Source organism: Pleurodeles waltl, chromosome 10 (genome assembly GCF_031143425.1).
Source record: "Pleurodeles waltl isolate 20211129_DDA chromosome 10, aPleWal1.hap1.20221129, whole genome shotgun sequence".
NCBI lineage: Eukaryota > Metazoa > Chordata > Amphibia > Caudata > Salamandridae > Pleurodeles > Pleurodeles waltl.
The window spans coordinates 1,047,123,472-1,047,175,282 of record NC_090449.1 but is presented as its reverse complement, the minus strand read 5'-3'; the positions used below and the strand labels follow the sequence as shown (position 1 = coordinate 1,047,175,282).

General features: G+C 43.6%; 1 long non-coding RNA gene across 1 annotated transcript; it reads right to left on the bottom strand.

The window, feature by feature from the left end:
• Nucleotides 1-3,857: 3,857 nt before the first annotated feature.
• On the bottom strand, nucleotides 3,858-50,475 carry LOC138262203 (uncharacterized). Its single transcript, XR_011199216.1, has 4 exons — nucleotides 50,138-50,475; nucleotides 5,576-5,625; nucleotides 4,802-4,856; nucleotides 3,858-4,340 (listed from the first exon to the last, which is right to left on the bottom strand). It is a non-coding gene; the product is annotated as an uncharacterized lncRNA (long non-coding RNA).
• Between the last annotated feature and the right edge of the window lie 1,336 nt (nucleotides 50,476-51,811).

The window sequence follows — 51,811 nt, the reverse complement described above, 5'->3', positions numbered from 1 at the left end:
ACACTGAACAGCTTTCCTCAGTGTATTCATTAAACGTTTGACAAGGCAACTGGCTTGTGGCCAGATGGTGTGCTATTCTGATGCTTCATATCACAATAACTGAGAAAATCTTTGAATTCTCGACTTTTGAAAGGTCATTGTCAGATCTTAAGATCTTTTAATCTCTTAATGACTCTCTCGAGTGATAAATGAGAGATCTTCTATCAATGGAAAACGTGAGTGTTCATTAATAATGACCACCAGGTGATGTCCATTGTCAAGAGGTCTGAAAAAGTCAACAGCAATTCTTTCCCATACATGCTTTTGCAACTCTGACCTGCTTAAGGAGTGTGGGGTGGTTTTCGATGACATACAGTTGCATAAATGACAGGCTTTCAACTCTTTTTCAACTCTTTCATTGATATGAGGAAACCACACTGTCTCTGAGAACTCGTTTTGTAGCAACTAGTCCACAGTGTCCTTCCTGGGCCACTTCAATTATCTGTTATCGCAGACTCTCTGGAATAACAATTCTCAAATCTGTCAGGATAATGACTTTTTGAGTCAAGGACAGTTCAGTTTTTTTTTTTATTTGTTTGATTGAATTTTGTATGAAACAAATAACGCAGCAGTGAAATCCAGAACTGCATATTACAATTCACCATTGGTACGACGTCCTGAGAACTGGCTTTCATCAACTCCAAAAAATACGTACAGTAGATTGTAAGGCTTATTAAGCATAAAAATAATATTTTACATAGCATATCATAATAATGCATCCAAGACGACTCTGTGCTGTTTGAGGATTGCACCTAACCCGACTGGACTAGCTCCAACAACAACTTCTGTACGAAGCTGTGGATTAAAATATGCCATATCAGTAGCATTCTGGATAGCTTGTTTGATTTTCTCAAAGCTTTGCTCACATTCATGTGACCAATGAAATGAAGCATTCTTTTTTGTTAAGTCTCTCAATGGAGCACTCACAGTGGCAACATCTTGTATGTATCTTTAACAGTAAACGGAGATGCCAGGGAATAAACGTAGCATGGAACTATCTTGTGAGTTACTGGCAGGTGACAACGCTTGCACTTTAGTGGGATCAGGTGTCATACCCTCTTTAGAAAAGATATAACCAAAGAACTTTAATTTTGTCTGATAGAATTCACATTTCTCAGCATTCAAAGTAAACGTCAAACTTGTTTAAGAGCTTTATTGTGCTCCTTCTGGGTAGCGCTGAAAACTAATATGCCATCACTATAGTTGAAAGCATTCATGACAGGCTGTAAAATATGTCGAATGACATCTTGACATCTTGAAAAAGCTCTGCAGCTGGTCACACTACAAAGCGTCTTTTATATCGAAATAGACTATGTGTAGAAAAGGTTGTAATATGCCTGCAATTCTCTTCGAGTTCTAACTGATGATACCCTTTATTTGAATCAAGGCAAGAGAAAACCTTTGCACCACTCAATCGTGTTATCATGTCAATGTGCGGACCTAGATGTCGTTCTCTTTCAACTGCTTTGTTTGCTTGACGTATTTCTACACAGATGCACACAGCTCCTTCACTGTCCTTTTTGGGTACTATGGGAGAAACCCATGGCGTTGGACCAGTAGAACGCTCTATGATATCATGTTTCAAGTAATGTTTGGAGTTCCTTTTTAACAGCTTCTTGTAAATTAAATGCAATTTGTCTGTGTCTTTGAACAACAGAACAAATGTCCTTATTAATATGCAATTCTACTTTCATAGTCAAGTTTTTCGAAATCCATGAAACAACGAAGGGAACTGACTTGTTACTCTGTAGTGAACATTCATGTGGTAGTTTACTGAGATCAGTCCTATATCAGCAGCTGTCCTGAAACTGAGTAAACAAGCACTTGACGCCGTAAGCGGAAGCACATGAATGGACGCTTGCACTTTTGTCTTGTGTTTCATTGTCACTACGAATAAACCTTGACTTTTTAATGGGGTCAATGCAGCCCAGGTGTATACTTTGGTTTTCTATGGGGTCAGTTGTGCAAAAGGAAATAGTTCATTATATTTCTCCTCAGGCACAATGTTTAAATGACTGGTGTTCTTTCATGTTGACTTTTCTTTGACTGGTATTTTTCTTCACATGCAGCCAGTCCAACATGCACACATTTTTCTGAGGTAAACATCGACATTGCACAATCCTCTTCTTCACTTTCACTTGATGTTGATACTGATGTACTTTTTCACTATGATTTAGATGAAAATCGAATTTGTTCCGTGTTAATTTGTCTGAACTGGTGTTGTGCCTTACCCTTATGAGCGTGTGTCAAACGTCGCTTAGGGAACATTCAGGCTGCCATTTTGTTTTCTTGCTGTGCTGTACTGACTTCTTCCTTCGCAGTGCAAACCGTTACAAAATGATTCTCGCTCCCACAGCCTTTTCATATTTGTCCAATGGCTGGACATTTACCTTTGTGTGGAAATGAAAAGCCACACCTGAAGCACAACTTCTTCTGGAGACATCACCTTGAGTCCTTCAGCCCTGTACTTCTACTTAGTTTTCATGTTCATGACTGACTGACTTTGGGCACATCCAGCCTCCATTTCGGCAGCTTGTCGATTGGCACGTTCTTTAGCTATGGCAGACATGAGAACTTGTTCTATACTAAGACCCTCTCTCAGCATTTGTCATCTGAATGAATCTGACAGGCATCCACAATACCTCTGAGACGCACTGCTTCCTCATCATTAAATTCTTTCAGCCTCTGTTTGATGAGTGTATCCAGTCTCTCCACAAGTTCATCTGTGGTTTAACCAACTCTGTCGTTCTTGACTGGTAATGTACCTTTCGTAATCTACATTTGGCATTGAATTGAACTTGAGATTCAAAGCTTCTTTTATTTGACGGTATGTACTTTTGTAAGCTTGCAGCGTTTTCTTTATGACTTCTTTTACACCCTCACCCGCAAGATCTTCAAGTATTTGTTAATATTCTTGTTATGTGGTTTTTCAATGAAATCATCAAATGTCTCTTTCCACACAGTTCATCTATTGCCAATATAATATTCTGCCGTTTGGCTTTATTGAATAGTGGTGGTTTCAGGAAGGCAGCAGCATTATGAATGTTTGTGGGATAGGCTGACATTGAGAATGTAGTTCTCTCCGATACTGTCTGCTGCCCACTAGGGCCCGCATCATCCGTGTCATCTCAAAGGCCCTGTGATGTGTTGGGCTTGGGGTGATTCTTGGGCAGTCTTTGGAACTGGGACCTCTTTCTTGGTCTCCATTTTAGTCCTTCACTTTTACGGAGACCTCTGGAGTTGCTCTGAGCTGCCACCCGGCAGCTTTGGTAGTGTCCCACCTCAGGTATTGGACAGCGCAGTAAGTACAACCCCTGCGCTGCTTCCTGGGTCTCTTCGCCAGCTGCTGAGGTCATAGAGCTCTTCTTATCAGCAGTCTGGTAAGTGAAACAACAGTATGTTTTATCAACAATTATTCTGTCAGCAAGAGCTTTTGTGTATTTTACTCATATTGGACTATGGTAGTTTTCAGCGCTTCGTTTCTTTTTCTGTTTCTCTCCACTTTTAGCGTTATCACTCCGTATGATGTATGCCTTTATCTTGTGTAGCATCGCTGTGCCTCTCTTTATGGCCTTGTCAGCAGGTCCTGGCCAATAATGTGTACACTTCTCAGTGAAGCTTTTGTTATCTTCAAGTGCTTCACTCCGGCAGGAGTTCCGCTTTGACTCCACATATGCCAAATGTCAGTTCTTTGCTTCGGCACAAGCACTTTGCTTGGACCACGGCAAACTCTCTGGGAGAGCACTGTCTTTCTACAGGTTACTTATCCTCTATCTCGTCACCAGTTCTAGCCTCTTCCCCAGCCTGAGTACCTGCCAATAACTTCACCACACACGAAACTTGGTATTGCACGTCTCTATTGGTCTGCATGTAACTACAAACTCAGTATTCTAAACCTGCATTCACTTCACCACTCTTGAACACTTAAATCACAGTTCTACAAAGTCCATCAGGAACCAAAAAGGTTCCGCCCTTCATAGATCACACAACACTACACAGCCCTCCAGGGAAATGCTGATAGAATAAATGGGCAGTGAGTCCAACTGCCCCACAGACGTTGGTTCCCTTGAAACTCATTCACAAATGAGAGAATATGATACACTGACATACCTGATTGTGCCATGTCTTACAAATGCAGGAACCAGCTATTACTCAAAAACAGGTCAGAAAATGGTCATTCAGTTCTTACTTTGCTTCTGAAAGGTAGCTCCAAGCTGTCATCATCCAAGGCATCCAAATTATAATAGAAACCACTAATACGCAGGATATGGAGAATAGTACATCCCTTTGCCTAGTTCCACCTGTTAAGCACAAGAATAAAAAGCAAAATACATCGGGTATACATCTACATACACATCTTATGCATAGCTGCACAGTGCAAATAAAAGCTGAATACACTAACACAGCACAACCCATTTCACTCATCCCAAAACCTGTGATGTTCTGTAAACCTAACCTAAATGGAAAGAAAGTACAATTTTAGTCTGGTGCCACAACATGCTTTACTGTTGATACCTCATTGTAGAGATGGTCATGCAGTGTTAATGGGTCAATGCTAGAATGCCATGAGCGTGAGGGGATTCTAGAATGGAGAGAGGAAGCTGGGAGTGAGAAAGGTGAAGGAGAGAAGGAGGAACTGCTGTCTGGTGTGCTGTACTTTGCTATGCTGGAGGTGCTGTACATACAACTGATGAAATAAAGGAAAGATGGAAATATACTACGTTTGAAGACTCATCTTTACATTGGCGACGAGGAGTCCTACCGTGCAGGAGACGGTTTGAGCATCTCCACTCCTGGATAAAATCAACGGTTCAACACTTAAAAGAAGAAAAAAGAAAAAAATAAGAAGAGGGAGAAAGGAACAAAGTAAGGGCTACTAAAGAATCTCCTAACATCGTCATCTGTTGGATCTGGTGAGCTGACAAAACATTACCGACTTGTTCATGAATTTTTAATAATTTATGGGACAGAAATAATTAATGAACGAACTAGACGACTCAAAGTTTAAATGACGCTTTGTAACTGAAGCTTACAATTTTATTTACAAGGCTATTAACTCAAGCTAACAGTGTGTTATTGTGTCTTATCGCGTCCCTAACGGACGTGTGTACCGCGCAACACTGCAAGCTGAATTGCCACCGTTATCGTCACGAGAAAAGCTCTGTTATACTCGCAACCCACGAGTGAAACTCTTTAAGTCTTCCGCGAGCACTAGAAAAACAAACGTGCCGCGAGCTGCGGTAGCGATTAAATACATAAATAAATCAGAGGTTCCATGTGCAGCGTTTATTTGGAGGACTAAATAAACGCTGCGAGCACTAAACAGTGTGTACACGCGGCTGACGGCTCGCGGCGAGAACTGTCAACAAGCCGCAAGTGCAGAACAGCGTGTGTTCGCAGTTATATCAAGCCGCAACTTTGAAAAGAAAACAAACGTGCCGCGAGCTGTGGTAGCGTTTAAATACATAAACAAATCAATAACAGGAATAACGAATAACAAGAAGGATCTAAAAATAAATTACACAGAAGGACTTACGTGTGGAGGGGAGTGAAACTGTCAATCTCGTTCGTCTGCATGTTCTTACTCTGAAAAAGAAAAAAATTAATAGAGAATGAAGAAAGACTATTGCAATTCTAGGAAAATGAGTATATAGAGCTTGCATACTTTGAAATTGAGACACAATACATATATTTAATTAATATTTAAATTAATAATATTAAATACAATTTTAAAGAAGTTATGGGTGATCAAAGTATCTCTTCACCACCACCCTTTTTACCAACTCCTGGGGAACCATCTATTCCTTGGAAACAGTGGAAAAAAATATTTTCTGCCTACCTGCTAGCAATTGGGGGAGATCGTTACAGTCCAATTAGAAGACAAGCGATTCTTCTTCATCATTTAGGTATAGAGGGAAGGAGGATTTCTGAGGATCTACCGGAAGTTGCCTTGGGTATGGGTGATGGCCAGCCCTCCAATCTGTTTGAAATGTCTTTACAAATGCTGGATTTACAATTTACACCTAAAACTAACTTAGTTTTAGAGCGTCATAAATTCTTCTCCAGAGTGCAGAATCCGGAGGAAGATATGGCATCATATGTAGCGACCTTACGTGGGCTTGCGTTGTCCTGCCGCTTCGAACAGTTATCTGATTCTTTGATAAGAGATCAGATTGTAAGGTGTGCTTACAATAAAAAGATAAGAGAGAAATTACTAATGAAAGATCATAATCTGGATGACGCTGTACAAATCGCTAAAGCAATGGAACACACAGCTGTATGGCTACAAGAAATGGAAGGTCTGAAAAGAGAAGAAAAGCAAAGTATTGTCAACGAGATAAGGGATAAGAGCAAACTTACAACTGGTGGAATGAAGAAAAAGTCAACAAAGAACTGGGAAGATCCAGATCGGGGAAGATTTGATTCGAGGGAGATGAAGTGCTATAGGTGTGGTGCACCTGGACACATAGCATCAAGTAAAATGTGTGCTGCCAGAAGTGCTATATGTCGCAATTGTGGAAAGAGAGGGCATTTTGCCAAAGTTTGTAAGTTCAAAAACAACAAAGGTAACGGACGTGTAATACAAGAAATCCAGGATGTGGGAACCTGGAAGAAATCATATTAACTGTGGAAGAAAGCCTCATTGATTCAACATCTAATGATAAAACGAACGTCCATAATTTAGTACACAAAATTGATCTGGAAAGTACAGATGTTTTAGACAAACCTCATGCTCAGATGTTGTTGAATGGCATTCAAGTTAAGTTGTTGGTGGATTCTGGAAGTCTGTTTACCCTCATTTCCAAAAAGACTTATGAGGAAGTATGTAATAAGGATGGAGAGAAGAAAATGTTGGAGCCTGACATAAAAGCTGTGGGTTATGCAGGGAAAAGAATAGTGATGATAGGGATGATTTTGATGACGATTACCTTTAAGGGAAGAGCAGTTAAAGGAAGAATATATGTCACGGATTTTGGTACCAATCTATTGGGTTGGCGTCACCAGAAAGATTTAGGGATAGTCCTAAATCCCAATGCTAAGGAACCTGTAATGGTAATGGAGAAAGAAAAAGTTAGTGAAATTAATGAAGATTGTCGCCATCCTTTAATTCACAAATATCCGCTAGTTTTTTCTGCAAGACTGGGGGTGTTGAAGGGATTTTCTCATAAAATAATTTTGAAGAGAGACGCTAAACCGGTTGTTCACAAGGTGCGTGGCATACCCAACTTAATGAAAGAACCATTGAGGAATGAGTTAGATAAATTGTTGCGAGATGGCATTATTGAACCTATTGAATCTTCAGAATGGCTTGCTCCCATTGTTGTAGCACCTAAGGAAGGAGGGAAAATTCGCCTATGCATCGATCTTAGGGATTTGAACAAAAACATTTGGGTGGACAGGCAACCATTGCCTAATATTTCCCAGATGTTGTCTGTAAAAGGGAAAGGATGCATTTTTAGTGTATTGGATATGTCATCAGCATATCATCAAATTAATTTACATGAAGAGTCTAGGCACTTAACATCCTTTGTAACACCTCTGGGGGCATTCCGCTATAAGAGGATGCCTTTTGGATTAGCTTCTGCCTCAGCTGTTTTCCAAAGATTAATGGAGGAGATTTTCGGGGATTTGGAAAAAGTATTATGCTTCCAAGATGACATTTTGATCGTGGGTAATGACGAAAGGGAACACAACGTCCTATTTGAAGAAGTAATGTCCAGATTAAAGGTAAAAGGCTTAACTGTGAAGGAGGAGAAGTGTCAAATTGGAAAATCTGAAGTAACCTATCTGGGACATTCTGTGAGTGGAAACGGTATTAGACCCAAGAAAAGTATTGTGGCTGCTATTGAGAAAGCGCCAGAACCAAAAAACAAGGATGAACTAAGATCTTTTTTGAGTCTTGCGGAATACTGTGCAAAATTCATAAGGAATTTTACAGAGATGGTGGAGCCCTTAAGGAGATTAATGAAGAAGGGAGTAGCATATGAGTGGACTGAGGACTGCAAAAATGCTTTTGAGAATGTAAAAGGATGTATTTTGAGTGCTCCTACCTTGGGTGTCTTTGATGTGACAGCAAAGACGTATGTGACTTCGGATGCGAGTAATGTTGGAGTGGGAGCGGTCTTGACACAAAGAAAGGATGGTAATGAGTATGTTGTTGGGTTTGCTTCAAGACGACTGCAGGGTGCGGAATTATCATATTCGGTAATTGAAAGGGAGGCCTTGGCTTGTTGCTGGGGAATCAATAATTTTAGGTTTTACTTGTGGGGAGTGCCTTTTAAATTAAAGACTGACCATAAGCCCTTGATTTATATTTTTAAAGCGGGGCGTGGTTTGGAAGGAAACATAACACCGCAAATTTTGAGATGGTTATTGTCTGTAATGGATTATAATTTTGATGTGGAATTCGTAAAAGGTAATAGAAATGTGGTGGCAGATTATTTATCTAGAATGCCTGTGGATGTGGGTGAGATTGTGAATGAAGTAGTTGAGGATTTTGTGGGCACCATCTTGGGTGAACTGGCAATAAACAAGGATGAGTGGGCGAATGCTAAGGCAAATGATTTGGTTATGAATAAGGTGGAAAATAAAATAATCAAAGGGTGGACATATGAAGATGAACAAGATGATGATGTGTCTTCTTACTATAGGATTAGGACCAACTGAGTATACTGGAGGGAAGGGTATATAGAAGGAATCAAATTGTTCCTCCAGAGGGGGTTAGAAAGCACATTATTGACATAACACACCAGGGACATTTAGGACGTGGGGTGATGAAAAGGAAAATAAGACAATTGTTTTGGTGGCCTGGATTAGACAAACATGTTGAAGAGACAGTGAAATATTGTGTACCTTGTGGTAATAGTGACAAAACAAAGATTCTAAGACAAACTCCTCTGGCTCCTATAAGTTTTCCGGGAGGACCTTGGGAAAAGTTAGCTGTGGATTTCATTGGTCCCATCTGCAAGTTGGGTACTAGAAGCAAATTTATTATTGTGCTAGTTGATTATCACTCGAAAGGGTTTCGTGGTCAAAATAGTTGACCACGTGAACACAGCTAAAGTCTAGATTCTAGAATGGAGAGAGGAAGCTGGGAGTGAGAAAGGTAAAGGAGAGAAGGAGGAACTGCTGTCTGGTGTGCTGTACTTTGCTATGCTGGAGGTGCTGTACATACAACTGATGAAATAAAGGAAAAATGGAAATATACTACGTTTGAAGACTCATCTTTACACTCATGTTGTTGTTTTTTTTGCCACTGCATGCAAGATGAGGCAGAGGCATTACTTAAGGAACGTATAGAAGGCAAAGGAATATTTTCCTGGAAATGTGTCTTTTCTTGGTACAAATGGGCAGAGCATCGTAAACATCTATAGTTTTTTTATGCAAAGCCCATTCTAGAAAGATAGACAGGGCTTACTTCAAAAATGATGTCTCCCTGAAGCAGGGTCTTTGAGAAATGGTTTTATTTCTTCAAACTTTAAATCCATTGTATTTGGATTTGTCTAAGCATAGGAATTCGTACTGGAAAGATATGCTTCCAGTACACATCCTATGCTAGACATCATGCACACATCTTTTATGCAAAGCCCATTCTAGAAAGATAGACAGGGCTTACTTCAAAAATGATGTCTCCCTGAAGCAGGGTCTTTGAGAAATGGTTTTATTTCTTCAAACTTTAAATCCATTGTATTTGGATATTGTCTAAGCATAGGAATTCGTACTGGAAAGATATGCTTCCAGTACACATCCTATGCTAGACATCATGCACACATCTGCACCATGGTGCAAAGGTAGTGGGTGGGGCTAGGCAGCTTGTTTGTGTAGACATCATGCACACATCTGCACCATGGTGCAAAGGTAGTGGGTGGGGCTAGGCAGCTTGTTTGTGTAGACATCATGCACACATCTGCACCATGGTGCAAAGGTAGTGGTGGGGCTAGGCACCTTGTTTGTGTGTCAGTGCAGGGGATGACAGCAATAGTAGTCTTTTTTTAGGTCACAACCTTCCAGACAGCCCAGCTGTCTGGTTTGCTAAATACAACTTGGGGACTTGCAGAAAGTTGACCTAGAAATGAATTCTGCTCGTTGATTACCATTAGCTTTGTGGTTTGTAACTCACTCTTTCTGGCTTTCAATTTGCTGACTTTATTTGCTTTAGGCTTTTCAAATTCAGGTAAGCCCTTCTGTTGCTCAAAGCGTGTTTTCTGTATCCTTCCACAAACTTGCTTTCTATTAACAGGCCTCTAAATCTTGTTCTGATCTCATCACATTTGCAGTGCATTCAAAAACTGAGGTCAAATGTCAGATGCTGTTTTCCAAGGGCGCTTGTTTACTTTTCTATCTCTCACTTCGAGAGAGGATTTATGTGACAATCTTATTGGATGCGGAGGATAGGAAAGAGTTTTTTTTTCCTAGTACACAACATTGAATGAACTCAGATATATTCTGAAATATGCACAGAATTATGACGCACAAATTAAGCACATTTTTGGTTATTTCTGAAGAGTGTTGGAAACAAATACTTTGATATGACCAAAACGAATCCTTAAACTAGGTGATGCAATTTCCACACATGTGCACTGTATCGTTTTATTAGTAAAACTATTGTCTGTAATCACAGTGTGATACCACATAATGAAAAGTCTACTCTACGCCACTCCACTCTACTCTACCACTCCCCACCATTGCAGTCTACTGCACCACTTCACCTTACACCACTCCATGCCTCCGCACCACTCCACTCTATGCCACTTCACACTATACCTCTTTACTCTACCCTGTACCACTCTGCTTTATGTCAATGCACTCTTCGCCACTCTACTCTACAGCACTGCACTCTTTGCCACTGTACTCTACACTACTCCAGACTAGGCTGCACCTATCCACTCTGCAACACTGCACTCTACGCCACTGTACTCTATGCCAGTACACTCTACGCCAATGCACTTTACTCTGTAACCGTCAACTCTGTGCCCCTGCACTCTACGCCAATTCACTGTATGCCACTCAAATCTATTCTGCACCACTGCACCCTGTGACACTACACTCTACACCACTTTACATCATTACACTCTGCCTTTGTACGCAACTGCACTCTACCCTGCACCACTCCACTCTATGCCACTTCACTTTATGCCACTCTACTCTTAACCACTGCACTCTACGCCAGTGCACTCTACATAACTGCACTCTATGTGTTGCACTTTATGCCACTGAACTCTACTCTGCATTACTGTACTCTACCCCGCTGCGTTCTATGCCACTCAACTCCACTGTACGCCACTGCACTCTGACACTCGACTCTCCAACACTGCACTCTCTGACACTGAACTCTACACCACTCTATTCTGCACTGCCCCACTCTACACCACTGCACACTATGCAACTGCACTCTGGCACTATACTCTTCTCTGCACTACTCTACGCCACCCTACATTGCACCACTCTATGCCACTCAACTCTACTCTGCACTATGTCACTCAACTCTACTTTGCACTGTCACTGCCCTCCACACCACTGGACTCTACTCTGTGCCACTGCCCTCTGCATTACTCAACTCTACACCAATCCACTCTGCGCCAATCTATTCTGCACCAATCTGTTCTCTGCCACTCTATTCTCTGCCACTCTATTCTGCCACTCCACTCTGCATCACTCCCCTCTGTACCACTGCACTCTATTATGCACCACTCTAAAATATGCCACTACATTCTACAACGCAATGGAATTCAACACCCCTGCACTCACTGCCACTGCACTCTAAGCCACTATACTCTGCAACACTCCACGCCAATACACCCTACAACAGTCCACTTTACTCTGGCACTCCAGTGTATGCAACTCTATGTGACTCCATGCTGTGCCTCTCAAACACACAATACGCTCTGCCACTCCACTACACTCTGCTCCACTGTTCGCTGTTCCACTCGGACCCTCCACGTCACTCTCCTCTATGCCACTAACTTTTAGCCATGCTGAACTGAGCCAAACTGGTGAACAATATGGCTAAAACACATTGGCAAAGCCACTATCTGTCATAGGCGAGACCTATTGGCTTTTGCCAATGCTTGTTAGTAAATATGGCCCGGCACTGCTTTGTTCTCTTTGCACAAGGCAACACAGCAGTTTTTGTTATTGCTTTGCACTGCTCTGAAAATTCACAAATGTGCCCTATTTTACGTATCTGTATCCGATTCTGAGAAGGGCTAAAACTGTAGCACTTCGGGAGATAATTTTGGGGTCAAGAAGCATTAATTGTCTCTTAACCATTGTATTTAGTTAGTTCTTTGACACTCAAGAATATATGCACAGAAGGCATTTAGTAATTGTAAGAAAAAATATGTAATTGTTGTTGCGTTTGAGAAATCGTGAGTGTCACCGATGTCGTTGTGAAGGTTAAGTCCCTACAAATGAATTGAAGTGAACAATTATCTGGTCCATAAATTGCAAAGGGCGGGGAAGGGTAACTCAGACCTTTGATGACTGGCTCAGGCAGATGTTAGCTGAGCTTCACATGTATGAAACTGACTGAGTCCTCGTCTTCTAATGCTCAGTCCCAGAAATGGAGAAGGGCTTCAACGTCAGATGTTCTAAAATGTTAGATGGTATACAGTCAGTGGTCCTCACTCTTCAAGAAGATACCTGCAGGTTTGGAAACAGCAGCTTTGTAAAGATCTTTACCTGGATGAGAAGGGTGGATATTACTGGATGAATCCGACGAGGGTTCTTGCTCAGGTTATCTCTCAGGTACGTTCGAAGGAAGTGATGGAACTATGTGTAATGTTGACCAGGAGATGACCTGAGAGTAAACGTCAACTTTGCATCTGGGGAATAGGCTACATCTTTATTATTTCTCTGTCTTGATTGGTGCTTTATCACTGAAGGACTCATGAGCCTGTGCTGTCATGCAGGGACAATGATCACACAGACTCGATTTGTATCCATAAAGTTTTAAATCTAGAAGCGGGCATCGCAGCGCTAGAATCGGAAGCTGACATTTGAAATCTATGGGTAGCTTTTCACTTCCTTTCTGCAAGACATGGGATTGGTTATTCACTCTTTGTTAGAGCCCAGGAGCAATGATGGCAAGCAAAGGTTGGTGGCTGGGTCTTACTCATCATGATTCTCGAGTACTCCGAAGTAGTCCCATGGGTAGCTTAGTGCAGTGTTCCCAAACCCCCGGGCCGCGGACCAGTGCCGGTCCGTGGATCAATCGGCACCGGGCCGCCCCACTGTGGCGGGCGGTAAATGTTTGATAATTTTTCCGTGGCCCGCTTGTCACACAATGGGACAAGCGGGCCACGGAAAAATTATCAAACATTTACCGGTCCGCGGCGATAAAAAGGTTGGACAACACTGGCTTAGTGAATATAGGACGGAATGAGACAATGGCTCCTTTTCTTCCTGTTCAAGCAGTGAAGCCTCTGTAGGGTACGACACATGCTCCTTTTCATTAGATGTCTTGTTAGGTAAACTGACAATAGAGCACTGCTTTATATGAAATTACGAGATTACTAAATAGATTTTTTGCAAATGTCAGCCTACAGAGAATTCATGTAAACAATTTGTACCAATGATGTCTCTAGTCCTGGTTATTTTAACTTACTCTGAAATTAATAGACTTTGCTAGAATCTCACTTTATAGAAACCCCTTTGGTCCTGCAAGGGTCCCCCTAGCTTATTAGGGTGACAATTGGGAATATGCACTATATAGTAAGCCGGGTTGGTTGAAAGTGGTAGGTTAATGACACAGCAGTTGGTTGTACACTGACAGGTGAGAGCTCTTCCAGGTGTCACAGAGACAAGGAGTTGCCACAGTAGGCAGCTTTCCTACAATCACAAATGCACAAGGTCCGTGCATACTGTGTACCATTCAGCCATGGTGGACACCTTCTGGAAAGACTGGGAAATTACCAATCCAAGGTGAAGGGTTCATGTACCCTCAGGATGGGAAATCAGCCTTGACAGAGTGTAAAAGGGCAAGTGGTGGAAAGACGTGTTGTCTTTTCATCTTCTTTTGTGGGCAGGCAGTCAGACTAGCAGGTCTCCAGCCCTTTCCTTGATCTTCCATTTGAGACTCCAGTTCCAATGATCCTTCGATTTATATTCAATCATGTCTGCAAGGTTCAAGTGTTTCAGAGTTAACACGATTTTCAGACATTGCTGATTTATCTTAATGTGTCTTCAGAGATGGAGCACATATTAGTTGCAGACTTGTCTGTAGTCTGTCCTTTGGTTCCCTTGCTGGTCGTTGCAGGGTGCCCTCTATGTTGCTACATGGCATGGATTTCCTCCTTGTAGCTGCAGGTGTTATTGTCTTCTTTGGGAGCATGGACCAGTCGGAGCACAACGTCCCCATCCTTATTAGTTTGAACGAAGTAACAATTCAGCTGTGTTCGATTTGCTGTACTTGAAGTTCCCTCGAAATGATGAACTACACGTTTTCGGTACAGTGGCTGTCACTGTCAAATGCAGTGTACATAATGCCCTGGCTTTTCAAGGCCAGTCAGTGGTGACAAATCAAAAGCAATTTGATTCCAAATATGCAGGTTTTGTATTACCCCAAGGATCACCAGTTTCTTATCCAATGGAAACCAGACTTTGGCCAAATTGCATTTTCTCTGAACCAACTCAGCCTTCTGGTAGAGAACTTGAGCTAGTCGGATAGTTTTGACAGCGGGATACTGTGCACCAGGACAGGCTGCTGACAAATCGAGAGGCATAAACTCCAGCCTGAAACTGTCCAAGTTGTAACAGTGACTGAAGTCACGTTAATTTAGAAAGGAGTCGTGGATATCACCAAAAAGTAAACTATACATATGTTCTTTTTAGGCCTCGCCTACCAGCTAGTAAAAATTGTCTGGTAATAAAAGAAATATTGCTTCTTACTCAAAGGATTTTCTTGTCCCAGTTTGTGTTTGTCCCTCCCCTGGAGTATAGCCTCTATACCACCTCGATGACTGTCTGGCTTCTATCCTTCCATTGCAAACTTTCTTTTTGCTCTCAACGAGTACATGTGTTTTCCAGCTATCTTCTTTGTGTGCTTCTACCCTGCCCTCAAATATGTGTTAAGTGCTGTTGTCTCCCTCATGCTGCAAGCTCTTTCAAGTGTACTTCTCTCCCAACAAACTTCCTGGCTGCCCTGCCCTCATTGTTGCTTTCTTGCTCATGTGCTTCTCTCCCACCACCAGTGTTGCTCTCCTTTGTATTCTGCTTTTCCCACCATCTCTAGTTCTTTGGTTCTTATTTTAGAGAGGTGGGTGATCCATGCTGCACGTTGCTGTCAGGACCACCTGCCTTAGAAAGGAAGTGCTTTTGTGCTACTTGTTAAAATTGTTTACAGATCCTCCTAGGATTGGTAAATTTAAAAAAGGGCACTTATGTCAATTTGTAGGTGCACATGCACAATGACGTATGCACACGCACGTCATCATGCATGCAAGCACCTACAAAGCTGTGGTGTCATTTACCCTTTTTTTGTTTTGCTATTTGTTTATTTGCTGTTACTGCACAGCATCTTGCCTATGGTAAACAGCATTGGCAAAAGGCATTGGTAAAGACAACAGGTCCTGTAAGTGAGACCTATTGGCTTTGCCAATGCTTGTTGTACTTGACTGCACACAGTCGCCCAGTACAAGCGCATCTGTATTATGCACTGTCACCGTAACCATGAGGTGCTGCCCCAGGGGGATTCAAGGACACACTGTATCCATATGGATGCTACTGTGTAAACCTCTTGTACATTCAATTCACACTTTGATATTTTTAGTGAGGTTATGTTATGTGTATTTGTATAGCAAACTCTTTCCTGCGAGGGTATCTTGGTGCTGAGCAGTTGTGTGCGCCTAACCTAGCCTATGGTGCATAAGTTATTGAAAGAGCCAGGCCGTCGGCTTCTTTCTGAACTTAAGAACAGAAAAGGAGGCTCTGGTGTGAAGGTTGTTCCATACTTCAGGAGTAATGTAGCCCGTCCTCCTGCTATGGTCTGTCTATGTGTGTGAGAGTTGGAGTCCTGCAGAGAACAGGTGCGTTTATTTACAAGCCCTGTATGCCACTGGGGAGTCACTTATTGTGAAGCATCAGTGGCATGTAGTGCAGAGCCATATTTACAAGGCCACTTTGTGTGGATTTTCATGGCCTTGTAGATATGGTCTACGTAGCGCAAGTCGCTGCGTTGCCTTACAGTGCTTCAGGGAGGTGTTCGTGGGCATTGTGGTGGGTTTTCCCATGCAAACACCTGTGGGTTTTGATGCAGTCCCTGATTTACTAGCATCTGCTAACCTGTGAATGCGTCAAAATCTTACGCCTCTCCAGGGGAGGCACAACAAGCAGAAATATCTTTATTTCTTCGTTTACTTCCTCTTTTCATGTATGCTGCATTCAGCAGCACACACAGAAAGAGGAAAGCCTCCATGGATTTTGTGCAGGAACATGTCCCTTCCTGCACAGGACAGAAATGTGATGTATCTTGTACATATGGTGCATTTCTGCCCGATCCCTGTGGTGCAGGGAAGCGTGGCAAGGTCACTTGCTAGGCAGCCCTGCACCACAGTGCTTGCAAATAAGCCCCTAGGTGTCTAGGTGACTGGTGGAAGGAGATGCAGTTGTTCAGCAAGATCAGTCCGAAGTTGTATAATGCCTTGAATGTGTGTGTTTGAAATGTTTGAAAAGAACACTTTTGTGTATCTGGAGCCAGTGAACCACCATGAGATGTGGTGTGATGTGAGTCCTATGTGGAAGGTTGTGAACGAGTCTGCCTGACACATTCTGGAAGGTTTGTAGTCTTCTGGTGATTTGCTTTGGGAGTCCTGCTTAGGGGGCTTTTCCCCAAATCTAGTTTGCCGGTGACGATGGTCTGGGTGACGGTTTTTCTGGTGCTACTTGGGAACCATTTGGGGATCTTCTGACGCATCTTCAGGGTGTGGAAGCAGGATGCAGTCGCTGTGCCAACGTGGAAGGTCGTGTGCAGTTTGCTTTCAAAGAGGATTCTGAGGTTCCTTGCATATGTGCTGGTTGTGTGTCCAAGTTCGCTGGCCCCAGGTGGAAACCCATGGGGATGTGTTATTGCCGAAGATCACTACTTCTGTCTTCTTTGTGTTCACAGTGGGCTTTCATCCAATTAGTGACTTTGGTCTTGCACGTGATGAACTTGTTTATTGTGTTGGAGGTCTTGTGTGACAAGGACAGTGTGAGTTGTGTGTTGGCATAGGAGAGGATGTTCATATGGTGTAGGAAAGTACCATCTTGCCTGGCATGTTACCCCCATTTTCACTGTATGTATGTTTGTTTTTGCCTATGTGTCACTGGGATCCTGCTAGGCAGGACCGCAGTGCTCATAATGCATGCCCTGTATGTGTTCCCTGTGTGGTGCCTAACTGTATCGCTGAGGCTCTGCTAACCAGAACCTCAGTGTTTATGACCTCTCTGTTTTTAAAATTGTCACTGCAGGCTAGTGACAAATTTTACCAATTCTCATTGGTACACTGGAACACCCTTATAATTCCCTTGTATATGGTACTGAGGTACCCAGGGTATTGGGGTTCCAGGAGACCCCTATGGGCTGCAGCATTTCTTTTGCCACCCATAGGGAGCTCAGACAATTCTTACACAGGACTGCCACTGCAGCCTGAGTGAAATAACGTCCACGTTATTTCACAGCCATTTTTCACTGCACATAAGTAACTTATAAGTCACCTATATGTCTAACCCTCACTCGGTGAAGGTTAGGTGCCAAGGTACTTAGTGTGTGGGCACCCTGGCACTAGCCAAGATGCCCCCACATTGTTCAGGGCCAATTCCCCGGACTTTGTGAGTGCGGGGACACCTTTACACATGTGCACTACGTATAGTTCACTAACTATATGTAGCTTCACAATGGTAACTCCGAACATGGCCATGTAACATGTCTAGGATCATGGAATTGTCCCCCCAATACCATTCTGGTATTGGGGGGACAATTCCATGCATCATCGGGTCTCTAGAACAGAACCAGGGTACTGCCAAACTTGCTTTCCGGAGTCTCCACTGCAGCTACTGCTGCTGCCAACCCCTCAGACAGGTTTCTGCCCCCCTGGGGCCTGGGCAGCCTGGTCCCACTAAGGCAGAACAAAGGATTTGCTCCGAGAGAGGGTGTTATACCCTCTCCCTTTGGAAATAGGTGTGAAGGGCTGGGGAGGAGTGGCCTCCCCCTGCCTCTGGAAATGCCTTGATGGCCACAGATGGTGCCTTCTCTGCATAAGCCAGCCTACACTGGTTCAGGGATCCCCCAGCCCTGCTCTGGCACGAAACTGGACAAAGGAAAGGGGAGTGACCACTCCCCTGACCAGCACCTCCCAGGGGAGGTGCCCAGAGCTCCTCCAGTGTGTCCCAGACCTCTGCCATCTTGGATACAGAGGTGTTGGGGCACAATGGACAGCTCTGAGTGGCCAGTGCCAGCAGGTGACGTCAGAGACCACCTCTGATAGGTGCTTACCTTTTTCAGTAGCCAATCCTCCTTTCTGGGCTATTTAGGGTCTCTCCCCTGGGCTATTCCTCAGATAACAAATGCAAGAGCTCACCAGAGTTCCTCTGCACTTCCCTCTTCGACTTCTGCCAAGGATCGACTGCTGAATGCTCCAGGACGCCTGCAAAACCGCAACAAAGTAGCAAGACGACTACCAGCAACATTGTAGCGCCTCATCCTGCTGGCTTTCTCGACTGTTCCTGGTGGTGCATGCTCTGAGGACTGTCTTTCTTCACCCTGCACTGGAAGCCAAGAAGAAATCTCCCGTGGGTTGACGGAATCTTCCCCTAGCCAATGCAGGCACCAAACGTCTGCATCACCAGCAGTCCTCTGGGTCCCCTCTCATCCTGACGAGCGTGGTCCTTGGAACACAGGAGCTGGGTCCGAGAGTTTCCCCCAATCCAGTGGCCCTTCTGTTCAAATTTGGTGGAAGTAAGTCCTTGCCTCCCACGCCAGACAGTAATCCTGTGTACTGCGTGAACTGCAGCTGCTCCGGCTTCTGTGCACTTTTCCAAGGATTCCTTTGTGCACAGCCTAGTCTGGGTCCCCAGCACTCCGTCCTGCATTGCCCAACTCGCTGAATTGGACTCCGACGTCGTGGGACCCTGCTTTGTGACTCTGAGTCGACCGCTGTCCTCAGATCTTCTAAGTGCCTGTTCCGGTATTTCTGCGGGTGCTGCCTGCTTCTGTGTGGGGCTCTCTGAGTTGCTGAGCGCCCCCTCTGTCTCCTCCTCCAAGGGGCAACATTCTGGTCCTTACTGGTCCCCAGCAGCACCCAAAATCCTCAACTGTGACTCTTGCAGCTAGCAAGGGTTGTTTGCGGTCTTTCTGCGTGGAAACAACTCTGCACGCTCCAGCACGCCGTGGGACATCTCCTGACCTAAGGAGAAGTTCCTGGCACCTTCCGTTGTTGCAGAATCTTTGGCTTATTCCACCCGGGGGTAGCCCTTTTGCACCTTCATCCGGGGTTTAGTGGGCTCCTGCCCCCCCTGGACACTTACGTGACTCTTGGACTTGGTTCCCTTCCTTTACAGGTCCTCAGGTCCAGGAATCCGTCTTCAGTGTTTTGGTGGCATTTGTTGTTCTTGCAGAATCCCCTATCTCGACTACACTGTCTTTCTGGGGTAGTAGGGTAACTTTACTCCTACTTTTCAGGGACTTGGGGTTGGGTATCTTGGACACCCTTAGTGTTTTCTAACAGTCCCAGCGACCCTCTACAACCTACCATAGGCCTTGGGTCCATTTGTGATTCACATTCCACGTTTGCAGTATATGGTTTGTGTTGCTGCTAGGCCTATTTCTACCTATTGCATCCTATTGTGATTCTACATTGTTTGCACTACTTTTCTTACTGTTACTTACCTGATTTTGGTTTGTGTACATATAATTTGTGTATATTACTTACCTCCTAAGTGAGGGTATCCTCTGAGATACTTTTGGTATATTGTCACTAAAATAAAGTACCTTTATTTTTAGTAACTCTGAGTATTGTGTTTTCTTGTGATATAGTGCTATATGATATAAGTGGTATAGTAGGAGCTTTGCATGTCTCCTAGTTCAGCCTAAGCTGCTCAGCTATAGCTACCTCTAACAGCCTAAGCTGCTAGAAACACCTCTATTCTACTAGTAAGAGATAACTGGACCTGGCACAAGGTGTAAGTACCACAAGGTACCCACTATAATCCAGGCCAACCTCCTACATTGGTGGTGCAGCAGTGGGATAAGTACTTGTAACTGCTTTACCACTTTGTCATTTGGTGCTTTTCATAAGAAAAACATATAACAAATATTTCAATATATGTACATTGAACCAAAACAGGTTACTTTTCTGTGCTAAAACTTTTTACTAAGATTCTGAAAAGTTCTGAAAACTTTTAAAAGTTTTCAAAAAGTTTGAAAAAGTTTTTTCTCTGTACTTTCAAAAGTTCTGAAACTTTTTCTCTCTCTGTCTTAAACCTTTTCTATCATGTCTTCAGTAGAGCTCACTCCCAAAGTTGTTCAGGCAACCTATGAGAGTTTAAACTACGAAGGTTGGAGGGGTCTCTGCTTAGAAAGAGGTTTAAGCATTGGTAAGAATCCTACAAAAGAGTTTCTCTTTAACCTGCTCTTAACCAGTCTGGCCCATCTCAGGAAGAAGAGGTAGGAGGGGAAGCTGCCCAGTCAGACTCAGAGGAGTTCCCTGAAGAGGCTGGTGAGGGTTCTTACAAAGACCTGCAATCTAGCAGGCCACCTATTGACACTGGTAGTGTTAGAGGGTCACACATTGGTAGGACATCTTTCACTCCTAGAGGCCAGGTTACTAGGATTCAGCCAGATAGGGACAGGTCTCTCTCTGCCAATTCCCAAATCTCCTCTGTGTCCAAACATTCCCAAGGCTCCCACCCTGAGGATAACTTAATGGAAAGGGAACTCAGAAAGCTGAGGTTGGAAGAGACCAGACTGAAGCTTAAACAGCAGCAGCTGGCCTTAGACAGAGAATCCCTGGATATAGAGAGGGAAAGACAGAGATTGGGGTTAGTTCCCCATGGTGGCAGCAGCAGTGTTTCAGATAGTAATCCTGTTAGAGAGCAAGATTCCAGAAACCTGCATAAGATAGTCCCCCCTTACAAGGAGGGGGATGACATTAATAAGTGGTTTGCTGCACTTGAGAGGGTCTGTATGGTAGAGTTGGTCCCTCAAAGGCAGTGGGCTGCTATCTTGTGGCTATCTTTCACTGGAAAGGGAAGGGATAGGCTCCTTACTGTTAGAGAAAGTGATGCCAATAACTACAGAGTTTTGAAGGATGCACTCTTGGTTGGATTTGGCTTAACCACTGAACAATACAGGATTAAGTTCAGAGAAACCAGAAGAGAGTCCTCTCAAGACTGGACAGATTTTGTTGACTGTTCAGTGAAGGCCTTGGAGGGTTGGTTGCATGGCAGTAAAGTATCTGACTATGAAAGCCTGTATAATCGGATCCTGAGAGAGCATATTCTTAACAATTGTGTGTCTGATTTGTTGCACCAGTACTTGTTAGACTCAGATCTGACCTCTCCCCAAGAATTGGGAAAGAAGGCAGACAAATGGGTCAGAACAAGAGTGAACAGAAACGTTCATACAGGGGGTGACAAGGATGGCAAGAAGAAGGATGATAAGTCTTCTGACAAGGGTGGGGACAAAAGTAAACATTCTGAGTCTTCATCAGGCCCACAAAAATCCTCTGGGGGTGGTGGGGCAAAATCCTCTTCAAACAATAAGAAAAAGCCTTGGTGTTATTTATGTAAAGTAAAAGGCCATTGGGCAAGTGATTCCACTTGTCCAAAGAAAAACACCAAACCTCCCACCACCACAACCCCAACTGCAACCTCTAGTGCCCCTAGTAATAGCAGTGGTGGTGGGAAATCTGCTACTAATAGCCAATCAAAGGGTGTAGCTGGGCTGACTATTGGCAGTGCAGTTGGGGTTGGTCTTGTTAGGGAGACCACAGAGGCTGTTTTAGTCTCTGATGGTGGCATTGACTTTGCCACCTTGGTTGCTTGTCCCCTTAATATGGGTAAGTACAAGCAACTACCCCCAATCAACGGTGTTGAAGTTGAGGCCTACAGGGACACAGGAGCCAGTGTAACTATGGTGATAGAAAAACTGGTCCACCCTGATCAACACCTACTTGGTCAGCAGTACCAAGTGACTGATGCTCATAACAACACTCTTAGCCACCCCACGGCTGTTGTGAATCTCAACTGGGGGGGGGGGGTTACTGGTCCAAAGAAAGTTGTGGTAGCCACTGAATTACCTGTAGATTGTTTACTGGGCAATGATTTGGAAACATCAGCTTGGGCAGAAGTGGAGTTGGAGGCCCATGCAGCAATGCTGGGCATTCCTGTGCATATTTTTGCTTTGACAAGGGCTCAGGCCAAAAACCAAAAAGGACAGGGAAACTTGGATCCGCGAACAATGGACCAAGTGCTCCCAAAACCTAGGGGTAGAAAGGGTAAATCCCTGCCCACTATCCCTCCCTCTACAGAAGATTCCCCTTTTGAGGAAGAGGAATCCTCTCCCTGTGCCGAACCTACACCAGAGGAGCTGGCAGCAGACACTGCTGAGCTTTTGGGTGCAGGGGGGGCCTGCTAGGGAAGAGCTGACTGTGGCACAGCAGACCTGTCCCACATTAGAGGGTTTAAGACTGCACGCTGTCAAACAGCAGAATGGGGATGTCAGTGATAGCCATAAGGTATATTGGGAAGATAACCTCTTGTACACTAAGTCAAGGGACCCTAAACCTGGAGATGCCAGGAGATTGGTCATTCCCTTGCAGTACAGAGGGTTTCTTCTTACCTTGGCACATGACATTCCTTTGGCTGGGCATTTGGGCAAGACGAAAACTTGGCCCCCTGTTTCACTGGCCTCATATGTCAGATGACACTAAAGAGTTTTGTCGCTTTTGTGTGACCTGCCAAGCCAGTGGCAAGACTGGTGGCACTCCAAAGGCCCCCTTAGTTCCACTTCCAGTGGTTGGGGTGCCCTTTGAAAGGGTAGGGGTTGACATAGTTGGCCTCCTTGACCCTCCAACAGCTTAAGGCAATAGATTCATCTTTGTGGTAGTGGACCATGCCACTAGGTATCCTGAAGCCATCCCCTTAAGGACCACTACAGCTCCTGCAGTGGCAAAGGCCCTCCTGGGAATCTTTTCCAGGGTGGGTTTCCCTAAGGAAGTGGTGTCAGGCAGAGGTAGTAACTTCATGTCTGCATACCTCAAAGCTATGTGGAAGGAGTGTGGTGTAACCTACAAGTTTACCACCCCTTACCATCCACAAACAAATGGTCTGGTTGAGAGGTTTAATAAAACTCTCAAAGGTATGATAATGGGACTCCCTAAAATACTTAGAAGGAGATGGGATGTCCTGTTACCTTGCCTCCTTTTTGCTTACAGGGAGGTACCTCAAAAAGGAGTGGGCTTCAGCCCCTTTGAACTCCTCTTTGGGCACCCTGTGAGAGGTCCTCTTGCTCTTGGAAAGGAGGGTTGGGAACAACCTTTAAAAGCTCCTAAACAGGACATAGTGGCTATGTACTTGGCCTAAGGTCCAGAATGGCTGAGCATATGAAAAAGGCCAGTAAAAACCTATAGGCCAGCCAGGAGGTGCAAAAGCAATGGCATGACCAGAAGGCTGTCCTGACTCCGTACCACCCAGGACAGAATGTGTGGGTATTGGAGCCTGTGGCCCCAAGAGTACTCCAAGACAAATGGAGTGGACCCCATCTAATTGTTGAAAAGAAGGGTGAGGTTACCTATTTGGTAGACCTAGGCACTGCCAGGACTCCCCTCTGGGTGATTCATGTCAACCGCCTAAAACCCTATTATGAAAGGGCTGATCTCACCCTTCTCATTGCAACGGATGAGGGACAGGAAGAAGAGAGTGACCCTCTCCCTGATCTCTTCTCCACCACTGAAGCTGATGGCTTAGTGGAGGGAATGGTCTTAGCAGATTGTCTTACTGCTGAACAGAAAGACAACTGTGTCAATCTCTTAAGTCAGTTTTCTGAACTCTTGTCACTTATACCAGGTACTACTACTTGGTGTGAACACACAATTGATACTGGAGACAGCTTGTCTGTCAAAAGTAAGATTTATAGGCAGCCTGACCATGTCAGGGACTGCATTAAACAAGAGGTACAGAAAATGTTGGACTTAGGGGTGATTGAGCCTCCAGAAAGCCCCTGGGCTAGCCCAGTTGTGCTGGTCCCAAAACCTCACACCAAAGATGGAAAGAGAGAGATGAGGTTTTGTGTTGATTATAGAGGGCTTAACCAAGTAACCAAGACAGATGCTCACCCTATACCCAGGGCAGATGAGCTCATAGATACGCTGGTTTCTGCCAAGGATCTAAGCCCTTTTGATCTAACTGCAGGGTATTGGCAGATTAGGTTATCAGAAGATGCTAAACCCAAGACTGCATTTTCAACCATTAGAGGGCACTACCAATTCACAGTAATGCCCTTTGGTTTGAAAAATGCACCTGCCACTTTTCAAAGGTTGGTGAACTCAGTCCTGCAAGGGTTGGAAGCTTTTAGTGCAGCATATCAAGATGATATAGCTGTCTTTAACTCAACCTAGGATGATCACCTGGTCCACCTATGGAAAGTTTTGGAGGCCCTGCAAAAGGCAGGCCTCACTATCAAGGACTCAAAGTGCCAGATAGGGCAGGGGAAAGTGGTTTATCTGGGCCACCTGGTAGGTGGAGAACAGATTGCACCACTACAGGGGAAGATCCAGACTATTATGGACTGGGCTCCCCCTACAACTCAAACCCAGGTGAGAGCCTTTTTAGCCCTCACAGGGTACTATAGGAGATTCATCAAGAATTATGGCTCCACAGCAGCCCCTCTTAATGATCTCACTAGCAAGAAAATGCCTAAGAAGGTATTGTGGACAGCTAGCTGTCAAAAAGCTTTTGAGGAGCTCAAACAGGCCATGTGCTCTGCACCTGTCCTAAAAAGCCCTTGTTACTCCAAGAAATTCATTGTACAAACTGATGCTTCTGAATTAGGGGTTGGGGCAGTGCTATCACAGCTGAATACTGAGGGCCAGGATCAACCTGTTGCTTTTATCAGCAGGAGGTTGAGCCCTAGAGAAAAGCGTTGTTCTGCCATAGAGAGGGAGGCCTTTGCTATGGTCTGGACACTGAAACAGTTGAGACCATACCTGTTTGGTACTCACTTTATTGTTCAGACAGACCACAAACCTCTACTTTGGCTAAAATAAATGAAAGGTGAAAACCCTAAATTGTTGAGGTGGTCCATATCCCTGCAGGGAATGGACTATACAATGGAACATAGACCTGGGAGTACCCACTCCAATGCAGATGGACTCTCCAGATATTTCCACTTAGACAATGAAGACTCATCTGGGCAAGGTTAGCCTTATTGTCCTTCGTTTGGGGGGGTGTGGGGGTTGTGTAGGAAAGTACCATCTTGCCTGGCATATTACCCCCATTTTCACTGTATGTGTGTTTGTTTTTGCCTATGTGTCACTGGGATCCTGCTAGGCAGGACCCCAGTGCTCATAATGTATGCCCTGTATGTGTTCCCTGTGTGGTGCCTAACTGTATCACTGAGGCTCTGCTAACCAGAACCTCGGTGTTTATGCTCTCTCTGTTTTTAAAATTGTCACTGCAGGCTAGTGACTAATTTTACCAATTCTAATTGGCACACTGGAACACCCTTATAATTCCCTTGTATATGGTACCTAGGTACCCGGGGTATTGGGGTTCCAGGCGATCCCTATGGGCTGCAGCATTTCTTTTGCCACACATAGGGAGCACAGACAATTCTTACACAGGACTGCCACTGCAGCCTGAGTGAAATAACGTTCACGTTATTTCACTGCCATTTTTCACTGCACATAAGTAACGTATAAGTCACCTATATGTCTAACCCTCACTTGGTGAAGGTTAGGTGCCAAGTTACTTAGTGTGTGGGCACCCTGGCACTAGCCAAGGTTCCCCCACATTGTTCAGGGCAAATTCCCCGGACTTTGTGAGTGCGGGGACACCATTACACGTGTGCACTACATATAGGTCACTACCTATATGTAACGTCACAATGGTAACTCCGAACATGGCCATGTAACATGTCTAGGATCATGGAATTGTCACCCCAATACCATTCTGGTATTGGGGGCACAATTCCATGCATCCCCGGGTCTCTAGCACAGAACCCGGGTACTGCCAAACTTGCTTTCCAGGGTCTCCACTGCAGCTACTGCTGCTTTTACCCCTCAGACAGGTTTCTGCCCCCCTGGGGCCTGGGCAGCCTGGTCCCAGGAAGGCAGAACAAAGGATTTCTTCTGAGAGAGGGTGTTACACCCTCTCCCTTTGGAAATAGGTGTGAAGGGCTGGGGAGGAGTAGCCTCCCCCAGCCTCTGGAAATGTTTTGATGGGCACAGATGGCGCCCTCTCAGCATAAGCCAGTCTACACCGGTTCAGGGATCCTCCAGCCCTGCTCTGGCGCGAAACTGGACAAAGGAAAGGGGAGTGACCACTCCCCTGACCAGCACCTCCCAGGGGAGGTGCCCAGAGCTCCTCCAGTGTGTCCCAGACCTCTGCCCTCTTGGATACAGAGGTGTTGGGGCACAGTGGACACCTCTGAGTGGCCATTGCCAGCAGGTGACATCAGAGACCACCTCTGATAGGTGCTTACCTTTTTCAGCAGCCAATCCCCCTTTTTGGGCTATTTAGGGTCTCTCCTCTGGGCTATTCCTCAGATAAGGAATGCAAGAGCTCACCAGAGTTCCTCTGCACTTCCCTCTTCGACTTCTGCCAAGGATCGACCGCTGAATGCTCCAAGATGCCTGCAAAACCACAACAAAGTAGTAAGACGACTACCAGCAACATTGTAGCACCTCATCTTGACGGCTTTCTCTACTGTTTCCTGGTGGTGCATGCTCTGAGGGCTGTCTGCCTTCCCCCTGCACTGGAAGCCAAGAAGAAATCTACCGTGGGTCGATGGAATCTTCCCCCTGCCAACACAGGCACCAAACCTCTGCATCACCGGTCCTCTGGGTCCCCTCTCATCCTGACAAGCTTGGTCCCTGGAACACAGGAGCTGGGTCCAAGTGTCTCCCACAGTCCAGTGGCCCTTCTGTCTAAATTTGGTGGAGGTAAGTCCTTGCCTCCCCACGCCAGACAGTAATCCTGTGTACTGCGTGATCTGCAGCTGCTCCGGCTTCTGTGCACTTTTCCAAAGATTTCTTTGTGCACAGCCTAGTCTGGGTCCCCAGCACTCCGTCCTGCATTGCCCAACTCACTGAGTTGGACTCCGACATCCTGGGACCCTCCTTTGTGACTCTGAGTTGACAGCTGTCCTCAGATCTTCTAAGTGCCTGTTCTGGTACTTCTGCGGGTGCTGCCTGCGTCTGTGGGGACTCTCCGAGTTGCTGAGCACCCCCTCTGTCTCCTCCTCCAAGAGGCGACATCCTGGTCATTCCTGGTCCCCAGCAACACCCAAAATCCTCAACTGCAACTCTTGCAGCTAGCAAGGCTTGTTTGCGGTCTTTCTGCATGGAAACAACTCTGCACCCTCCGGCACGCCGTGGGACTTCTTCTGACCAAAGGAGAAGTTCCTGGCATCTTCCGTTGTTGTAGAATATTTGACTTCTTCCACCCGGGGGTAGCCCTTTTGCACCTTCATCCGGGATTTCGTGGGCTCCTGCCCCCCCTGGACACTTGCATGACTCTTGGATTTGGTCCCCTTCCTTTACAGGTCCTCAGGTCCAGGAATCCATCTTCAGTGTTTTGGTGGCATTCGTTGTTCTTGCAGGATCCTCTATCTCGTCTATACTGTCTTTCTGGGGTATTAGGATAACTTTACTCCTACTTTTCAGGGTCTTGGGGTTGGGTATCTTGGACACCCTTAGTGTTTTCTAACAGTCCCACCGACCCTCTACAACCTATGATAGGCCTGGGTCTATTTGTGATTTGCATTCCAGTTTTGGAGTATATGGTTTGTGTTGCCCCTACGCCTGTTTCTACCTATTGCATCCTGTTGTGATTCTACATTGTTTGCACTACTTTTCTTACTGTTACTTACCTGATTTTGGTTTGTGTACATATCATTTGTGTATATTACTTACCTCCTAAGTGAGGGTATCCGCTGAGATACTTTTGGCATATTGTCACTAAAATAAAGTACCTTTATTTTTAGTAACTCTGAGTATTGTGTTTTCTTGTGATATAGTGGTATATGATATAAGTGGTATATGATATAAGTGGTATAGTAGGAGCTTTGCATGTCTCCTAGTTCACCCTAACCTGCTCAGCTATAGCTACCTCTAACAGCCTAAGCTGCTAGAAACACCTCTCTTCTACTAATAAGGGATAACTGGACCTGGCACAAGGTGTAAGTACCACAAGGTACCCACTATAAGCCAGGCCAGCCTCCTACATATGGGCATTAATGATATAGGGCAGAGGGCTCACATGTATGTTGAAGAGGGATAAATCTTGAGGTAACCCTTAGGTGAATTTGCAGCTTCCGAGTAATGGGGTACCTTGGATACAGCTTGTATTCTTTTCATAAATGAGCATATCCAGCAGAGAGTCGTCCTTGGATCTTGCTGATCCACAAGTTTGTCTTGCCGAGCTTGTGTAGACCCCTGATGAGGATAGGGTGTGAGACTGTGTCAAATGCTGCTGAGAAGTCTGAGAATGAGGCCTGCTGTATCTGATTTGACAAGGATCCAATGGATGTAACCTGTGGTGCCAATGAGTGGTTTCTGTACTGTGGTTGGGCCTGAATCCGGACTGAGTGGCTTCTCTAAGGCATTGCCCAAGAGATGGTATGCAAGAGATCGGCCTGTAGTTGGCGAGCATGGCTGGGTTTGTGAATGGTATATTCATGGTGGTGCCATGTTTCCAGGTGTCTGGAAATGTGGCTGAGTCAATGGAGGCGTTGAGGATGGGTGTTAGTACCTTGCTTATCAGTCAGAGTCCTTTGGTGAAGGAGAGGTGTGGACAGTGTTCAGTGGGGCCCTTGAGTGGATGGTCTTCATGATAACTGCGTTCAGAGATGATGGTGGCCCATGAGGTCAGGGATTGTCCTTCCGCTGTGGTGGGAAGCTGAGTTGCTAGGGTGAAGGGGTCTGGTTGAGGGTTGAAGTTTCTGTACAAGGAGGAGATGTTGTTACAGAAGAATAACAAGTGCTTGTTGCAGAGGTCTTGTGACAGGAGTGATGTTGCTGAAGGCGGGATGAATTATTGGATGATGGTGAAGATTTCCTTGCATCTTTGTGCACCAGCGTCATTATGTTCTGCAAGAGCTGTGCGTCTGGTGTTTTCGATCTGCTGGTGGTAGCATCTTAAGGTGGATTTGAAGGCATCAGTGTTTGTGGTGTGTTGGATTGATCTGCACTTGAGCTCTGGTTACTTGCAGGCGCAATCATGTTGAATTTGGTGCCATCACCCTACAGTGTATTTCTCCTGCTGGGAGCCTCCCTACACGTATGGCCGCTAGTGAGATATTTTGTGTTGGAAGACGTCAGCCTGCACTGACTGCACACTCTTTGTGGGCGTTGGTGAATTCTGAGACAGCGCAGCTGCTCTTTAAGTTCCTGCACCTGGGACACTGTCACGTGTCAAGATCGCCTCCGATTGGGCGGAAGGATCGGAGTGAGGCTTTATCAGAGGTTTTGTTACAGATGTTTTAATTGATAAACTGCTGTGTACACTTAATCTACTGCATCGTGACAATCAAACGCCCGTTGTTCATTCTGTCCTTGTTTAACGCGCTTGGCTGCCTGGAATGGTCACAGTTACATAATGCCTGCTGGGACCGGCACATCCGTGAGCATCCCAAGCTGCCCTGGGACGCCCAGTTACCTGCCTCGTAGACGTCATCTTCAGGGGTAATTATAGAACAATGTCAGAAGAAAAGGGTTGCACGGAAATAGAAGAGTGCGAGAATGAAGGTACATATGCCACCTTCTATAAATCCAGCAATTTAAAAACGATATCCAAAAGCATAACAAAGAGTTAGTACTCGGGTGTCCAACATGGGTGTTCGAGGGATAGGGCCACGCGTGTCCAACATTTGTAAACGAGCGCTACGACCAGGGGTGTACAACATTTGTATACGAGGGCTAGGGCCACGGGTGCCAAACGTCTGTATACGAGGGCCAGGGCCACGGGTGTCCAAAATTGTATACGAGGACCAGGGCTGCGGGTGTCCAACATCTGTGTACCAGGGTTAGGGTCGCGGGTGTCCAACATGTGTGTACCAGGGCTACGTCCACCGGTGTCCACATTTGTGTACCAGGAGGGCTACTGCTCCGGGTGCCCACATTTGTGTACGAGGGCTACGACAGGGATTCAGAGGACCCAACGTGGTACGTTTACATATAAGGAGATTAATTTACATAGTCATTGGTTATTCTGAAAACTTTGATTGGTCCTGGCACTTTTGTGCCAGCGTTTGATGCCCCTGCATTAGTGGCACTTTAAAGTAATTTGCCATTTAGTAGCAGTTGGACCGTGAGGGATGGAATGTAGGTTGGGCCACGACTGTACTCAGTGGTCCCGACTCCGAGTGAAATGTCCCCCACACCCAGAGTTGATAAAGAGCACACGTATTTCCCCTCGTTTGGTACCGTAGAAGCACAGGCCACATATTCCTCGTGGACACATCACCATTCCAAGGCGGACACTCCAACGAGACTTCGTCACATAAATCCGCAACAAGATCATTATTGGGTGGTGGAGCACGGTATATCGTCATTTAAATATCTTTTTAATCAACATCACCCTGTGCAACATTTGTAGAGCGTTGGTACGTTGAGAAATATACACACCGTTAAAGATGATGTATTTGATGGGAAACCGTGTTAGTTACACGCAGCTTAAAAAGTAAACATTGCACTCATCTGGTGTAAAAGTGATACCGAGCAAAGCAAAGGCCTAGAAGAAATGTGGAGCCACCCACTGGGCACATCCACTTAGGCAATGCTCAATTGGAGCCAGTCCAGTGCTTAATTTGTAAATAAAAAGGTGCTGGTGCCCAAAGCCCCCCTCTTAAACACTGCTGCAATTACATGTGTGAACACGGAATACTGAGGCGGCGTAATCCTGAAGCCATCTCGGGCATCTTTAATCCATATAAAGCCACTCCGTGCCCCTTCAGCTCACTCTTGCAGCTTTCTACTTTATCCCATTGTGACGCTTTTTCGTTTTTCCCTTCCTCCCTCCTTCCTTCCAATATGTGTCTTTTGCTCGCAGCAAATGCTTGAGGCAGAAGAATAAGCCCCGGCCCTCAGAAATAAGTGCTGGTGCTCAGCACCGGAAACAACAAGCACAAATTAAGCACTGGGTGCCACTCAGGTGACCAGGGTGTAGAGCCACCATCCTGAAGGGGAGACACAAAGCATGAGGGGACACAGGGACACACTTAGAAACATAAGTGCGTCCCACACCAGTGGTCGAAGTGGGCAGGATTGGAGGGGCACGAAGTACTCACATTTTTTTGAGCGGAAAAAAAAAGTTCCCCTACTTTTTATGAAAAGTAAACCGTCCCGGATGGTTCATTTGGAGAGCTGGAATGCTTCAGCTGAGGTGTAAGGCAGAGAGTCTCCTGTGCTACAAAACTGCAGGAGGCTGGACAGCTAAACAAGCCTTCCTGCCAGGATGCCTGCTTCCCTGAAAGAAATGTTAATGTGCACAACTGGTTAATCTGCAAATATAAAGGGTGCTTGGAAGCTGCTATTGGCTTCAATTGATGGAATCACTGAAGCTTCCTGGTGACACAGATTAAGCCTTTTGGGTGGTATTGCAAGGGAGTTACTAGTTGAGCTGTGAAGGATGTGCTTTTAAAAGATAGTTACAGAAAATATTTGCACTACTTGCAGGATGGGTATTGCTAAAATCTCTATATATTTTGGAGCACTTTTTTGTATCCAAAAACTTTTGGCACATTTTGTAGCAGCCTATCTTATACCTTGTATAATGCAAGTTTAAAATAATGACATATTTTCACAGTGCTTTCTTTCACAGACAGGGGCCTCATAGCACTAAACATACACAAGTCACTATTCTCCATTGCATCAAACAGGATTCAGGTCTGAGGCTTTTTGGTTACAGACAGATACCTCTGCAGTGTTTTACCTAATAGAGGGTTAATAATGTGTGATAGTGCATTTCCCACTGATTAACTTAACTTGCATTTATTTTTCATTTTAGCTGTGCAATATTTTATAAGTACTTAACTGAAGGTGAGATTTAGCGAATATTTTGTTTTTTCAGTCATGCCTTTGACCACACCTCCATGCAAATTTACCCTGCCCTCACTTGCACCAAGCACCACAGTTCCCCTACTTTTTTTTAATCCACTTCTACCACTGTCCCAGACATATACTGCAAGAGAACACAGGACAGATTATTCTGGGTATTGGAGAGGGATGCATTGATGTTCTCTGGGAGAAAAAAAATCTAATTTCTGTGAACTGTTTTCATGACAACTGATTTTAAAAGGAATAGACCAATGCCCCGCCTTGCATGAGGACTAGAGTACATATAGGCAACAGAGTCGGGGGGCCGGGAATGCAGATTGAGAAAAGCAGGAGCGCTAAACGGAGAGGCTGTTTGGTGCTTGCATAAACCTGTGTGAGTTGTCTAACTTCACATGATAAGTCAAAAGTCCCTGATTAAAAGCAGTGCTTAATTTGTGCTTGTTGTTTCCGGTGCTGAGCACCGGCACTTATTTGTGAGGGTCGGGGCTCATTCTTCTGCCTCAAGCATTTGCTGCAAGCAAAAGACACATATGGGAAAGACGGAGGAAGAGAAAAACGAAAAAGCGTCACAATGGGAGAAAGCAGAAAGCTGCAAGAGGGAGCTGAAGGGGCAGCGAGTGGCTTTAAATGGATTGAAGAGGCCCGAGATGGCTTCAGGATTACGCTGCCTCAATATTCCGTGTTCCCACATTTAATTGCAGCAGCCGCATGTTTAAGAGGAGGGCTTTGAGCACCCGCACGTTTTTATTTACAAATTAAGCACTGGATGAAAGACACACCTCAAAATACACTATAGAAGCATTTTTAGCTATTTCACCATCATGAAACTGTGCTAATGGTAAACAAACAAACATGAGAGAAATATAAACCAAGTAGACTATTTCCTTGTGGTTAACCTGTTGACTCAAATACATGACTGACAGATTTGCACATCCTATTGAATCAGGCAGCTGTGCAACACCAAAAATGCTGCATTTTGATCGTGTACCGGCCAGTCTATCCCTGCCAGGTGGAGTCACAGCTAGTGCCTGAAATAATTCTCATTATAGGTTCAACCCACTTATCACAGTGCCGAGCGTAGGATCCTGTGGGGTACGTGGAAGTTGAGTCGCTGGTTAAGGTAGGCAGGTCCAGTGTTGTGGAGGGCTTTGTGTGCGCATCGGTGAGGATTGTGAAAGTATTTTTTTTTTTCAATAGTGAGCCAGCGCAGTGTGTGTAGGTGTTGTGAGATGTGGCAATGTATCATTCATCTCTGTAGCTCCCACAAAATGAAATAGACATCTCATAATTTGTTGATTGTTGACGACTGAGAAGGCTGAATAAATACACAAAAACATTTCTTACCCGTTCTGCAGAAACGAGTTCCCAAAAACATTCCTTTCCATTCGCCTGTAATACATATTCAGACTGTTCAGAATCTGTGAAAGTTCTGAGAGTTTTCGCTCTTTTTAAAATAGGAGCCTTGTCTTTGTCTCTGAATTGCGTTACTTATCTTGAAATACTTTTTAACTAATTAACTCTTAATGTAGTTGTTTACAATTTATACAGAGCAACGTTTATTATACACAATATGTAATTTTAAATGAGATGAATCATTTCCGTCTCATAATATTTTGAAGCCAGCGCTCCTTCATGCAGGAAGACGCAACTACTCACAGGAAAAACAAAAAAGACAAAATTACACCTCCAAACAGCAACTTACTCGGAGGGTCTCACTAACAATTGCAGCACAAATCCATTCATTTTAAACAGCTTCCCGCACTTTTAAAAATCTACTCTCATAAAGATAAATGGATCACTAAAAAAAAACCTTTGAAGTCTACCAAAATGTAATTGTTCTAAAATCGAGCAACAAACTAAGAGTGTGGTTAGTCTGAATAAACCGATGTGGAAAGACGATCCTTGACTTGGGTAGGGATCTCTATGGCTATTTTTAACCCCTTTAAAAATATACATTATGACTAAAACCTGCACTTCCCCTCCCATTTTTAAACAAGCTGGTTTCACATCTGCATTGACCCTCAAAGCTCATATACTTCTGCCTGCTCCATAGGAAAGACTTTAAAATCAACAGCCCCCAATCCAATAAATTGAATTTTGGGGTGTCTCAATTTTGTCTTGAATATAGAATGTTAGCAGTCTAGTTGTTCATTGGAACTCCATGTTGAAGCTACAGTAGATCACTAGGGAGTCAAGTGGTGTAGTTGGAAGTAGATGATTTACTCAACATGCTAGGCTTTTGTTGACATGGATGACTAAGATTTGAGAAATTATAGAAAATGTGTCCTTACTTTCGTTTTCTAGAACACTAACCCTAAGTTATGTGACAAAATGAAACCCCTTAATTTGTTCATTTACTACAGTCTTTTTTATAGGAAATGATTTCAATTCTACAATGTTTATTCCAAGAAAATGGAATTCAGAAGGGCCTCAGCTGGTCACGTATATAGAATGTTAGCGCTCTAGGAATTAATTTGAACTGTGAGGTGACGCTCCAGTGCAACTCTGGGAACCAGCTGAGTGACTGCTGCTGCTGGAAGCACAGGATTACTCAGCATGTCGGACATTTATCTCACATGGATGAGGAAGACATTTTTACGTTTATGGAGAATATTCCCTAATTCTAGTTTATGGATCACCTTCCATAATTTCTATGAGTAAATCGTGATTGAAAACTGGTTTCTATCAAACATTATTCATCCAATCCCAACAGAGGTTCACAATTTTTCACAGATTTTACTCTCCTTAGAACTTACCAGAATTCCTAAATTGTGTATGTTAGGACCCGGAAATGATTTATATTTTGACTAAAATTTGCCATCACCCTTTCTGCTTGGTCTCTTTGTATATGTTCTATATAAGTGGTCTACAAGCGTTTTAGAACCACCACCCACACAGAATAACAAACTTTAGCGACCCACCTACCTTTGATGGACATGAGGAGGGGTGTTTCTTTTAATGTAACTAAGGCATCTTGTGGTAGCCCACTGTCATTTACAGGCAGCACATTTTCTATTGAAGCGGCTAATAACTTTGCACTGATAAAACTGATACTGATAAAACTATATAGTGCACAAATGATAATGGTTTTGTGAATATTTATCATTTGTGCATCACTAACTAAAGTGTCTTCATTTGTTTTATTAAAATCGCTGTTTCCAGCATGCTTATGAGCTTCTTTTTTCCTTTTCCTACCTGCTGAATTAATACAGTTTATTTAAAGACAGTACATTTTCTTGTGTGTTGTATAAAAGCACCATCACAACGTCCTGTGCTCCAGCAAGGTTGTCACATAATTTACTTTATAAACACCTCTCACTTTTCAGTCAGAGAAAGAAAAGTAAACATCAATCCCATAAGCAGCAGTTTGTCAGAAGACGTAAAGCCTGTCATATGACCACTGTCTTTGAAGCACCAAATGTGAAATATAAACAGTATTTAAAGGCATCTTAATTCATTGCTTTAACTTTTGTGACCCACCAATAATCGGCTGGTAACCCACCATCGAGTTGAGACCCACATTTTAGTCGAGACCCACAGTTTGGGGAAACACTGTTCTATATGTTACTTTTTGTGCCTACAAACACGGACATTAACCACAATGCATTTCAATGGGAATATTGGCAGGGCCCTTGCAACAAAAAACATACAGCTGGGGTGCTTCCTGCATTCTTCCACCTTAACACTCCCATGATAAAAACATCACCTAACAATGTTGTAAATTGCATCCTAAATTTTGAGGGCCTGATTCACATCAGCAGTATAATTCAAGGAGGTGAGCATTTGTAGGTAGCTATTAACTGGATAAAAGGAGGCCCTTAGCTTTGCCTCGTGACCCTCCAACTCCACCCAGGTCAATAGTTACCCTGAAGTGGCCACTTCCTTGAAATAAATTGCATAGGTGTATAAACTGCTGTACACCAAAAGAGACACGTCTTGAATGGATTTGTGCTTCAACAACATCCTTCATGTGCAACAATCACACAACACACAAGCATGGAAAAAAGACACTGAGCGCCTCTCACTATGGACATGACAAAGTAGGGAGGATTCACTATGGAATTATTTCTGCATAACTGAGATATTTTTTTAGGGGCCGATACTGGCCAGCATACTGGGAGTAAAAAAGGGTGTGCAACCCTAAAACATACCATCCACAGATTTAATTATAATTGTCTTGAAGTGAACCACACAAAGAAAAGCAGAGGTAACACATTTTGTGTCTATGTGTTACTACACCCAGGAGAGTGCTTAATTCGGTTAGAAAATTGGGGAAAACCAGAGTCTGCTCACCCTGCAAGCCTTTGAAAAAATGTCAACTAGAATAGTGAACAAATTATCAGGCATGGTTTTTCATTTCCCGATGAGCTGCAGAAAGTTTGAGGCAGAGGTTGAGGGTAACATTTCTGCAATGTACCTCACTGTGGAGCTCTGATATGTGTGTCATTACATATATTTTCTGGGGAGATCATAGTATCTGGGAACTCGGACACATGTCTCACTTCTTGTCCTTGCCATCACTGCAGCTCCTGTGAATAAGTTAAAAGTTTGACAGATGGCTCCATCAAACATGAAGGCCGCCCATCACATTTTTGTTTCTTCAAAAGCAGAATTCCAAAGTGGGATTTCGTTTTTTTAAAAAAAAAACAACGAACTACTCTCACACCATGGGACCTTTCTCCCAAGGTGTAAGGGTAATTTAAAAATTTTTACTTTACCCTGGTGCCACGTTTTTCATGGTGGTAAGGGAGTCAAAACTGGATGTTCGACCGCACCACTCTGAGTTTAGCTGGCGGTCGAACGGCCAAACCTCTGACAACCCTTACACTACCAGAGGGGGAGATGAGCGACAAGGAATGAGTAGTAGTAGTAGTATCCGTCCCTGACATACTTAAGGTCCACCGACTGTATTTCAGGCAGGGGGACCTTCAGTTTGACGAAGATGGTATTGTATCATTGTTGTGTCGAAGTACCTTCTCTACTAAACTCTAAATCAGACCTTAAGTAGGGTTTGAAGTTGTTGTTAAAAGAAAAAAGATGGAATGGCCTGAGGGTCCTTTGCTACCGTGTTTTCACCCACATCATTAACCTGGAGGAGACAGCAGGTCTGTTTAAAAAGCGCCATACCTCTCTAAAGTGTTGCATTGAGACACGTTTTCAGTTGGCTCATATTTTTATTAAACGAATGTGTGACATTTCAGAGCCTTATGTGGGCTGCTTGGAGTGACATTTAATTCCACAAGAACAATGTAGTTATATCCATGTAAGGAAACAGGTTTTAGAGATCACCCCTTTTGTGCAAAATAATGGTCTAGAACCAAGAAACAGCACTAAACACCTTCACCTGGGGCTGTTTAAGATCACATACCCACTTCAGATATTGTAAGAGGTTCGTCTTGGGTTCATTTACGGCACCATAATAAACAATACACCAGTAATGTAAGCTCATTGTTAGGTTGTGCCTGCAGACAGCGTTAAGCTGGCTGTGGTCGAAGTCTCTTGGGTTAAAAACCCAATGTAAAGGTCGGCCTATTGCTTACTATTGCTAGGCTTGCTTGTCAATCTTATTTGCTTGGTTTTTAATCAATGGATTCTTTCCTGTTTATTCCTCCATTAAAGCAAAGATTCTTTACCATCTTTTTGACTGGATGATCAGTATACTTCCATTGCTTACATTTAGGGACATACTCTTTAAGTCTATTTTTTCACTTTACAACTGTCAAACAGACCTACTGCTAACAGATTTGGGTCCAGTTCTTTCACTCATTTTCGTTCTTCAAACAACCTTTTTCAGCCATTGGCTTAAGACTTTGTCAATCACCTCTTGGCTCGGCCCCTTTGTGTACTCATCTCTCACTTAATGCTATTGGCTGTTTGGTTGTATCCTCTACTCTTATGCTTCAATTGATCTGCATGAGGGACTACTCTACAAGTGTAGTCCCTTCTGTTCGCTCTTGCTGGCTCCCTCTTGAAGGTCTGGCTCTAATGTGTGAACAGTGCACATGTTAGCACTTAGCACATTAAACCGAGACTTACTGGCTTTGGCAATAGTTGTTTTTTTATTTCAGATTCCCATTGGCATGCGTGCATTCTCCTGCTCTGTGTCTTATGCTGCTTTTCCTCTCAAATCCCTGCTCTCAGGCTTTCTGTGTTGCTAATGCTCCTCCCTTGCCTCTCCATTTGGCTTTTTAAAATTTTAGTTTTTAAATCTCCACTCCTCTAAGTTTCTTCAGTGCTTCCAAGCCTCCTGTTGCTCCCTGCTTTGGTGTTGACCGACCCTTCCAACTTCCTCCGGTGTTGCCCGGCACCCTCACTAGCTTTAAAAAAATATTTTTTGAAAGGCCCAGCAGCTCCAATTTTACTACTGGACTGAACTTTATTCTTTAATGCTCTTTTTCGCACACATTATTTAAGTTTATTGATTCACAACTGGCTTTTACAACTTGGAGCAGTAATGTAAAAGTTAAAAAAAATACCAATATCATTGTAACACTAAGTATGCATGCATGATGATGCAAGTACATATTATCACGCAGTAGTGGTTTGTTTTGGCCAATGAGGTTACACATTGTAAACTAGATTATTTCTGTTTTTCCTTTTTGCTGATGTGAAACAGCATCGGGAGCCAAAAGCCTGAGAAACACCATTGACAGGTCAGATCTGTTGACTTTGCCAATGCTTGTTTAATCTCATAATTGGAAGCGTCAGAAAAGACGTGAGCGCTATTAAGCAGTCAGACAATATGTTCTCTCTATGGCACTGCACACTGTAAGCATGTGTAGAACAACCTGAGAGTGGGCAACCTCTGTGTACACTGGGAACAGTTGCTCAGAGCCACCAGTGGGCTATGCAATTTTGTGGCTGTCGCGTTTCCACATAATTATAGATTTGCCACATTTTCCATAAATTCATTCATCTGCTGCATAATCAGCTAATTTCAGCAAAAAAAAAGTTTCTCCCTAAAACGGATCAAACGTTATGAAAAACAAAGCAACACGTGTTACTGCGCAGTGGAAGGCCCTTCACAATCATTGACTTGTCACATTTCTGTTGCTTATTTCTAGATTTGGGTGTGAAAGTGGTACTACAGAGGTCAATCCTTTGTCCAGATAGTGGGAACGTGTGTAAAATGTAAAAATAATGAGCTAAGACTAACACAAAATATGCTGTATTACGCAACCTAATTTTCTTTTTCTAGCTGCATAATTTAATCAATACTGTGGTGTAAATTGGTCCTCCCCTGCCGCATAATTCCAGTGGCCATGAAGATGCTGCAGCAGAAATGGTGTAATGCATAACATAGCTTTGGAAACAGGTTTGTCTTTGGTTAATAAGCTGAAATGTGATTGCATGCATAGAGCGGAGTGGCCCTACTTAAGCAGATAATGGCTGGGCCCTTAAGCCTTTAATGTAGCTGACAGAATAGTCATTGGACAGTGCTTAGTTAGTATAAAAAAAATAAAAAATAAAAAAACAAGCACAGTGGCACATTTTCTTTCTTAGAACACCACGCCCACAACCTATAGTTTTGTGTCTCTTTATCTCATTCTTGCAGGTTCTTTTTCATCGCTGCTTTCTCTCCTCCTCAGTGGCCCCACTCTCCGCCTCCTCGTTCTTTCTTTTTCTGGCTTCCTCTTTCTGACTCTCAGCCAAAGTCTGATGATACAAAATAAGTGCCGCTTCCCAAAATGAATGCCTGGGCTATCCATGTGAAATCGTGCACTACCACTATAACATAAAACTTGTTAATGTTGTAGAGGTTAGTTCACTGGATATTGCTGAGGATCCCAAGTACAAGATCAGAGGACAATTTGACAGTGGTGGATGGTGCACTCTATCCTCACTTTGACCCTGATTGTGAGCAGGTCCTACGGATGCAAGGCTTTCGAGACCAGCATCATGGAGCATGGTGACCAGCACAGTGGAATATGGTGCTCATGTGCAAGGTGGAAGACCTGAATGAAGAATAGTGGCATAAAATTATCTAGGCTTGTAACTCCCCCAGAGCATAACAGTTCACACTGAGGGAGCAACACATGCGGCTTAAGAACATTCTTGTGCTGATCTGTCCCAGTCTCAAACCCTAGTTTTAGCCATCCCAGTTACTCCCAGCCCTCTCTGGGGGTTAGCTCTAGCAATCTAACTCCTCAAACTCGAAAGAGAGTGCTTCAAGGGCTATTCAGAGGAAGATCCAAACTGGAAGGCCTGCAAATGCAATCTTTCCTCCAACCTTGATGATTGTGGGGCCTTCCTTTGAAGCAGCATCTACAACTCCCCCAGCCAAAGGTGTGAAAGGAAATGCAAGTGAGAGGCATTCCCACTTAAGTGTAGTGTTGTGCAATGGGCCCCACAAGCTCTCCAACAACTTGGGCCAGTACTGGGATATACTCGTTTTAGGAAGACTGGTGTATAATACCATCCATTCAATATCTTGTAGTAAAATTCCTAGCTTTTAATGCTTGCAGAATTCCTGTGCAGATCCACTTCCAATGTTTCCATAGCTGTTGCATGATCTCTTTACATAATGCTTTTGCCCAGCCTTTCATGTAAGACCAGACTAGGCACACAGATGCTTGCACAAGAATGGCATATATCCATGAAATGGTCCCCTTTAAGCTTATCAGCTTGGGTAGCAGTGTTTCAAATGCTGTTTTCTCCATATGAGCGGCAGCTTTATGCATAGATTGTAAAACCCAGTTGATTTGGGCATATTTTAGCTATTCTTTATCTTCCACCTCAAATTTCATTTTTGAATGGGTTAAAATATTTTATGGCCCATTCATAAGCAAATCTGATATTTTGTTGCATCCTCTCTTTCCATTTTCAGAATAGTGCCTCATCAGGTGCTGGGGCGAACTTAGCAATACAATGGATCAGTGTGTATGGGGAAGGGAATGTAGTCAATGTCTAAGGTCTCACTACTTCATGCCATCCTGTTGATACCGTGGCCACCGGCGTGCTTAAATATACATTACGTGGTCTCTTTGATTTTTCACTCCATACAAGAGCCCACAACAATGTCTCCCCAATCACATGGTCCATCTGTGCCCAAACTGTATCTGAGTCCCTCTTTGACCATTCTGTAATCACCCAAAACTCTGAGACTTACTTATATGTGAGCACGTCAAGCAACACCCTACCTCTCCTCAGTCTGGCTTGTTGCATCAAGCAGGTAGTGTAGGAAGCTGACTCTTTATATAGTATAGCAAAATGGCGTATACTGTGCAAAGAGTCCATGTATCCCCTTATGAGTGGACAGGGTCTTGCTCTAGTAATCCCAAGGTCCTCTTTGTAGGGGGCAGTATGATCCAAGAGCCTTAGGCTTATCAGAGAGGAGTGTTAGACATTTGCAGGAGGCACACAGGCAATAAATGATGCACACAACTCACGAAGGAGATCCATACCAATTTATAAAAATAACATGTATCTTTATATATGTTTAGGCACAATAATCAATATGATCAGGTAAGTACCTTTTGCAATAGAAATTATTACAGTTTTGAACATTTGACCTCTAAGGTGCCCTTGTTGAAGTAAGCCTCAGCAAGGCCTACTAGTGCAAGGGGTTCGCCCTTCTCTGCACAAAGTCCTCAGACCATATAGGAAGAAGTTGGCACAGAAACTGAAATAAAAGACAACGTTTATTAAACCTCATGAGGTGGTACTACAGTTCAAACAGCACCCTTCGGTAATGTTTGAAGTAGCACCCTGAACTAAGAGAGCATGGTCCTTTTATACCCACGCAGGGGCTAAAAGAAGGTGGTACAATTATAGAAGCAAGAATTACATACATGTAAGGTCATATGGAAATGCACAGTCGACAGGTAGGAGGGGCTAACAGTTTCAAGGACTAGTTGACACATTACTGTCTGTTACTGATTACTAACAGCTGCAGATCTTACTGGGCATTTGCGAAAGTGGGAGATGCTAAATATAACTTGTCACTAGACAGATTTTCTAGAGTAGTTAACAGAAAGGTAGGACAGAGCACATGGCAGAGAAAATGGCTGCCATGAAAACAAAATGGATTCCGCCAAATGTTCACAATAGTTGCTAAATACAAGATGTCTTCTGCTAATGCTTAATCTAATCGCTATTAAATTACAACAGACGACCCTTTCAGCATTAGCTGAAGACATTTGTCTTTCTGGGATAATCTAAATATTAAACCTTGTATATTTATGCTCATCATTTCAGCTATTTCCTTATCTAACATGTGTTGTGCTTTCATTTCTGTAATATTTCTTTTGGTAGGCATACAAGCAGTAATACACATAGAGCAGAACATTGGACCACACTGAATACAGATACAGCATGTGAAAAATATTGCAATCATTACACACAGGATAGTCAGTAGTTTACAGCCCCAAGCGGAAACAAGAGGCCAAAACCATCCAGAAAAAGTCCAAGTACCAGTCTCTGTGTGGATTTCTGCAGCAATTTTATGCAATTTAGATATTGCATCATATACTGAAGGTGAGTGATCTGGAATAAAAACACAGCAACTACTACCGATGATGCGACATGCACCACCTCGATCAGCCAATATCACATCTAGTACCATACGATTTTGGAGCGCTACAATCCTCGCAATTTGGAGCTTCTCTGTAATATTCCCAAGTGCCAGAGCTGCCTGATTGGTAACAGCTTCCACAACCCTAGTCAATCGTCTCACTTTCCTACTGTTTAACGCAGCACCCACAAAGGAGAACAACCCTAAATTAAAATCAACATATTGTTGCAGGCTAGTATCCGTTTGGTCTACCTCATTTGTACTTATTGTCCTTTTATATCTATTTTTAATGATGTCATTGAACAGTTTAAAATCTCGGTGATATGATGCAGGGGCCAAAAACACAGGGGGTAATAGAAAAGATACATAACACACACCTGACCACCCAACAGGTAGTTGGTAATATCCATCGTTACCACAAACAAAATATGTATTATGTGAAGCTGTAAAACTACTATTATTTACACCCTCAATAGTTAAAATCAAGGTACAATCACTTATCCCTACTGGAATTCACCCAATGCTACGTATACATAAATCTGCTTTAGTTTTTGTAACAGAAATCACAAATTGTTCTTTCTTGTCAGAGTCTCTTATATTTGTGAAGACATATGGTATTGAAACATTGTCCGGTTGATACTCTTCCCATTCCCATTTAGTTCCTTTGGCTTGGGGATACCCATCTTTGTCTTGGTAGCATACTTTATTAAGGCGAAATAGAAGTCTGCCCTCTGTACGTTTTCTAGATGCAAACAAAAGCGTATACCAAGCTTGACAAGAACCATTGTGTGAAAAAGGAAGAGGAATGAAAGGTGTTCCTCCTTTCTTTTGATGCGCAGGTATCATTCCACATACCCAACAGTTAGTAGTATTTTTAGCATTATGAGTATGATGCAACATCTGAATGAAAGTATTATTGAAGTACGATTGACGGTGCTTCTGCTCCTGATAGGGAACCGTAAAGTAATAGTGATCCTCTGGTACTGGAGTAGTGGCAACAAAAAACTCATGAGCAGGAGCCTTCTTTTCAACAAACCAGGTGATTATTGCTATAACCACCAAAACAACAACAAACCCCATAGTACTAATGATCAGTTTGTTATTCATTTTAGCAACAGTGATAATCGACCCTATCAGAAATTAATTAAAAACACTCGTTGGAGCTCTTATCCCTGGCAGCCGCAGATTTCTTCACCACGGGCCAAGATGGGTGTCACTACTCTAATGCATGACTGATTCCCCCCCCCCTTGCCACATTGGCTCTCCGTTTCACTAACCCAGGGCGGTAGCTCAACCAGTTTTCTCCAACACTATGGGGTCTTTCCTCGGTCTCAAATTATATCGCGACACTCCAGAAATTGTATGGTCCGGGAAGAACTCTGCAGATTCGTCAGGTGATATAGCACGGCCTTTCTCCATAGTCAAAATCTCTCGATGATCGGTCAGCACAGCAGGTTCCACCAAGGTAGGTAGCACTCTCTTGCAGTGAGTACTATGGACCCGATTCTTTCGGTTCGTCACTCGAACTGCTGTCCTTGTCGCAAGGAGCACCTGTACTGGGCCTCGCCACCTTGGTTCCAAGCAGCTTGATCTTTCAAAGGACTTAATCATCACCTGGTCACCAGGTCGGAGTTCATGGCCTTCACCTGTAGATCTGTCAGGAAGTGCTTCTCGAACCTGTTGATGAATAGAAACCAAATTGTCGGTTAACTGTGCCAAATAATCATTCATCAGGACACAAGGTACATCATATACAGATTTTGGCTTAGGAACTCCCCAAATGTTCATTGGCCTTCCAAACACTATTTCGTAAGGAGTAAGGCCTATTCGAGAGTGTGGCACTGACCTAATAGACAATAATGCCAACGGTAATGCATCCGGCCAAGTTAAGGATGTGAAAGCCTGTATCTCCGCTAACTTCAGCTTCAAAGTAGCATTATACCTTTCCACCAACCCTGCTGATTGTGGGTGGAAAACCGCATGGAACTTCTGTTTGATCCCTAATCCTTTCAGGACATACTTAATAACTTCCCCAACAAAATGAGGTCCGTTATCATTCCATAAAAGGCTGCAAACACCAAACCTAGGGAAAAGTTCTTTCAAAAGCACCTTCGCTGTGGTAATGGCAGTATTATCCTTTGTGGGGTACGCCTCTATCCATTTACTGAAGGCACATACCACCACCAAGACATACTTTAAATTGTTGCAGCGTTCAAGCTGAATATAATCCATTTGTAGAACTTCAAAAGGTGCAGTTGGTGTAGCAAACCCACCCGCAGGAGTACGTATCCCTTTTCCAGGATTGTATTGTAAACAGATCAAACAAGACTGTACTACTCTCTTAGCTGTACTGGAAATTTCTGGATGCTCCCAAACTTTCGTAAGCAACTTCGTTATTGTTGATGCTCCAACATGTGCCAGCCCATGTGCCATCTGAACCATAGGTTGTACAAAAGCTATAGGCAATTTCAATTTATCCATCTGCTTATTCTGTCAACAGCCCTCATCATCCAATTCTCCTTCTTTAGACCATTGCTCACGTTCTTTCACAGAAGCAGATTTCTGTATATCTAATACGTTTTGTCTAGCATTATGCCAGCATTCAGCTTGTGACTTCACTACATACATAGAAGTAGTACTTTGCTGCATCGCAGTCTCACGTGCTACGCGGTCCGCAAGGGCATTACCTTGCCCTTTCTTATCAGTCACTTTCTTGTGTGCACTACATTTCACAATAGCTAGTTTCTTTGGATATGTCAATGCAGTCAAGAGGTTATGCACTAATTCTCTGTGCATTATCTGCATCCCGTGGGATGTGAGAAAGCCTCCAACCAAAATCATGAGCCACTCCAAAAGCATAGCGGCTGTCTGTATAAATGTTCATACATAAGTCAGTACTAAGCTCACATGCTCGTGTCAAAGCTATTAGTTCAGCTGCTTGAGCTGACTTCTGTGGTATACGAGCTGTCTCCACTACTGTGTGTACTGTGGTGATTGCATATGCAGCTGAGGTCGTACCGTCTGGCAACTTCAAACAAGACCCATCAACCCACAATTCCCGTCTACATCTGGAAGGGGCGTATCTTGTAAATCAATACGACCCTTTGTCTGTTCTTCGGTAAGGAATATACAATCATGTGTTTCTTGTGACTGTGGCTGAGTCACCGGATATGACAACAAAGTGGCTGGATTTAGTGTTGCACATCTCTTCAGTGTAATGTGAGGAGCCAGCAATGTCAATTCATATCCTGTCAGGCGAGCGCTAGTTAAATGTTGTGTCTTTGTTTGATTTAAAAGAGCATCAACCGCATGGGGTACTAACACCAACAGCTTATGTGACAAAACTATCCCTTCACTCTGACGTATTGACACAGCTTTTGCGGCAACTGAACGAAAACACCCAGGCAACGTTCGAGCGACAGGATCAAGTACTGCTGAAAAATATGCACAGGGACGCTGCTTATCGCCATGTGTCTGTACTAAAACTGACAATGCACATCCATCTTTCTCACGTACGTAAAGTGCAAAAGGCTTCATGTAATCTGGAGTACCTAACACTGGTGCTGAACAAAGGACTTGTCGTAGCTGCCAGAAAGCAGGCTCACATTCATCTGTCCATGGGAGGGGCATTGGAGTATCTTTAGTCAAAAGTGCTAGCAAAGGTTTGACAATGTGTGAAAACCCTAATATCCATTGCCTACAAAAAGAAGTAAGACCAAGGAATGCACGAACATCTTTTTGAGTAGAGGGTACTGGTGTGTCTAAAATTGCTTGAATACGATCTGATGTAAGTGCACAGCCCTCCTTAGACAAAAGGTGACCTAAATAGGTTACCTTTGGTCTACAATATTGCAATTTCTTTCGTGACACTTTATGATGGTGTGAAGCAAGAAAAGAAAGTAAGGACAAAGTACACTTTTCACATTGCTCAGGGGTATCAGCTGCCAACAAAATATCATCGACATATTGTATGAGAGCCACACCTTCAGGCAAAACAAAAGAATCAAGTTGTCGTTTTAACGCTTGACTATAAATACTAGGACTCTCAGTATAGCCTTGAGGAACTCTGCAAAATCTATATGATCGTTTTTTCAAAGTAAAACCAAACAAATATCGGCTGTCAGGATGAATAGGGATCGAAAAGAAAGCATTCTTCAAGTCTATCACAGAGAACGTAGTTGCTGTCGGGGGAACCAAAGTAAGAAGTGTTGTGATGTCAGATACCACAGGATATTGTGGTATCACAATCTTATTGACTTCTCGTAAATCAATAATGCATCGGTAAATCCTAGTATCAGTATCCTTTTTTATAATAGGAAGAATCGGACTGTTACAAACATTATACGGAACTTTCTCAACAACTTCAACTGCAATAAGATAATGCACAATTCGTGTGAGTGCTTCTTCGCCCTCCTGTGAAATTTTGTATTGAGGCAAATGTGGCAATACAGCTCCCTCCTTGACACTAATATGTACCAGTGGAATAATCATTTGTCCCACATCAGTATCTGAAGTAGCCCACAAAATACTAGGGAGTGAAGCTAATGCAATATCCTCTTTAACAAGACAAAATCTTTCCATCACAGGATGATTATCATTTAAAATAACACGCACCCCTTCAGGAGAGCATCGTATTGTAGCCCTGAAATACTTGAGCATATCAAGACCCACAATATTGTCTGGTGTATTTGGAGAAAGCAAAAATGGACATGGAGCGTAAATTTATCAACATTGAATGCAAGTGGTTGTGACAATGGGCTAGGGGAAGGTGTTCCATCGAAACCTATCGATGTAATGGTTAAGCCAGACAGAGGAGCCCTTGGAATCAATTGTTTAGACAAGGCGCTACGAGTAGCTCCTGTATCAACCAGAAACTGATCAGCAGAACCCAAAACATGTGCTGTAACATAGGGTCCCCTCTGATCTACTGGAACTTCAACTGATTCCTTACCCCATCCTAGGCAATCCTATGCATAAGCAGAATCTTGGAAATCAGGCTGCACATAGTTAGACATCTGGTATTGGTTCCGTCTATCAAAAGTGTTAAACCCATCCTGCCCTCGTACATTAGCATCAACCCTAGCATGATCATTCGTGCTTCTTCTAGGCCCTGAATATCCTGAGCGATTTCTCATTTGTCCCTGACTACGTGAACACTGCTGAACACGTAGTGCTGGACAATCGGTAGCCCAATGCCCAAATTTCTTACAATACGCACACTGATCAACAGACAAATTCGAACGAGTGTAAGAAGAACCATAAGATCCACATCCACCTCTATCACTACCTCTAAAAGGTGGACCATAAGCTTGAGCCAACATAACCTTCGTCTTTAATTCTTTAATCTTTTTATCCTCGCTACCTTTTGCTTCTAATTCCTGACGTTCATAATACTGAGCCATAGTCAAAAGAGAAACCGGAGTAGAGGTAGTCCATGAACTTTCACTAGCTTTTAGACGACTAGCTATTCCTGGTAACAGATTTGCGACATATTTATCGACAAACAAATGTCTGCCCGTATCATCTGACAATAACTGTCCGCTAAAATCATGAAATGCTTCTTCAAAGCGTGTAAAGAAATTAGAGACCGATTCATCTACCTTTTGCTTACAAGACGCTAAAACAGTCCAATCTATCTTTTTAGGGGGAATAATCGTTTTTAACTTAACTAATATAGCTGCGGGAAGATCTAGAATCAACTGATATGGCTTTTTCGCAGGTTCCCTATCCCCGTCCATCTGTTCTAATTCTTTCCATGACGCCCCAAAAACTACATGATCATCAACTTTACGAACAGTTCTCCACATATCTGGCGGTAATATCAATCCGAAAAATAAATCAATGTCAGCCAAAGTCATAGTGCAAGAACTAATTGCTCCCTCAACTTCCTCATAAAAGGCAGCTGGATTTTTCCGCAGGTCAGGTAATGCTGTTTTAAGTGCCATTACATCTGCCCTATTCCAAGGAGTATACACCCAATTATAAATAAAATAACCCTTAGCATCAACCGAAGTTTTATCATCACTTGTACCCAATCCTTTAGGAGGAACATACAAAGGCGCGGCCTCCCGCATTGGTTTTGCGTGAACTATCATATATGATCCAAAGATGGAAGCTTGCACCCCGCTGGTCTGAGATGTCCGTGCAACTAAGTCCACGGCCCTTTTCTCCTCTTGCAAACGGACTGCCACAACACATAATTTCACCAAACGCCTGATTGCATCAGCCACCTGGGAGAAAACAAAAAGACCATCACGCATTTGCTTATGATCAGCTGCTACATCATCGGGCTCTAACTCATCAGAATATTTCCGATATAGTTCAATAACTTCTGTGCCAAATGCCTCAGTAAAATACAGCTGCTCCTTTTCCGTCCACCCTTTCATGTTGCCTAAAAGTTCAGAAGCAGAGACAACGCTACGAATTGTTTTACGAGCAATAGATCTAAGCTCAGACGCACGGTCAGCAGGTAACATAGAGCGACTGTCTCGTATCTTCTGTTGCTCCGAACCGGAGACCTTAGCTAAGTCATGAGGGGCAGAAGGAACGACATACGGAGGTGGAGGGCGATCTAGTAACAAAATATTATCATGTGTTTTATTAAGGATAGGATAGAGAGGTTGCCTAATGGTGTATTGGCCAGTTACCTGTAATTTACGTTCTTTCTCTTCTAGCTCCTTTAAACATTTATTTCTTTCTTTCTCATTTCCAATGCTTTCACATATACATTCTTCCGCTGCTCTTTCTCAAGCAAGGCTTGCTCACGCTTCACTCGTCCACGCACTTCTTTCTCCCACATTCGTACACAGTCAAACATATCTTGCCTAGACCTTCGCTTACACATACATTGTTCCACATACTCAATCTTTTGCAAATCAAATGACCCATGCATAGGCCAACATAACTCAGGATCCGCACAAGTGTATTTATTCCATAATGTGCTGTACATTATAGAAGGAAGACCATGTTTAACATACATATCTCTATTGGGCGTCCCCTCTGGGGGTGCCGGTTGCGATTCTTCCAGTCTCAAATTGGTACCATTACAAAAGCAACACATTCTATGAAGTGCGCTAAAAACAGACATGCCAAAAATAGTGCAGAATATGCAATATTATAATCAAAGTAGCACTTAAGGTGCCGTTCAAATCAAAATTAAATTGGAGAAAATTCTCCTCATTACCTGCCTATATAAATTGCAATTTATATATCAATTCAAAGGACACAAATTGACTAGTCACCCAAAACACAAGAGCCACAGTAAGTAGTGCTAAACTTCATTACCAAACAAAGGCATCAAATCCCACAGCAAACGCCGTTAAACGGCTCTTACCAATCACAGGGTGTCCAAATTCCAACTGCCAAGTTCTAAAATTGACCAAATGGTCAATGCATGACGAATGAACAAAAAGGATCTCAGTCGAGGACCGGCGCCACCTTGATGGTCAAATCAGAAAGAAGGGAAAAACGCCATGGTTGCCAAGACTCTGGTCTCCTCAGGCATTGATTGTCCACAGCGAGATCCCAATCCTTCGTCGCAACCAATCCGTCGGGCGTCCGAGTCGCTGATGAGTCCCTGTTCGGGCGCCAATTTGTTGAAGTAAGCCTCAGCAAGGCCTACTAGTGCAAGGGGTTCGCCCTTCTCTGCACAAAGTCCTCAGACCATATAGGAAGAAGTTGGCACAGAAACTGAAATAAAAGACAAAGTTTATTAAACCTCATGAGGTGGTACTACAGTTCAAACAGCACCCTTCGGTAATGTTTGAAGTAGCACCCTGAACTAAGAGAGCATGGTCCTTTTATACCCACGCAGGGGCTAAAAGAAGGTGATACAATTATAGAAGCAAGACTTACATACATGTAAGGTCATATGGAAATGCACAGTCGACAGGTAGGAGGGGCTAACAGTTCCAAGGACTAGTTGACACATTACTTTCTGTTACTGATTACTAACAGCTGCAGATCTTACTGGGCATGTGCGAAAGTGGGAGATGCTAAATATAACTTGTCACTAGACAGATTTTCAAGAGTAGTTAACAGAAAGGTAGGACAGAGCACATGGCGAGCACATGGCAGAGAAAATGGCTGCCATGAATACAAAATGGATTCCGCCAAATGTTCACAATAGTTGCTAAATACAAGATGTCTTCTGCTAATGCTTAATCTAATCGCTATTAAATTACAACACCCTCTGGGTGCATGTATTAATATATCCATCACTGGAATCACTGAGGGTTTATTAATACGAGATGTTTGAGACAAAATATCCCTATTTAAGGGAAGCCATCCTGTAGCTGGGGAACTCGTACTGACCAGTGTCCAGCATATGCACTTACACTGGCTTCCCTAATCACTTACTATGTCCAAGAATCGACAACGGCATAGCAAGGGCATATCTGCTCTCGGAGATATGTCCACACATGTAATATAATGCACCCTGCCTTAAGGCTGTAAGGCCTGCTGTAAGTGTGACTTACATATACTGCATGCAGTGTTAGGGGTAATGGCACATAGGCTGTGTGCCATGTTGTGTTTTCACTTTTAGCTGCACCAAGACATGCAGCCTGCCATGGCAGTCTGCATGAGCTATGTGAGGGGTTCCTGAGGGTGGCGCAATATACTCTGCAGTCCCTGGGGAACCTCTTTGGTATCTATGCCCTAGGTATCTTGGGTACCATTTACTAGGGACTTACAGGGTTGCTAAAGGTATTGCCAATTGGGGAACAGTTGTACAGGTTTAGGGAAAAAGATCTGGCACTGGGTACCTAGATAGCAGGAACCCAGTGCACTTTCTGTTGAAATTGCATCAAATACCATACAAAAAGTGGGAGTGACCATGTCATAAAAGTGCACTTTCCTACAGGTAGAGATCTTGGGCATGGTCTTATTCCAGATTAATATTATTTGTTGCTGTGGCCTCCAGTGGGATTGGCAGTGGCTGAAAAAGATATAGAAATCTCAGCAGAATATTTAATTTCATAACATTTATCCTTCTTGCCATGAAACA